The 50,690-nt window shown below is 37.4% G+C and overlaps 5 protein-coding genes across 7 annotated transcripts; 2 read left to right on the plus strand and 3 right to left on the minus strand.

Annotated features, from left to right (window-relative positions):
* The first annotated feature begins 3,012 nt into the window (after nucleotides 1-3,012).
* Nucleotides 3,013-6,034, plus strand: LOC108670675 (dynein light chain roadblock-type 2). Its single transcript, XM_018158158.2, has 4 exons — nucleotides 3,013-3,652; nucleotides 4,131-4,209; nucleotides 4,720-4,887; nucleotides 5,393-6,034. The coding sequence occupies exons 1-4, from the start codon at nucleotides 3,650-3,652 to the stop codon at nucleotides 5,434-5,436; spliced, it is 294 nt and encodes a 97-aa protein (XP_018013647.1). The 5' UTR covers nucleotides 3,013-3,649; the 3' UTR covers nucleotides 5,437-6,034.
* A 5,645-nt stretch (nucleotides 6,035-11,679) lies between these two features.
* LOC108670679 (RNA-binding protein NOB1) lies at nucleotides 11,680-18,265 on the plus strand. 2 transcript variants are annotated; one of them, XM_018158164.2, is made up of 9 exons: nucleotides 11,680-11,980; nucleotides 13,406-13,538; nucleotides 14,132-14,529; nucleotides 15,125-15,643; nucleotides 16,197-16,385; nucleotides 16,765-16,884; nucleotides 17,097-17,213; nucleotides 17,642-17,771; nucleotides 18,096-18,265. In XM_018158164.2, exons 1-9 carry the CDS (start codon nucleotides 11,915-11,917, stop codon nucleotides 18,242-18,244), a joined length of 1,821 nt encoding a protein of 606 aa, XP_018013653.1. In that variant the 5' UTR covers nucleotides 11,680-11,914; the 3' UTR covers nucleotides 18,245-18,265. The 2 variants fall into 2 exon arrangements, with proteins under 2 accessions (XP_018013653.1, XP_018013654.1); XM_018158165.2 differs by lacking the exon at nucleotides 15,125-15,643 and having other exon boundaries at nucleotides 11,684-11,980.
* A 258-nt stretch (nucleotides 18,266-18,523) lies between these two features.
* On the minus strand, nucleotides 18,524-25,313 carry LOC108670677 (cysteine-rich with EGF-like domain protein 2). Of its 2 annotated transcripts, none has more exons than XM_018158160.2 (7): nucleotides 25,036-25,313; nucleotides 24,741-24,887; nucleotides 24,340-24,531; nucleotides 22,858-23,019; nucleotides 22,295-22,445; nucleotides 21,479-21,580; nucleotides 18,524-19,670 (listed from the first exon to the last, which is right to left on the minus strand). In XM_018158160.2, the coding sequence occupies exons 1-7, from the start codon at nucleotides 25,213-25,215 to the stop codon at nucleotides 19,537-19,539; spliced, it is 1,068 nt and encodes a 355-aa protein (XP_018013649.1). In that variant the 5' UTR covers nucleotides 25,216-25,313; the 3' UTR covers nucleotides 18,524-19,536. The 2 variants fall into 2 exon arrangements, with proteins under 2 accessions (XP_018013649.1, XP_018013648.1); XM_018158159.2 differs by lacking the exon at nucleotides 18,524-19,670 and adding an exon at nucleotides 19,895-21,353.
* Nucleotides 25,314-29,090: 3,777 nt separating this feature from the next.
* On the minus strand, nucleotides 29,091-38,414 carry LOC108670678 (GPI ethanolamine phosphate transferase 3). Its single transcript, XM_018158162.2, has 10 exons — nucleotides 38,234-38,414; nucleotides 37,857-38,048; nucleotides 37,288-37,429; nucleotides 36,144-36,245; nucleotides 35,026-35,238; nucleotides 32,335-34,241; nucleotides 31,955-32,098; nucleotides 31,263-31,398; nucleotides 30,614-30,725; nucleotides 29,091-29,518 (listed from the first exon to the last, which is right to left on the minus strand). Exons 1-10 carry the CDS (start codon nucleotides 38,376-38,378, stop codon nucleotides 29,312-29,314), a joined length of 3,300 nt encoding a protein of 1,099 aa, XP_018013651.1. The 5' UTR covers nucleotides 38,379-38,414; the 3' UTR covers nucleotides 29,091-29,311.
* A 4,533-nt stretch (nucleotides 38,415-42,947) lies between these two features.
* LOC108670674 (maleylacetoacetate isomerase) lies at nucleotides 42,948-47,626 on the minus strand. The gene is made up of 8 exons (XM_018158157.2): nucleotides 47,567-47,626; nucleotides 47,083-47,134; nucleotides 46,726-46,787; nucleotides 46,289-46,369; nucleotides 44,849-44,926; nucleotides 44,468-44,594; nucleotides 43,945-44,047; nucleotides 42,948-43,395 (listed from the first exon to the last, which is right to left on the minus strand). The coding sequence occupies exons 1-8, from the start codon at nucleotides 47,579-47,581 to the stop codon at nucleotides 43,272-43,274; spliced, it is 642 nt and encodes a 213-aa protein (XP_018013646.1). The 5' UTR covers nucleotides 47,582-47,626; the 3' UTR covers nucleotides 42,948-43,271.
* Between the last annotated feature and the right edge of the window lie 3,064 nt (nucleotides 47,627-50,690).

A 50,690-nucleotide genomic window follows, 5' to 3' on the forward strand; every position in this document is an offset into this window, starting at 1 on the left:
ATGTGTTATGTTATGTTGTTATACTGTGCTATGTTATGATGTGTTATGTTATGTTGTTATAATATGGTGTGTTGTTATACTGTGCTATGTTATGATGTGTTATGTTATGTTGTTATACTGTGCAATCTGCAATGTTACGTGTTATGTTGTTATAATATGGTGTGTTGTTATACTGTGCTATGTTATGATGTGTTATGTTGTTATAATGTGCCATGTTGGTAATAATATAATAAAGTTCTTAATAGAACGCACTAGATCGTAATAGAACGCACTAGATCGCATTAGAAGGCACTAGATCATAATAGAACGCACTAGATCGTAATAGAATGCACTAGATCGCATTAAAGGCACTAGATCGTAATAGAACGCACTAGATCGTAATAGAACGCACTAGATCGCATTAGAAGGCCCTAAATCGCCTTAAAACGCATTAGTATGCACTAAAATGCTCAAAACCAGATGAGGACGTATGTTGGGACAAGCCAGATCACCCAGATGCGGACGTATGCCAAGACAAGCCAGATGCGGACGTACGGTACGTCGGGACAAGCCAGATCACCCAGATGCAGACGTACGTCGGGACAAGCCAGATGCGGACGAACGCCGGGCGTGTGCGCCAATAACATTATTTTAGCTCTTTGTACGCTGCGTTGTACGCCAGTAGAAGGGCTTGGAGCCTCGTTTACGCTGGATTAATCCGCGGAAAACGGCACCATCCTGGGTATGGCATGAGTAAAATTGTAATTTTGTAAACCTAACTAATATTTTGAAATATGTGGTGAGAGGAATTAATGGCTTACTCTTGAATAATTTTCGTGAGAGGAATTGTTACACATTTTATGTCATTCCTTTTTTGATTGCACTGAAAAAAAAATTTGTGAAACTGAACAAGCAAGTTAAAATTCCCTTCAGTCCCTCAATTTTGAATGGATCAGGCTCAGCATATAATTTAAAACCTATCTAACTAATGGCAGATTTAACTAATTAGACTCTTAGGTAGGAACTGATGGATATTTTTATGTTGATTTGATTTTGATTTGAACTACCGTAAAATGGGGTAACTTTGACCACTTTTTTTATTTCAAAACAATGCCATTTTTTTACTAGACAAGTTAAACTTAAATTGAAACATGCTAAATACAGGTCTATTCTCTAGCTTTACTCACCATAAATTGCTGGCTCCTGCCTCTCATAGTTTTGATGTAATTTAAAAAAAAAGTGATGGTCTTTGTTACCCCAGCTCTTGGGGTTTCTTTGACCGGGTGGTAAAATCAATTTTATTTTTTGGTAAAATAACTCCAGGTTGTGGTGCATTGTAGTAAAACTCTTCTAGTTACATATGCAAAAGACAGATTTTAGGAAAGTGTCTTAGTTTGCAAATGGGGGGCACCGTCCCCCAATGGGCAAAATGTGACAACCTAATGGCAGCCGTGACGGGGTAACATTGACTGGCTTGGAAATTAAGTTAAAATTACCATATATAAGACTCTGTAGAGTCTGAAACATAAAGAAAAAAACCTTAAGGGGACCGGCTACCCTCCAGACCGGCTACCCTCTAACTTCTACATTTATCTTCCAATCTTGCTGAAATTTTGTATTCATACGTAAAATGTAAAGTAAAAAACAATTTGCTTGTATAAATTTTTCGAAAAAATTGATAGAAAATGTGAAATTCATAGAAAACGGCTAAAAAGGGGGTACTTTAGAAAATCTATCTCCTCCTACAAATATCATCCTACAACATCGAGACACATATCATTCGGTTTGTAAGGACCATACCTAAAAATTTGATGATCTTTTCTCATTTTCCCCTTAGTTTTGTTTTTATGCGCGTTTTATCCCATTTTTCTCATTTTTCCCCCCTCCCTTCCCTTCTCCCCCATATAAAAAACAAACCAGACAGAAATTCAAAAAAATGATCATCAAATTTTTAGGTAATTTCATTACGAATCGAATGGTGTATGTCTCCTTGCTGTAGCTTGAAAACTGTAGGAGGAGATAGGTTTTCCGTGACAATAAGTTGAACTTTTCAAACTTTTCAGGACGGCGCGACAAAGTCCTGTGCGCCTCGAAATAGGCACTCAATGTAGCATGGATACCAAACCACAGGCTTCTGTAGCTTAATCCACTCAAGGATGCTAGCAGCAACTTGTAGCGCACCTCTACGTACAATGTTAGGAGGGTAACTGAGCTCAGATGCCAGATACACCAAGATATGTAGTCTTGCCGCTGTAATTTTCTTAGGTCTATTTACTGAAAGAACTCCACCCCCCGCCCCTCATTAAAGCCCGGCCATCTGCGTCAATATTGCCGTACATGGATCGCAGTAGTATCGTTGGAAAGCTCAGAATGTCAGCTTTAAGATGAGACCAAGCATGTAACTGCAGCACAACTCAAGTAGAAACTATATTCAAAGATATCAGCAGTTAATTACTTTATATCTAATTACTTAAAGAACTCTCCCACCCGCTTCCCTTTAAAGAGACGTCATGAACGTAAATATTGGCGTACAGCGATGGCAATGGTACCATTGGAAAGAGCAGAATTCCAGCTTTCAGATGAGCACAAAAACCGAAAAACGCCAATTAATTTTTTAACCTATTAGATATGCAAACTTTTTAAATCTTTCTATTGTGTTACATAGCCTCAGTATTAGGCCTTTGATGGCCATTGACAGAATTTTTCTATGTCAAATCGTTTTTGAGTTTTGAGGGTTTTTGTTAAAAAAAAAACAAAAAGTGGTCAAAGTTACCCCGCCGGTCAAAGTAACCCCATTTTACGGTACCAGTATGGTTAGTATACTAATTATCAGGCTAGTTGCCTTGTGTAAGGAGGTATGGCTTGCTTTAGGGGTTAATAGCATGTACTGTGTAGCAACCAGTAGCTGCTGTTGTGAACTTACTTTCAGCCAACAAGATTATACAAAACAGGCATCTGCCTAAAAAACTATTCTGCTTCTTTTTAAATTTCAGGTCTAAATTTAAATGACCAGGAGGTCAAACAAAGAAGTTTAGGAAGCAGAAGAGGCTGTGTTTGCTACCTGGTTGAAACTAGTTGCCTCATCTATGGCAGCCTGTAGGTGGTGATTGCAAAAGAGACTTTTTTCAATGCTGAGGTGTAAACTTTGGCCTTGGTTATCCAATATCATAATTTATGACGTCTTATCTACTATTTTCATGCAAGTCTCTGTTTTGGCCAGCATTATGTTTTTTCAGCCTTGGAGCTAACCAGCATCAGTACAAAGAAGGTGTCTATGCATGCCCTAATGTGTTGCCATCATTGACATTGTAAATATTGCCATAAAGTTTTCCACAACTACTGGCCTGGTTTATACCTTGGTGACCATGGGTCTTGCATACTAGTTGCTCCTCAATATCCTCCCCCTATCTGTATATTTGTGATACCAGACATAACACCTGCAAACTCACACACAAGCAATGACCAACTTTAACAAATGTATTTAAGACGAATGGTATTTTGAATGAAGCACTATGAATAGTATCAGAATATGACCTTGTTAGAGAAGTTAGGCTGTATTGATTGTGTGCAATTTTATAGCTAATTTTATCATTTTTCAGCATTGAGTCAAATTTGATCAATAATTGAATTAAGTTACCTTCACTCATTGTTCCTGGGAAATAGTGGTACAATGGTAAGTAACAGATGTCAGTATATATACCTTATTATTGACCAAACAAAGCCTGTTTAGCTTTGCATATTTGTATACCTTACTAAATATATATATATATATATATGGACCTGTGCTACTTCTGCCGATTCATAAAATAGTCACACTTTGAGAAAGTATAAAAGCCATATTGTGTGCTATGAATAAAACCATTGAAATGGGTATTTGACTGAAACAATCATTTAATTTATTAATATATATGAAAGAACTACTTTATGTGATGAGGCTCTCCTTTTATGAATCTTGTATACCCTAGGAAGTAAAAACTGAAAAAAACTGTTTGTAATAATCCTAGTAATAATAATGTGAATGTCAAGAAATGTCTCCCATCAGATCATAGTTTGAGTTTTCTTAAGATCTTGCCTATTTTCCATTCCATGATTGTTTGAAATAATTTACTTTCAATTTTATTGAATATTAATTATAAATTTTTTATTTTCAGTCAGCTGAGATTGAAGAAACTCTGAGGAGAATCCAGTCTCACAAAGGTGTTGTGGGAGTAATAGTCATCAACTCTGAAGGTGAGAGTAACGGAACAACATTTTTATCTAATAATGTTGTTAAATAGAAATATATTTATGTAGGTAGTACCGTATTATCACACCTTCAAAAAATTCTACATTTTATACAAGTGTAATGATTTTGATGCAGTGAAGTTGAAGTTTTTTGTCAAAAAAATTAACCATCCACTAATTAGTTCCAATATCAGCATATCCTCACAAAAAAAAGTTGTATTCAGAGTATAGATGCAATTTTTTTTCTGTTCAATCACTTCATATCACCTGCCTCACATATCTTTGACATACTTGAATGAAAGTTAATTCTATTTCTGTAACTACCAGGTAAATATTTATATAGTGGTAAATGAGAGATTTTTAGCAACCAGTTGTTCATTTTTAATTTCATGATCAAGTTTGAAATTGTATTCAATATCTATGTATGATGATGCTAGTATCTATGATAGGTACTTTACAGGTCTACTCATATGACTAAAGGAGGAAGAGTCTTAAAAAAGGTCTCCATGCTTTCAGGTATCCCAATCAAGAGCACGCTGGACAACCCAACTACAGTACAATACACTGGCCTCATCAGCGGCCTCGCTGATAAGGCACGCAGCGTTGTCAGAGACCTCGACCCCACCAACGACCTCACCTTCTTCAGGCTCAGGTCCAGAAAACATGAAATCATGGTTGCTCCTGGTAAGATATTCAAGAAAGCTAATTTAAAATGGCCAAAATTGACCTCATTAGGTGCAATTGAATCATAATGCTATTAGCTAGATATTTCATTTACTTTAAATTTGAGAATTGATTTTGCTAGGCACAATTTGAACAATGGTAGAAACTAATTTTGCTGAAATAGGTTAATTCAGTTTGCTCATGCAATGTAGTGAAGTTATTAGTTAGGAATTAAATCCTGGTATTTACTTGTACAGTATTTATATCATGCTTATTTAGTATGTTTTAGTTGTGACGTTTTGGCTCAAATTGGATGATTGTCGCTTTGTCTGAAATGAAATTATAAGCTAGCAGTTGGTAAGTTTTTTTTTGTGTTTCTGTAATAACCGTCACAGATGTGTTAATAAAGTCAATTATTTTTAATACGGCCATTATACAAGTCTGTTTTATGCGTTTACATAACGTCATTCTTTGAGTCGCTTGATCTTTCACTTGTAAATTTATTACCTGCCAATTTTCATTTCAGATAAGGAGTACATGTTGATCGTTGTGCAAAATACGAATCAATGAGGGTATGGCTCCTCTGACCGGCGGCTCTTCATTCTTATGCCTTATTTAAAAATATGATTCACACATTACTTGTTCGCACACATTGTGATGATTTACACATTACTTGTGTTTTTAATTTTGATACCTGACAGCATTCCTCCACTTAATTCAATCTTTGAACCCACAAATAAAATTACGAGTAAATATGTGATTCCATTGAGTCTGTTGACAGTCTCTTGGTACCGGTATTGCTATTAAATTCTATGGGATTCGTAACGCAATTGTTTTTTTCGTCACTTCCCATGAAAGAATTGCCTTCAGATCAGTGATGCGATTTTTCGGTATAAACCATTCATATTTTGTTAGCAATCTTCCCAACTTATTCGTTGATACTAATATTTATTGTATATTTATAGCGTGTAGACTTTATGGTAGTGTTATCTTGAACTTGTGTGTTAAAATGTGTCTTGTATTTTTACATAGTCAAGGTTGAAACATAGTTAGAATTGTCTGTTTATTTTTAAATTAATTTTTCCCACTATATTATTATTATTTCCATGGAGTTCTAACGCTGTATCTGTAATGCACTGACGTCAACTACAAATATAGTATTGAACATGTATTTATTTGTTTGTCCTCGAAAAATAGTTTTGTTTATAATTGACGCTGCCGCCTCCACAAGGCTGTCCCACAATGAGGAGATGCTGAGGGAAGGAGGGGCAAGCAAAAAGATGCTGGACGGACTGGAGGGGGTGCCCCCACTCTGGGTAGGAGGCACTGGGGGAGCGTCCGACCCTGAAGGTGTAGCCCGCCGGAAAACCACAGTAGCCCAAACACAGCTGAGATAGCGCCGATCGGAAAGGGCGAGGAAGCGGGGCTTCTTCCGGCGCAATCGGTGGTGATGTGATCGCAAGAGCGGCGTTGTTTTCGGCGGCCACCGCGACGCGGAAGCGATCTCCCTGCTTAGGGAGCGCTTAACTTCTTCATAGGCGCCGGCAGGTATGATTCCGTTCTCTAGAAAGGGCGCAAAGAAGAGGCTGAATCTTGACGTAAGGGAGGCTTTTTGCAGATGTGAATTTCAAATAATATACAGACATAAGCTTAATTGACGTATTTTCTGGTGAAAATTGTATTTTTCTAATGTTTTTACGTCGACTGAATCACATCTTTTCAATTGAAAAAAATTGACATTTGAGGCAAACCTGTTGTTATTAATCCAGAAAATGATCACCAGTTTCTGACACAGAATATACCGTTATGTGTATATTTTATGTGTGCCAAGAGACAATTATTTTGAAAGCTCTCACCAAAACACAACATCTGTCATCAATTAGCTCCGACTGAACAGGTTCGTAACATTTATAAAAGAAATGAAGTTTGCTGTCGCCTTAACAACGTTTAAACAGTTTGCCGTCAATGTCGCAGTGAAAAAAAGTTCAGTATCGATTCATCGAGTATATAGATTATTTGTTGATAAGATGAACTTTGAGGAATACAAAAACTGTTTGTTTTGCAACTATGCATCAACGAACTTTGATGGCCTAGGATCCGCACTTGCCATTGTATACATCAACGCACGTTCATGTATCATTTCTAATAATTATATTATCTAAACCCTAAGGGGACGATAGAGCTACTATTGAGTACCGCACCGGGTCTTCTGTGATGGAAAGATGCAGCCTCAATCATGTTTGGTTGTTACAGTTGGCTCGGCTTCTACTTAAAAATCCTGGTAAAGCTAAGACGCAGCACGCGTTTAAAGTTTCAGTTTGACAAATTTATTCGGGATCTTAAAGTAGCAGCTCGAAAGTAGCACTTTAAGTGGCTGCTCGTGTACCTAGAGCTCACGTCATCGGTTACGGTTCAATCATTGTTGATCCTCTTCTTCGGAGTTTGACAATTGGACAGTTATAAATAGCTGAGGTGGATAGATTAGCAGCATACCATTGTGGTGAAACTTTTATAGCGATAGCTACCCGTGGTACTCTCTCATCTTCTTTAAACTATGACGTCACCTGAGCAAACGATGTTATAGAATAGAAGTGTCGGCGTTGAAGAAATAGGCCCATGGCCTGTTGCCGATTCTTGAACTTTTCGTGACTTGATCCACAAGGGATCCGGGCTTTGGAAGCCGATCATTTCATAGCTGACGATTGATTGAGATAGCCGCTGGACTTATTGCCTGGTCCGTAATTTGCTAGGCATTTTAAGACTGAACATATGCTCCTGCATAGCTTCGTCTAGTCTTATTGCCTGGTCCGTAATTTGCTAGGCATTTTAAGACTGAACATATGCTCCTGCATAGCTTTGTCTAGTCTGTTTTTGAAGATGTTCATATTCGGAACGTCAACGATGCTATCAGGGAGGCTGTTCCACATGTCGGTGACTCGAAGCGAGAAGAAATGTTGTCGCATGGATGTGTTCCAACGCTGTTTTTTTAGTTTATAGCCGTGGCCTCTGGTATTGGTTCTTGTTTCAAATTATAGTAATTCTTCTGGGACCTTGAATAAGTCATGAGTATACTTGTATACTTCAATGAGGTCCCCTCGCAGACGTCGATAACTGAGGCTTGGAAGCTTATGAGTTCGTTTCCACTTGAAACCGTTGTAACCTATGCAATTGGTTTTGCACTCCTTAGGCAATTTCTAGGTCCTATTTTGGTCAAAATCGTATTAATGAAGTTTTTGTAGCTGGACTCCGATAAGTTTTCACTGCAGACAAAATGAATTTTTCGGCGTTTTCTTTGATTTAAATGCTTAGTTCATATGACAAGTTGCAACGAATCTGCCATTTCCTAATCTAAAGTAGAATTGACTTTGCATATAAATTTAAAAACAACCCACACTTTACCTATGACTATTTGAAATTTATGCAGAATTTGTCACAAATTTTCATAAAACATCGAACGAGTATAAATACATTGACCAAACCTTCAGTACTGCATTTCTTCTAACAATAATTAATGCTCTGTGAGTCCGACTGACGAAAGTCTAATTCTATACTCGGATTTTTTTGTAGAAGGCCGTAGAACATAGAATAAATTTTCTGCTAAATGCATTACCTAAATATTGATCAAAAATAGGGCTAAATAGTTTCCACGTTGATTAAAATGATTGGATGTGCTATACTGATTTTCAAAATGTGTTCTAAATTCATGTAAAGAAAAGAGCACTTATTGCCCTCGTGTGATGGTACCCTCATTTTGATGGTGACTCCGAATCTTATAATTCCGCACCAAAGGATGGGCAACTCAGACGTCGTCCACCGCATGTAGATTGGGTCTCTATAAACAAAATTAGCGGAGCCTCACATACGACATTCACCAGATGCAAACGATCAGTCACATGCAGGCTATATCAATCATACAGGTAATTTTTTCGTCACAAGAAAACGATCACTTATTCGCCACATGCGACCGATCACTTGTTCGCCACGTGCAACCGATCATTTATTCGCCACGGGCAAACGATCACTTATTCGCCACGTGTGAGCGATCACCTATTCGCCACATGCACACGATTAATCATTCACCATATACATATGATCAATTATTCGCCACGTACGAGTGATCACTTATTCGCCACGTGCACATAATTAGTTATTCGCCATATATATACGATCGACTATTCGCCTCCTGCAAACGATCAGTTATTCGCCGCAATCGATCAATTATTCGCCAATCAATCAACTATTCGCCACATACAAACGTACACGTATAACTCTCATTGGATTTGCTATACTGATTTTTCAAATGGGTTCTAAATTCATGTAAGGAAAATAGCACTTTTTGCCCTCATGTGATGGTTCCCTCATTTTGATGGTGACTCCGAATCTTGATTCCGCACCAAAGGATGGACAACTCAGACGTCGTCCACCGCATGTAGATTGGGTCTCTATAAACAAAATTAGCGGAGCCTCACATACGACATACGACATTCACCAGATGCAAACGATCAGTCACATGCAGGCTATATCAATCATACAGGTCTTTTTTTTCGTCACAGGGGAATGATCACTTATTCGCCACATGCAACCGATCACTCATTCGCCACATGCAACCGATCACTCATTCGCCACATGCACACGACAATACACATACGATTAATTATTCGCCACAGGCGAACGATCACTTATTCGCCACGTGTGAGCGATCAGCTATTCGCCACATGCCTACGAATAATTATTCGCCATACACATACGATCCATTATTCGCCACGTGCGAGTGATCACTTATTCGCCACGTGCACGTGATTCGCCATATATTTACGATCGATTATTCGCCTCCTGCAAACGATCAATTATTCGCCGCAATCGATTCGTCAACTATTCGCCAATCAATCAACAATTCACAACATTCAAACGTACACGTATAACGATCATCTATTCGTCACTCAGGAACGACCGCAAAAATGCACCGGGAAAAACTGCTAACCCAGTCTGCTTTTTTTACAAGTTTAACTTTGATTACACGGGTCTGAAAAAAATCTGAAAATTGCTTTTATTTCTGGAAGGGCGACTGTTTTTTTTTTTTTTTTTTTTTGCACTGATTTTATTTTGGGTCACGATAACTTAAATTAATGCCTTGAAAGGGCATATATATATATTTTTAATTTAGTCCGTTGATGAGTCGAAAATTTAGGTAGGCTTTGAGTAGTCTTAGAAGAGTAGGATTGACTGTTTTTTTTTTTTTTTTTTTTTGCACTGATTTTATTTTGGGTCACGATAACTTAAATTAATGCCTTGAAAGGGCATTAATTTGAATTTAACTCTCATTTTACATTTAATTAAATGTCTATAGCACCTCACTTCCCACCACAATATCGATGTTTTTTTTAAGAACGTCAATATTTTAAGCTTTCCGTTTCCATGTTATGCGATTTATAAAGCGTGGAAGTGCACATCCAGCACTAGTATTAGTTGGTATCAAAATTTGTTAGAAACAAGAAAATGGCTAAATATTTTTAATCTTAAAGTGTTAGACAATATGATACTATCGGCGTGTCAAGTGTTCATAGAATAAAATCACGTAGGAAAAGAGCGAATAACATCACCATTGCCTGCCTATTATTTATTATCGCGAAGTTTTTACTGGAAAATTATAGCAGAAGTATTTCCGTTCTTTTGATTTTGCCGCTGTTAAAATGCATTTTTTTTCGAACGACATTAGACGTCAGCAATCATTAGACGTCAACTCAACGCCATTAAAGACATTACGACGTAATCAACCAGCAATCGACGATGTTACAGCGTTTTAGTGGCGCATCTGCCTAACGGATACGTCTTGAACGAATTTAACTGATAAAATATGAGCCATTAAAATATACGTTTAAAAATTAATTTTTAAAGATAACACTTCTAAAAAAATCCAGTGTCTCCAATGTAAAACATGTACAATGAATTTCTAATTTTATTTTCGAATATTAAAAATTAATTTTTAAATTATTTTAATAAATATAATAAATTAAATTTTCAAAATTATCTATTCTGTCAATTTATTCATGCATTGTCTCCGACTTTACACAAGTCTGCAAATTTTCAGATAGATTGGACAGCTAGAAATGTGTTAAATATTGATTATAATATTTGCAGCAGACAATATTATTATTTCAGTTTTTTTTAATATTGAAAAAAAGTATTTATTTATTTATTTATTTATTTTGTCATTCGATTCATGCATTGTCTCCAACGTTACGCAAGTGTGCAAAATTTCAGTGTGAATAAGTATGAAGTAGAAGGATAAGTAGAAGTGTGTTAAATTTCGATTATAAGATTTGTAGCAGACAGACAAACAGGAATTGAAGTTAAAGAGAAGTGTTGTAAAAATAGCCATTTTTTCTCCGAGCAAAATCCTTTAGTATATAGATATTCAGACAACTTCGACAAAAGTGCGAACTCTTCAGCGTGATGCGTGATGAACCAGATCTTTACGCTCAGATCATCTGAAGTATAATTCCCTGTTGCCTGTTTAGCTATATTCTTTGATTCTTACATCAGAAATTCATATAACCTCATATCTGGAGCCTAACCTATATAGGTATAAGTAATGGAAATTTGCCCAGAGGATGAAAACATGAAGCATGAAATAAAACCATTTTCTTTATAGGCCTAGGTAAAGTAGAAAAGGAAACGTGCCAATCATTTTTTACTGTTACCTGAGGTTTCTCTTACTTTATTTGGCTCTCAACCGAAGTGTTTATAATTTACATCATGATAAACACTCACCCCATTTTCTATAAGCAGTAACAAGTTAGCGATTAAGTAACTCGATTACTCGAGTCGCAGTCGCACCTAGCTGTATAGTCGCCACTAGATTGTATATGAGAAGTAACTTCAGTAAATCACCAAATGAGAACGTGTTGGTGTTCTCGCATTGGGATTCGGTTAGTAGTGAACGAGTGTTGTTGGTTCTTACGAAAATAAACGTTTCTTCGAGGTAATAACCGTAATTTTTAGTGTTTCTAGTTGAGGGTGTTGAAAATACTAGAAGTAAACCACGAGGATGAAGAACAAACTAAAATATCTGGTGGTGGATTCAGGAGCATTTATTCAAAAGCAACCACTGTGGGTGAGTTAGCCTATCATGAATTCAGTTTTATAGCTATGTACCGGTACTAACAAAAATAGATCGTAAAAATATACATGAAACAGAGGAATATTTTAATGACAGCCATTAGGTTTATTCCGAGAAATAAATCATAGCTAGTTTAGGTTTGGTACCTACCTAATTTCTTTTCATTCTATGTTGTCCGGTGGCCGGTGCACAATTCTACCTCGGCTATGACATTCAATGCACAATTTTGTGATGACTGATGATGCATTAATTTTTCGTTGAATAAAATTTTTTGGTTAACTGGAGCCTTTGCTAGCTGAGGACCTGAGGTCCTCAGCTAGCAATGAGACAGGCTAGGTATGCAAATTTTGTCCATCATGTTTTTAAGTCAACACCTTTGTGCAACTTTAATGCGAGTAAATTTTTTAATACGGCAAATATTTTTTTGCTACAGACCTTAGCAGAGGCACTTTTCCAAAATCTTGTTTTTCACACTTTTTTCAGTTTTTTTAGAGGTAGTAAATGCTGCTACAACAGAATTTACTAGTTTTGCTGGCTGCTGCTACAACATTTCTATGAAATGTGGGACAGCAGACAGCTGTCCTGATTTACCCCGTCTGTCCCTTATTACCCCGTTTGAGAGTATGTATTTCTCTTGTAAATTTACATTTGACTAGTGTTAGTTATCTTGTTGAATACGATTTAATTAAATAAATTTTCCCATTGTGCAATTTGTGCTGGATACTGGATAGTTATTGCACATACTCACTGTATAACATGCTTACCAATGTTTTTATTGTGATGAAGAAATGTGTATCAGCAGAAATATATAGTTCTTCATATCAACTGCATATATATTCCTTGTTGTTAACTTAATGATTAGCATAATTTTTGTATCTGTTTGAACCCCATGGAAGACATTCTTTGCATAGCCTTGTGTGTGACATGGTGTCTTGGTGATGTTTCCAACAAGTGTAGATCTATCCAAGTCTATTTATAGCGCATTTTCTCTTTACAGAAAAAATGCACTATTGTGCTTGCCATGTCCGTCTGTCTGTCTGTCTCTGTCTCACGTCTGTCGGTCTGTCCATCCATGACTTCACATTTTTGTCAATTTTAAGAAGCGGGCATGCCTGTATCAAAGATACGACATCTCTAGCTCTAATGCACTGTACTAATCGCAATGAAAACTGATTTATGCTTGAGAAAATGTGCTCTCTGTCACTCACTGCCGTGAGTACTGAGTTATATTTTTTCCTGCTCTGGTAAATTACAACATTGTGGAACCCCAGCTGATGGAACTGCCACATAATTTGATGCTACAACATATGTATGCAAATTGTAGTACAACCCATTACAGGAACGGTCTACTGGTACTCAAATTAATAATCTGCCTACACAGAGTCACAGACTGAAAAATTCCTTTAATTCTCTTCACAGGAGCATGCTGAAGAGCTGTACACTGTACCAGAAGTACTTGCAGAGATTAAAGACAAGCAAACATCTCAATTTATTGAGTCGTTTCCTGTAAAAGTAAATTTTTGTCAGCCACAACCTGCAAGCCTCAAATTTAGTAAGTTCATGTGCAAAGTTTGTTTCTGGTAAAAGCATGAATTATTGTTCTTTGATGTTATTGCTTAAATTTTAGCTTGAGAATTGTATTGAGTAAAAAATTATATCAAATCAATTCTTCTTTACAGTTGATTCAGAATGTGTGCAAACCATGTAATTTTGGGCATTGCTGCAATGCTAGTAGCTCATTATTTGTTTCAACTTTCAATAGCCTCTTGTCCTAATAATTCAGGGTTGGCAATGATTAAATCAAAATGATTAAATCATGTGATTAAATCACTTGATTTTTTTATAAAAAAATCATGATTTTTTTGATTTTTTCGATTTATTTGATTTTTTTGATTTTATATATATTTAAATATATTAAGTGGCAGTCTTTAACAAAAAAGTTGAAAAAATCAAAAAAATCAAATAAATAAAAAAAATCATGAAAAAATCAAAAAAATCATTGATTTTTTATTTTTTTGATTTTTTTAAAAAAATCAAAAAAATCGCCAACCCTGCCTGATATAGCATTGTTAGTTCATATGTATATCAAAATTTCAAGATGCTATTGAAATTAATTTTTATTTGAATTTATTCTATCTTTTTCAGTTTCCACTTTCTCCAAAAAGAGTGGAGATTTCCATGTCCTCTCATTAACTGATCTCAAATTACTGGCACTTACTCATGAGCTTCATGTGAAAGAGAATGGCAGCTCCAATCTGCGGCTGGAACCACTGAAGAGAATAACCAACACAACAATAACTCTTCCATTAGTAAATCTAGATAAAAATCAAACTGAGGCTGAAATTAACAATAGCAAAGACACAAATAATTTTGAGCCAATTGAAGAATTTAATGAGGTAGAATGTGAAGGTGGGTTTGATGGTGATGTGAACAATGCAGAGAATGAAGATGATGGTTGGACAACAATAACAAAGAAGAGGAAACCAAAAAAAATTATTCAGCAGCAGCCTGTCTCTGTCAGTGAGGCAACAACTGATGAACAGGTGGGCAGTGAGCAAACCGCACATATTCATGCATCGATGCATGAAAATACTATTAGCTTTTAGAACTGTAGATTAACTTAATTGTGCTTCCGCAATAGCCCATGTTTACCATTAATAATCTAGGTTTCATGTACAGTAACTCTGGGATTGATTCAAATTATCTTTGAGTTGACATTTATGTATATTTTTGAAAAGCATGCCTGTACCAATCAAATATATCTGTGTGGGTAAGGTTTACTGACATTATCTTGTTAATTAATGGCTGATGGTATAACTGTGTAATTTACTTGGTTCTTCTTTCCATCTGGAGTCAGTTGGTGTATTGGTATATCTTGATCTCTGAACAATTATTTTTCCTATAACTAAGTTTCATGCAAGTCATTTTAAAAGGTATGTTTGAAATGCTTTCCTTGAATGAAGTTAGCCTGCTCTGTCTTTTTGTCTTTGATTCTCTAAATTTTCTTTTCTTGGGCATATTTTTGCTTGATTTTATTGCTTACAATATCATGTTTATTTTGGTATTGTGGACTGGAAAATTGTTGGTGGTGCTTTGCCAAACTGCTCCTAACCAATGTAACTTTTTTGCTCCTGACAGGTGCCTTATTCTCAGCTTGTCTCTTTAAGATCAGACCTTCTCCACCTTCTTGATGAACATCTTGAGAAGTTCAGCTACATAGCTGGCCACATGCCAAGCCCCCTTCAGGAAACTCTCATGACTGCTCTTGTTCATTGCATTCTAACACTTGGAATTAAAGACCAAGCATCATCTTACCTCAGAACAGTGCTCAAGACATCAGAATCTTGGTTATTGAAAGTACTACTTTATCTTGTTGAGGATATTGCAGATTCTAAGAGCACCTCCAACGAGTTTTGCAACTCAGAATTTCTTCTGCAGCTGATTAATTGTCCATGTGAAGAAAATGATTTACAAGAATATGAAAACATAAGGCGGTGGCTTAGTCATGTCAAGTCCTTCGAGTGGTTCTGCAAGCCATCTCGTCTTCCTTATGTTTCTACCACAACTGGTGCTACGAAAATTCTTCATTCCTCAATGCTTGCTGTGGCTCAGAGTACTCTTTCCCATACACAGACCGGTGACCAGGGACTTGCATTGGTAATTCTTCAGAATTTGAATCTTGCTCATTGTATCCATAGGCAATGCTGCATGCTGTTTTGCACTAAACTATACACTACTTTGAAATAGAATGCTATGCATATAGATTAAATAGAGAATATATTCTAAACCAATATATTCTCTATTTAATCTATATCTATATAATCTATATATTTCTAAATATATTCTCTAACCAATTTTTATGGGAGCAAAATTTTTCCATTAGCATGCATTTTCTTCAACTTCATTAATTTCGCAGTGATTATGCTATCAATCACAAGAATCTCTTCACCTAACATTTTTAGTGTGGCAATGGTGGCTTACTAATTGGTCTTCCCTGCTTTCTTTAAATATTTTTAGTGCATACGAGCAGCGTATCTGTTGTTTATCCTTGTTTGAAGTAAATTTAATTTGTTTTTTATCCACAGAGTTGACTGCTATCTAAAGTAATTTGGCATAGCTGGAATGTTTAATCTAAAGAAAATGTCGTGAGTTATAAATCACATGCAGTTCAGGGCTGACAGTGTATTCTGAAAGATTTCTTATGTTACAGTTGGAGGAGGAAGAAGAGGACGATGAGGATGACGATGACGATGACGACGAGGGGTGGATTACGCCTGACAACATTGATCAGATGACGTCGACAGGCTGGTGCCCCAGAGAAGCTGACGAGGGCAACGACAGCGAGCTCGAGGACTGCCCAGTGACCGTGGCGTGCATCACTGTCGACTATGCCATGCAGGTAGTAACTCAAATTATCCCATTTGTTATTCCTAACCTAACCTAATTAGTTTTCAATTTCTTGCTTGTAATCATTGCACTTCAACAACGACCGAATGAAACCGCTGAGGTTTACTCATTTAAATCTGGATTTAAATGAGAAATTAAATCATTAAAACTCATTTTAAAGTCAAATTTGAAATTAAATTTAAAGTTGACTAAAAAATTGTGTAACATAATAATGAAAGGTACCAAGCACTCACTTTCTTGTCAACTTTTTTCTAATGCTGTCAAATAGAACTTCCAAGAACTGTGTGAAAGTAGTTGTGATTTATAAATTCTTTTCAAAGTATTCCTAATCAGTACAATAAGTATTAGTAACAATTGTTATTTCTGATCAGCACGTACTAAAGCACATTGGGCTGGGTGTGCTGGGTATTGACGGCCGCATCATAAGAGAGCTGCGCAACTTTGTGCTTCGCTGCTTCACGTGTTTCACCGTCACGCCCGACATGAGCTTGGTAATAGTGCTTGACGAACTTGCCATTTTGCACGTACCATTAGAGATAAGTTATGTCAATGCCGATGCTGAATTCCTTCTCAATGTTACTGGTATTATTTATTCATTGTAATATACAACCTAATATATTCTTACTTAGTAATATATATATACGAATTCTTCTTCTAAGATTTATTTTAGGAATGAACTTGTATCTATTTGTATTTTTTACAGCTGTTCTGTCCGAAATGTGGCCACAAAACCCTGAAGCGTGTCTCCATCACCACTAATGCGGACGGCACGCAGAACATCTGGATATCCCGTAGACGTCTCAACACCAGGGGCTTCAAGGTGCTGCTTCCTTTTTCTGACTGCCCTAAACTTCATAGTATTTTTATAAGTACAATTTCATGTCTCACAGGCAATGAAAAATGTTTTGAGCGAAACAAATCTTTTAGAGTGATGGACCACTTTCAGACTTGAACATTGCTGTCTTTAATATTACCAATTTGTTAGTGAAATTTGAATGTTTTTGATTTCCTAGTACACAGGATGTGAGATGACAAATAAACTGGCCACTGATCGTTCAGTGGAAACCTGCATTATTGCAGCCCCTACAGACATTTATTTGTAGTTTCTCCTTAAAAGACCGAGTTATTGACATCTAGTGAATGTTCCTGTGCAAGCATTTGCTGTGTACGGATTTCATATTTGATTACTCATCACTTGATATGCATTAACAATATTTTGGTCACACCTGTTCTACTTTGTTCCTGCAGTACAATTTACCGAAGCCCCGCGGCGGCCAGCACGCCCTCATGCCGCTGCTGACGGCAGACCAGCGCTTCCCCCACCAGTGGGCCAAGAAAGCCAAGAGCGTCGACGCTCTCGATCCTGATTTCATTGCTGGTGAGTCGACGCGCTGTGCTGCCTTCGTAGCCCTCCACGTTACCTTGTCAAGTTCATCTCTAGGATTTGATAAACTTTATTGATGATGGTGACGTCGTTGGGCTTTTTACTCTTCTCTTGAAGCCGTTTTCTGCAGCATTGTTGTCGGTTAACTGTGATGTGTATTCCTTTCAGCATTAATGACCCTACAAATACCATAGACACGGTGTCTATTATCGTTTAAGTCAATAATCGAAAAATAACTCTAAACAAAAGAATGCTCTACTAGTCTACTGAACAAAATTCTTCTATAATGGCAGCTTTTTAATTAATTGACGTGTGCAGGCCCATCGCCGTTCGCCGCTCGTGACGTCAACTCACGTGCCGCTGTTCACGGCTGCTTCGCTGGCACCAACAGCGCGGGCAACGCCCATCCCCGCCTCAAGCACGCCAAAATTTGGAAGCCCAAGCGTAAGAAAACTGTTAGGAAGTAGCAAAATGCATAAAGCTGTTTCCGGAACACATTTCTTCATTCCAATCCTTTCACTCAGTACGATAGTTCACGAGGAAATCGACTTGAGACTACTACTTCGTTTCTTATTGGGAAAATTTGATTCTTGTGGAAAATTAGAACTGTACCACTTCCCAGGAGTGCCCTACAGAAAACTATAAATTTAACGTAATTCATACCAGCAAGATTCAATTGTGAATTCAAAGTTAAACAACATTAGTCGTACGTTCGTTTTTATGAAAAACTTTTAACTTGAGTTTCTTCTTCTTACTTTTTAACATGAAGCGTAAATCTATTCAAATAAATATAAGTGAAATCGTTAGAAATTGAGCATTCGTTAAAGTGAAATAGTACGCAAAATCACAACTCGGTTTCACAGCAGTGAACGTGCATAAGTGTGCTTCGAGCAATTTGATATGTGACCAACCTCACAGTAAACAATTCGCTTTTAAGGCGAGTGGCGATTAATCTATGGATCCTTTCAAAGCTTTCTTGGCAGAGCATGGATCTTGTTTGCTTGGTGAAGTGTGTTGTATTGCACAATTCCTTTACTATTCATTACTATTGATGCAACTGGGGACACTAGCCGTAAGCTTAGTAAAGTGTACAGTTTATTGGTCTGCTACGAAGAAAAGCCAGTACGGAAACTACAACTACACCAAGTATATATACCAATTCGGTTCCACGCATTATGTTCATTATTTGTGTCATTCGTTTGATTGGAAAACTAAAGAATACAACTTCCAGTCAGCGAAGTGAACAAACAATATAAGTAAACATAGGGAACACATCAAGATATTCATGAAGGTTGCAATCGTCTATGAAAAATTAAATGGAGTGAAAAGAGATCAAGACGCGGCATCACTGATGCAGTGAAATCGATGAGGTTGTTTGGAGAATAACGTTGTGGTAATCGAAAATTCAAAACTGCGAACAATAATTAACGATCTGCGAAAACGTTAGGATTAAACCGACACGAACGAGTCAAAACTCTGTACTTCTGTTGTTTCAACGACAGACATCAAAATTTTGCGTACTCAGAAAGCTTTAAGTTAGTCTGGAAAATGCTCGGATGAGGTTTGCAATTTTTAATACAAAATCTCAATTTTTCAGGTATGAAGTCATTCCTTAAAATAAGAGTAGGGGAACGTTAGAGTATCACACTTGAGCTTGTAACTCAATAAAAACTTAATATAACATAGCACTTCCATGTGCACGCAGAAGGCTCTTTCAAATGGACGAAATTTCGCCGACTCTCTCTAGGTCTTGATTGCGTCATAATTCCACTTTGGCATTCTCTTGCACGCGGCCCGCATCTTCGTCTTCGCCTGTGGCGTCTGTACCGTCGGGGTCTTGCTGATTAGCTTCGTCAGGCTCGTCGTCCGTGATGTCGTCGAGCTCATCTTCGTCTGTCGTAAACAACACTTGAATTAACTTCTTGGCTTATCAACTGAGAAGTCTTCGTGATTTGAAGAGAAATTAATTCCAGACGCAGTATGTAGATATTTCGATGAATATTTGAAGAAATAATGGAATGCTATGCTTCATGTTTCAATACTTGTAAGATGCATTATTTGATTTCCGTCATTTTGACACCTTACATTCATACGCCTAAGGTGAAAACAAGAGGATAATGTGTTTGCACAGTTTTACTGCAAGATGAAATGATGACCACAAAATAGCGACACTATGCTTAATAATAGACGTCAATAGAAAACATTCACTGCGGTGACTTTAAAACATCTTGTAAAGAGGAATATAAATCAGCTTACTCATATACTTATGAGTAAGCTGATAAGAGGTAAGTAAGATTCATAGAACTGATAACAAACGAAAAATGTGCGAATGAAGCAAAAAGTTTAACGGCAAAAAAACATGATTCTATCTACCATAATTATAAATGTTGCGACGTGAAACACCGTAATAATAAGTTACACTATTGAGAATCTTATAAATAACGACTAGATCACCAACATGCCATTAGAGCTGCCAAGTGAACACGACCTTTCACTTTCACTGCAGAAAAATGCAGCCCAAAACTTAACAAATCCGTTTAGAACGTAAGATACCTCGACACGAGTTGGTCTGAAAAATTCTCTGGATTGAGCTATCATGTTAAAATTAAGTAGGAAAAGAAGAAAACCTAATTGAATTAAAATACTAACAGACCGCATGTTAAGAAATCCATCACCTTGCCCAATTTTTTCTGGAAATTTTGTCATTCTCAAACTAAGGGTAGAATGGAATTTGTGAACTGAACATCTGTGAAGGCATTATCGTAACACCCATTTTCAAAGTTAAGTTGAGAAGAAACAATTTTAGAAAAATCCTGCAAATATAAACACAGTACTTATAGAGAAGCGAGGTAAGCTAAACACGGCGCACGTTACTCCCAGTAACAAAAACTGTTGGTCGTCGTTTTAACATAAATTCAAGCTCAGTGTCTTTTAGAATAAAAAATTAAATTGATAAATGAAAAAATTCAATCCATTGTTGATCTCTTCACAACCGTAGTCTTTGAATGCGTTGCAACACATCGACAAATGCCCCTAAAATGAATTCGTCAAAAGTAAAGGTTTTCATGTCAACGTTTATAATATTCGGTACGAAAACTGTGTGAGCTCGGCGAAAATGGCCCCTGATGGCTAGCGACAATATCGACCATTTTGCGTTGATAAAAATAAACACAATGTAGCACATTGAAATAACCGTATTAGAAAATGAAATACTTAAAATATTGAATGAGAATCGGGACATGTATTGCGAATAAAAATAATTTCACAATTCGAACTTTGAGGCGCATGGAATAAAATATCCATGGAATGACTTGTATCGACATGCGCATGAACATCAGTCATCCACAGCGTAGTTGGAGCTCATGGTGACTGGCATTTGGACGGCAGGGTCGTCGGGTTGGTGGATGTAGGAGAGGTAATACTCCGACCCTGTGATGTAGACGGCAACACTGAGACCCACGATGGCGGCCAGAATGGTGTGGCGCTGTAGGATGATGCACGTCGCCACGGTGAGTCCCGCGTACGTGATGTAGCGTGCCATCTGTAGGTTGCGCTCCCGGGCCGCGTTGCTGTTGTCTACAACGGCATGTGTTGGCTATTCAACTATGCGTGTGGCATCTAAAACGGCTCAAAATTATACCAGTAAAGAAATTCTGCAGACTTGAGATAAATAATCAGTATAAGAAGCTGGCATTACTCACCGACACACATGGCTCTCTCCTCATCCAGCGTGTAGCCCTCGGCACATTTGTCGCACATGTCAGGGCCGTCGCCGTCGCATCCCTGGCACGCCTTGTCGCACGCTATTGGCAAAGCGTAATATGAATACAAATAGACAAAATACTAGCAGAGAGCAAGGCCGCCAAGCAGTATATATGGCTTGAAATTCAAGAGTTTTGATTTTCCTCAACAACCACTAATAATGAGAAAAGATATTGACGATTTTCGAATAAGTAGCAATCCATTACATGTGCATCAACAATTTTTCCCGTGAACAGGTATCTATCATAACACAAACTTGACCCTTGTAAATCAAAGATTGTTTACAGAGAACAGTTAACCAATATGCATCAATAAATACTCTGGTAGTCATGATTTAAATTTGCTACATAATAACTAAGCCAAATACGTATGAAGCGGCAGCCAATTTAATGCACATGTACAATATTTCAATTCATTTCAAGATATCATAAATCATCATGCTCAGACAACTATTACAACTTGGAAGTCGGATCAAAATGCTCGATATGATACAAAGGTACAAAACACTAAGAACCAACATGGAAGCACGTAACAATTAAATTAAAGTCGACTCAAAATCAGCTTACGTCGAGACACTGAAATAGCACATACCAAAACCTGATAACGGTTTTGTCCAAAATTACATACTAATGATACTACTGCCTTTTACTTTATTATTCCAAAGTAAATATTCAATATATATAACTGCACACAGCTCTAAAGAACATGGCAGGGCAGGATTACACGACAATTAATTTTATACTTCCTTAGCTTACCTAAACAAGAAAAGGAACCCTCGTTGTTAACGCAGAATGTGTTACCAGCACACGGGCTGGGCTTGACCAAACATTCGTCAACATCAATGCAACCGCGCTCTGTCTCCATACGCCAACCTTCCTTACAGGCAACGCAGGACTTGGGGCCCGCCTGCGTGGGAAGCAATACTTTTTGTAAATGTGAACCTCCTTGGAGAGCTTCAATGAGTCAATACCATTAGAATTAAATGTTTATTACCTATAAACTTTGTTTTTACTAGATTAAGATCTTATATTGACAACAATATACTAGAAGAAAATCACGAACAAATTTAGGAAGATTCATCATATGTTATGTAACTTGTGTAGGGGTAGAATCACGTAATATTCTCACAGAATTTTATAAACTCTAATTTTATTATAGTCGAAAATTTATTGGTCAGAGATGCAAAACACACTTAAAACGTTCTAAACAATCTTGCTCCAGCTCAAACCATCAAAATCAGGAAGCCATGAAATCTCCTAAACAAACTTTTTTACCAATTTAAATATCATTAAATGAAATCAAATAATGAAGAACTCACTGCCGTGCAGGGGCCATTACAAGCTTTATGACACGCGGAGCATAGCACGTTCTTTTCATCCCTGAAAGACTCGTAGAAGCCAGAAGCACAGGCATCGCATAATGTAGAATTGTAGCCGTCATTACACAGACACTCGCCGTTGCCTTTACGAGTGCCATCGCCCTTATCAAAAATAAACCATAGAACGATGTTTCAGATCATGTGTATAGATATTCATACTGATACAACACAAGATGCCTACACAGGTATAGAGGAGGCTTCTAAGAAAGTGCAGTTTCACAAAAAAAGGTTTCAGCTGAAACGGAGCGGAAACGTGATTATATATAGAAATTAACAATTTTATTGATGTTCTTCACAGGAAAAGGTAAATTTTGAGAGTAAAATAATGTTCTTCCTAACTAGAGTACATTAATTTAAAAACGTCATAGACATATAGGATCAAGTCAACATAATAGGACACTTCTGTTTCTTATTAAATGTAAGTTCTTCGTTCTTCCTAGTAAGGTTCCAACTCATTTTAGATGGTAATAGTTGAAAGAGGGAGATGGACCAACATACAAACTGAAAAATGAGAACTTTTGTGATTATTGGGCCAAAAGTAATACAACAAAATGGCTACAAAAGTGCTGCAAATTTTACTGGATAAAACCTTGCTCAGCATAGCTTAACTGTCAAAGTTACACCTAAGAAACTGCTTGCCATTTGCACTGAAAATGAAACCAAAATGAAGAAGGCATGGAATTATTTGAAGTACCAATTTTTACGCATTCATTCCTGCAAATAGAATTTTGTACTGTTGTGGGCATTCACTTTTGACATTGAGGTAGATCCTATTATTAATTGGTTTTTGATAGACGGATGTGATGAACATTTTGCCAGCTTCTACTTTGACATCCTTGAAATGTATTCATTTACCAGAGCCTAATTTGGGAATGAATTTTGGAACAGAGTTAATTTCAAATAGGTTCTTAGCTACGAGAGGTAATCATTTGCCTCTATAACTAAAAAACAATCGTTGACGTATCTGCAACAGATGTAGGGTTTAGATTGGTGGTTGTTGTGCAGAATTTCAGTTTTGAGTGTAGTCCTTTAGAAAGTTAAATTATAAATAAATTTTATGGAAAATTGGTAAAATATATGATATATGTATATATACCTATACCATCATATACTAACTCAGACGAAAGCTACAGATTAGAGAACATTTAAAAAAAAACTAAATAAAATACCCATTACAAAGAAGCACAAGAAAATGTATGAAAAGGAATTGAATTTTTTTACACCAATATGCTTTTACTTTCACAGAGACTTGATCATCCTAAGTAAGACCAAAGAAAACTACTCTCTTTTATATGCACTAAAGAATAGAAGAATATACATCATTATGACAGAATATAGAATATAGGTACCTACTGTAATCATACCAATAATAGAAAAATATAATCACAGCAACAAAGATGACATTAATGAAAAGTGACATACCTTGCACTTGCCATGTCCTGAGCATGGTTTCTCCACACCCCCAGTGCAGGGTAGGCAGTTAGGGCCAAAGTGATGGATAGGACAACAAACTGCCAGTTTGCCAATGCACAGCCAATCATGCAAGCTCTCCGCTTGCCCTTCAAACCACCATTCCTCTAGTAGCCGCTCATGGTCTTCTGCAAGCCCCTCACACTTGGAAGAAAATGCATCGTGAATGAAAATGTGTCATCACATGAAAAAATATAAAAAAAAAACAAAGAAGTTCTCAGTTAAATTAATGTGGTTGTTGAGTTAAGTTGAAAAACAATACATGAATTTCTACAGAAAATTTTTAAGAAAATAAATTTTACATGCTTAATTCTCTATCAAGCCCTAGAGGCCAGATCTCAACAATTACTCACCTGCTTTTGAGCTCGGTCAACTTCAGAGCAGAGATGTTCTTGGATTTCAACTAGTCTAACTTCAGAGGTTTTATATGATCCCATCTTTTCTTCTTCCCACGCAGCATCTCCACCTTCAAATTTGCTTCGACTTGTTCTCTCAAGGCCCTGAAACATAATACTAATTGTTAAGAACTACTTTTCTTTCAAATAAATTTAATTTCAATTAATTGGCAAGCAAAAATTCACATCATTAAAGTGAAAATGTTCAATTTTTATTAAAAAATCATTTTGAATAATACATACAATTTTTTACCTTTTTGAAAGAATCAGTAAGCATTCTGCAGGCGGCACAAGGTGGCAGCTTAACAGATCTCAATGACTCTTTTTCTGATGCTTTCAGGCCCTTTGGTGTAATAGTTGATGAAGCTGTGCCAGCTAATGCTCCACCATAAACAGATAAAGACATAATGACTAGAATAAACTTCAAAACCATCGTGAAATGAAATAAAATCACACAGGAAGTGTTCAACAAACAGTTACAAGCAAAACTATTATTTAATTCATCTGGAATACAAAAGTTAATACTATATAGCTGAAGATTTCATTTTTAGCAAAATCCCCACATTATAAGTTCACTACCTACAAAGCATAATTCAAGTAATGTGCATACTTGATCCATAGTGGCAATTAGTGACTTTTTTTGCCCTTCCTAATAGAGTAAGATAATATCAGACCAGTATTACAAAAATAATAGTATAATAACACAACTTATTATCATCAAAGGTATCTTGAAATAAATAAGAAAATTAGAAACAAACGAGATTAAAAAAAAATTTCTCAATTGCCACTATGCTCTAATTTGGAATATCAGGAAGAAGTTTTCTAAAATGGGGTGCTAGGGGATGCTTTTTTTTTTTTGCTGATAACTTCTTACCAATTATTATAAAACATTTCATTTACAAGTTTGGGGTCATTTTAAAAGTCTTGGCAAAGGCCAAGACTTTTATCTCTCTGACATCTCAAGACTTTATATGGCATCTCTGAAATAATTGCTTAGGCTAAGCCACTTGTTGTAAGGTGCTAGATGCAGAATAAAAGCATACTGAATTACCCCTGGGAACAAAGTAATTCAGGACACTTGAAATTTAATTTTTTTGTTGGCTTTAGGCCTTGGATCCTTTGCTAATGGCTAACTGAGGTTCTACTGTAAATGCGTTTTTAGGAGTGTCCTTTTTAGCGCGCTTTCTCATTTATGGAAAAAATGCACTATTGTGCTCGCCAGTCGCCATGTCTGTCTGACTGTCGGTCTGTCCATCCGTCCGCCTGTCCATGACCTCAAGTTTTTGTCGACGAGAAAATGCGCTGTCTGTCATCACTGCTGTGAGTAATGACTAATGAGTTATATTTTTAAAACAGTTGTGCAGAAATGGCCACCATTTTGTTTTGGATTGAGGTACAAAAATTCTGTCAATAAAGTTTTAAAGCAAACACCTGTCTGTAACTTTTTTTAAGCAAAATTTTCTAATAAGGGCATAAGGCAAATATTTTTTATACAACTGAACAGACCATAGCAGAAGTACTTCTTCAAAATATCACTTCTCAACATTTTTTCAGGGATATTAGAGCTATTATTTTTATGCAATATAGATAGGGGAAAATGTTGAAGTTTACCCCAGTAACCCCACTAGGGTAAACGCGGTATATTCCGACATCGTAGGTAATTCCGTCACTTCTCTAGTTTATCCTTTATATTAAGCTTTGTTTTAGTTCCATGCGAGACGTTTCATCGTTGCTGACGCGTAGTGAAGTGTTTTGAGAGTCATGTGAAGGCAACAGAACTTACGTAACGCATACGGTTTTTTTTATAGTTTTTCATTTTTCGATGCGTCCTTAAAGTGTCGGAATATACCGCGTTTACCCTATTTTTAGTTTTGCAATATTTCAATTAGTTTTGCTGCTAATACATTTTTATTCTATATGACAGAAGACCATCATGATTCATGATTTACCCTGCCTGTCTCTGCATTTGACGCATTGACGGTATGCTTCGAACCATGACGCCCGCTGATGACGGTATGCTTTGACGGTACGCATTCATCTTGCTTTGAAGTTTGAATGGCTTTATTTAATCAGTCAGTCAAATAGGCTATCATCATCATGTATTTATCAAACTAGAATTTATTCTGTTCAACTCTGCCTTTTGGTGAATTTTTAACATTCATATGAGTTGGTGTTTTGGTGTATTGTTATTAAAGCAAAATGCAATGCTACCGGTGAGTACCGGACCCGCGGATCGGTAAATGCATATCGTCGATATCTGTGATTAATATGTCGGTGGTTTCTGGTTGTCACACTAACTGTCACTAAGGCCTAAGCAATAATGTATCCACGATACTTACTCGGCTATCTGAAAGCTACCCGTTACTACAAAAAAAAGGCCGGCTAGGATATCATATTGAAAAGACTACAAACTCGATGGTAGAGACTGACTTAGCTTAGGGCCGAATCGGCCAGGCCGATCGAGGATTCCACACGATGGTTGCGCATACCTCCATCAGACTTGGCAGCCCATAGACTACTAGCCTTAAGTGTCAAAACTGTGTCATAAGTGACGTAAACCAATCACATGTAAACACATAAATCCTACCCCAAACAAAATAAAAGTTGCTCTAAAGTCTTTTACGAAAATTCTAGATTTGATATCAGAATGATCATTGTAGAACAAATAATAGATAATTACCAATAACCTAATTATTTCATGTGAATTCCAACTTAAAATGTGAAAAATTTGAAAGAATCTATTATATATATATATATGGCCGAAAAACGAATATAAGCCTGGCGAGGATAGGTTGAATAGAAAGCTACACATTAATAGAGCATCCGTGTTCCAATGTATTATTAAAAATAGCTCGGATTCAAATAAGTAAAGAAGTCAAATTTTATCGAGTCAAGCAATTTCCAGCGATTTTAACTGGAAGTTTTATCGATCTTGTTGTACCGGTAGGTTTTCCAGCGCTTCAGAAATTAGAAATCGATTTCGCGCCGCAATTTGAACTTTCAGCTCCGTGTTCAGTAGGTTTCAAAACTGTGGTTTGATGTTGGTAGCTAAGAATTTCTACATTCTAGCGGAGAAAGAGCGCTGTCGAAGGGGCTTCATCATGGGTTAATGTTCAGCGTGAGATTATATGGCATTCTGGCCTTATCTACTTATGGCTAGTGACATTGGGGGCATCAGTCTAAAGTTTCCGGGAAAAAATATGTTGAGTGTCGCTTCAAATTTAATGTTCTGCATTTGAATCGGCTACCTCCCGCGGGGTAACAGAAGCTGAGAAGGGGTTTCGTCACTCACAACCTAAATAATACGCAAATCTTCACCGTTTGCTTGGCGCTCAATAATAAATCTGTAAAAATCGCACGTCGGGAATTACAAGACAAGAAACGCACGCTCTACAATATTCCTCTAGCTGTTCTGCTTTCAATGGCGAATTAGAGGCTCACATTCATCTTGGATGTACTAACCGCGAGTTCATAAAATAGAAATTTCTAATAGAATCTTCAATGAAACAAAATCGCACACATATCAATTCAAAAAAGATATAAGCGAACTGAAAGGTTAATTTAATCTATCAATGTCTCAATACGCAAAACCAAGTAATTGAGTAGCCTTGCATGCAGATGGTTTGCAGGACCAAAATAAAAATATGCCATTTGTACAACTTTATTAACAGCTTCAATTAGGCTACCTAAAAAGAGATCTTCTGTGAATAAACGACACAGAACGTTATCTACGCCAAAATTTTCTCTGTTTTGACCCAACCATACATACCAGAATGAAGGACGCTTTTCAAATCCACAACCAATATACTCTGGTGGGAAGTGAAGCAGATTTGAGAACTCTACATGTTATTTACAAAACAGATATTACGGAAGACAAACAATTTAAGGAAACAATATTATAATCTAAATTCTAACAAAACTGTATTTCTGGTTTCGGGCAAATGAATATACACACTCGTAAAACAGACTAGATCTTTCTGAGCAAAGCTTCACATCTACTTCAACGACAAGTCGATGTTCATGCTAAAAAAAAAACCTTTGAACTGGAGTTCACTCAGCATTCACGCAACGCAAATTGATTGGAAGTGATTATTTGATCAACAAATTTAGAAAGTGCTTGTATGCAACATTTCAAAGAAAATAATGTTTCGCAGCAGGACCTTCTCCTAACAGTCCTACCGAGATGACTATGACATCGCCCGAAGACCTCCTGATACCTAAATACGACGAACAGGTCTCTAGAACCCATGACCTCACTGACAATAAATTATTGTTGAACCATAATTTTTAATTTGCCCCAATATAACAGGCTCAATAATTAATTGTTTGATTATTTATCCACGTTTTAGAATAATAATTGCTGAATTGCTGAACAAAATGAACTATCAATAACAGGAGGATTGCACAAATTAAGTAGCCATGAAGGCGCATGTTTGAATCATCAAGCAGGCGGTCCAATGAGCATGAAGATTGAGAATCATCTGGTCTGTAACAATAAGAACAGGAAAAAGTGAATGATTGGATTGCTCTTACGAGGGTTTTTCTTTAAGGAAAGAGATTCTAATGGCCCATGTTTGAAGCACATCCAGAGTGCGGAGTGCTAGCAGCACGCTGAAGCTCACCGAGCACAGTGTCACCACCAGGCCGACGCTCTCGAAAATTAAATGAGGTGCAAATATCTTCCACATCATGAGATGACGTCTCAGGAACAGACAACTGATGCATGTGAGCAGCACCTGTAATGGCACAAAATAAGAGAAAAATTAATACGATGTTCATATAAATTGTTGGTGCACAAACAGCACGTTAGAGAAATTACAGTCTTTCACGCTTTAAGCTTCCCATGCATTCGAGTAATTTGCTTTTTTACTGATGATAATCTATCAAAGTATTGTGGAATATCCATTCTTTATATACCTAGAGAGAAGCACTATCTATATATGATTTTTTTGTGACCGTCAAAACTACAGGCAGCCTTCAAATAACTTAAAACCTAACCAATACAATCCCGTTTACACTTATTTAATTAACCTCGTATTAATTTTTCTCTCTCGTGTTGAAAAAGAGGCATCATGTGAAATTTAATACGAGTTTTATGAAATTTAATACGAGACTGAATCGAGGACTATTCAGAAACTAGGGAACGTTTTGTAATAAAACAAACTAGGTACAGGAAAAATATTTTATTATATACCATACTTCTGAAAGAGTGACTAAAATGCTACTTTTTTACATGGTCACCAAAAAAAAAATTAAGGCTTTTATAGTAGCGGTAGACAAGCTTCGAAATTTCTTCGTCATAGAAAACCGCCGCCTGCGATCTCAACCACTCAGTGACTAGACTCATTCAAATGGGAGATTTTCCCACGTCCACCCTACAGTGCCGACCTAGCACCGAGTGATTTTCACTTGTTCCAGAAGATGAAGAACGGTCTAGCGACACAGCATTTTGATGAGTACGACGAGCTCCGGGCGCGCGTCACTGAGTGGCTGAGATCGCAGGCGGAGGATTTCCATGACGAAGGAATTTCGAAGCTCGTCCAAAATACTACTTTAAAAGCCTTAATTTGTTTAGTGACTGTAGAAAAGTATCATTTTAGTCATTCTTTCAGATTTACGTAATTTAATATTTTTCCGGTGCATAGTTTTTGTTTTATTAAAAAACGTTCCCTAGTTTACGAATAGCCCTCAACGTGGTCTAAGGCGGCGCTCCACTGTGGCATGAGGCGGCACAACGTGGCCTGGGACTGCAACGTCCGGAACACATGCTAAGGATACTTACGTTTTATCCTGAAACAAATCCCTCAAAAATCTATCGTAGCATAGTGTACCTTGGCACAATGCAGTGAGACGTAGGAGACAGCAAAGCTGCTCAGCGATGCTAAAAACACTTCGGGCCGATCCAGCAGCACGAACTCTCCTCGCTGCAGCTCGTCTCCAGATCTGACATAAGAAATTGCGATTATGGGTTTCTTCGTGTCTTTTGAAAGGAAGAATTTTCGAGGAGATACTGGCTTCCTCGCAGGACACTGGATCGCAGGACATAAAAGCAATGTACGAAGTAGACCATCATAATCAGAACAGAATGTATTGAGCAGTGAAGATTCAAATGCTTAATTTGAAACAGGACAAATATTCAATATTAAGTACGTGAAATTTAACCATGTAGATTACTTGAATGAAGGGAAAAATATAACTCAGTACTCACTGCAGTGAGTGACAGAGAGCGCATTTTCTCGTCGACGAAAAAGTGTAGTTACGGACGGACAGACAGACAGACGGACGGACGGACATGGCGAGCACAATAGTGCATTTTTTCCATAAATGAAAAAATGCGCTAATAAGGTTGCATTTCCATTTAATAGCTTTTTTGAGGTAGGTATTCAGTTATACTTCCAGATGACGGAAAGAAGTTAGCTTTCTTCTTTCTTAAACTTGAAGCAATTGGTTGGTTTTACAAGCTCAAGGCAGGGCACTCACTTCTTCTTCCTGAGGGTAGGCAGGATGGCCCCGAGAGTTAGGGGAGCAAGGGGCAGCAGCGGCAGCAGCAGGCCCAGCAGCAGGTGACCTGAGAAGGTGTGCAGCAGCACCAACAATGCAGGTGCCAGTGTCCCTCCTGAGGGTAGTTACATAATAATATGTATTTTCATAAAGTAGAACATCATAATCAGCATCGAATATATTGTGCAATATACAATCTATACATATACAATATTCAATGCCATATTATAACATAATATGCAATAGAGGTATATCCAATATTATTTTCTCTACGGGTCAAAAGAAAAAAGATGTGACCAGAATTTTGAATGAAAATAAATAATAAAGCTTCAATAAATTGTAATGATCAATTTCTATGGTATTTTCCTGACTAGAGAAAGTACCTTCCGGGTCATAAATAGTTATGAACTCCAATTAATTACACAGTCAAAATGCATTTAGAGAATATGAAAAATAATGAAGAACAATAAAAGAATATTAATAAACAATTTTTCTTATAAATCTGTGAAATCGCGTTTAACAGCCTTCCCACTATAAAGACTATTTTGGGTATAAAGACTATTTTTTTGGGTATAAAGACTATTTTTTGGGGTATAAAGACTATTTTTCGGCCTTCCCCTTTATAAAGACTATTTGTGACAAGCTTCAGAGAAGCGTTGACCTCTACGAACCTGCGCCCGTCTCGACGCGTCCCACGAAGGCAGCGGACCAGGGCAGGGTGGGGAAGGTGGTTTGGTGGCCCGTGGAGTAGAAGCCGTGCAGGCTGAGCAGGCACCACACCACAGGGCCGACCCAGCGCAGCCGCATCACACTGTCTGCGATATCGTAAAACATCACAACAAGGCTGACCCTCTATCATTCAATAATAATGCATTTAAACCGTTTGTAACTGGAAATAAATTGTCTACAAACTTCACTTTCAGGTGAATAATTATAAACTAAATTGAGAATTCCGACTCAAACACAGAAAGAACTGGCAATTATAGGATGCGAGGCTAGACAGTAATTGCTATCATCAGCACGTATTGCATTTGAATTTCAAACCACGTACCCAGAAGAGGGTTTTGCCAGCAAATTGCGGCATGCAGGAAGCAGAAGCCGGCGACGGTGAGTATGAGCAGCAGCAGCGGCAGCGCCATACCGTCGCCCACCAGCAGCAGCACCACAATTGCAGCCATGCTGCCCGTGGTTACTAGAGGCGCCGAAATGGCCGTTGCTAGTCCATACACAACAGGAGTCTCACAATCCGAATCAGGCCGTTTGTTACGGCCGAAGTCTTCTTTGAGATTATTGAATAGTTCTGGAATGAGCATGTGGGCGTTCGTTACGTTATACTGGCGTTTATTTTTATGCAGTTGGAATATCAAAAGAGGTTTGACGAAAGTTATCAGGATAGTTATAGCAGCAAGCGCATAAATTACGCGAGGAGGGTAGTTCATGTAAGTTAATATTAGGGCAGATGGTTTAGGCACAGCATCAAGAGCCCAATAAGTCGCTATCATAACGCCGCATATTATGGTGGCGTTTCTGTAGACAAAAACAGCAGCCCGCATTCCGTTCAAGTTTCCACAATAGCTGAGCCACTGACGAGGTAGACTAACTGTTAGGATGAGGAGAAAAACTCCGATGAAGAAGCGCTTGTTCTGCAGGGCGCTATCGATGCTGGACAGTGGGAGGTAATTAGTGGATGGTTCACAGCTGCTTTGTTCTTCACGACATCGCCGATACGAGGAACTCCATCGAACTGCCACACCCACAACAATGAAGACTGACACGGCAATGTAAGCCAACACGGAGGAGATAGAAGCTTGGTTCTTTATTTTGCCCTTCTCAAACGTTCTTGTCTTGTGGATAAGGAGAAGTCTCAACGTTGAATAAGCAAGAAGCGAGACGAGTGAAAAGCCTATGACAGCATCTTCATGAACGACAAAACTATTGGAGAAGCTACTACAACACACAAAGCCAAATATTAACAAAGGCCATAAATCTTTGTATGCAGCATAAACACTCAAACTATTAACTTTGCTGGCATGAAAGACGACGACAACACCAGCCAAAAAGGCTGGAATAAAATTCAACACAGGAAGAGGCAACCAACTTCTTAGTAATAATGTAAACATTATTATTGTACAAATAGCACAATTGCCCTTGAAAAAATATGTGAATATTTCTTCTTTCTTCGTTAAGGATAGTGAGATTATAGCCAGATTAGTCAATGCCACAATCATGAGGAAAATTCCGCCAGCCATGGCAGTCACATCGAAAGTCGCCCACACTTCTTCACACATCGCTTTAGCAAGGCTTAAATATTCCTCATATAGAGACTTTCTACGCATTAAAAGATGATTCTTTATCTGTTCCAAATCCTTGCCCACAGCTTCTTCTTTCAGTGAAGATTTATACGCTTCCAAATGAGTGCTATTACTCAAGTTAATCCTTCCGATATCGTCTATATCTACTTTGAGAGAGACCAGCTTTTGCCACATACTCAAGGGAAATCTGTTTGATGAGAACTTGTCGTTGTAATGAGAAAGATATCGATGTACTTGCTTAACGTTTAGGCTGAGAGCCATCACCTGATCTTGCAGCGAACCAAACAACTGTGGCACAACACTCCCAATACTCGAGTAGGGGATAGGAACTCCCAATAATAGAGACACGGTGGGCACTAGGGACACTTGTTGTATCAAGTGGGGTGTCTGATGTCTCCAATCACCCACAGGAAATATTTCCCCTTGGAACAGCAACTCATTGATATTGGACTCGTTTGTATTGGTGCTGCTGTGAGGCGAGGAGCGGTAATAAGAACTGAAATTCTTCACTAATCCTGGACTGTAGACGAAAAATGCAGCCGTAACTTCAGCGTCAGAGTCGCCGCCATGATCTCCCGTGGCTGTCATGCCGTGGTCGCCAAAGACGAGCAGCAATGTGTCGTCATGAATTGATTGTGCAACGTGCCTGGTGACATATAACATTGGTATTACAATTAACGCCATTGAGAAACAAACAAATCTGAATTCGTAATGCAATTTAAAAAACTAAAGTACATGATTTTTATAAATATTAATTTGTAGATGTTGTGAGAAAAGAATAAATGATCTTTATCTCTACATCATGAAGCCTGAATACAACAATTAGATTAATCACAGTTGAAGAAGCTTCATTACCTAATTCGGCAGTGTGCTTCTTAAAGCCCTAAATTCGTCATAACTTTGAAGCCCAATTCATTGTTATTCCTGACTTGTTTTCATGATTTTGCTACAATTAAAGCACCTAAACAAAAAGACAATATCCATCCGTTCCTTTCAACTTGAAAATACTACCTTATTTGGAACACAGACGTCATAAATTAAACATACACGTCATAAAGAGCATTGAAGAGCGGGAGCTGAATTGTATGGTAGGAATAGCAAGTGAAGTGCACGTCCTGAACGGTGATCGAGGCCTAATAACAACAGTCAATATCTGATCTCAAGCACCCCTAGTCGGTAACAAGTCTGTAATGACCTGGTGATTGATTTACAACTTAACAACAACAGTCAATGTCTGTTCTCAAGTACCCCTTTTCGTCGGTATCAAGTATGTAATGACCTGGTGATTGATTTNAACAACAGTCATTGTCTGTTCTCAAGTACCCCTATTCATTGGTACCAAGTCTGTAATGACCTGGTGATTGATTTACAACTTAACAACAACAGTCAATGTCTGACATAAAGTTCCAATGTTCGTCACCCACTCTGACCTGACAACATCGTTCATCTGACGCAGCTTGCGCGTCATGCTGGGGTGATTGGGGCCATAGCGATGACCCACGTGGTCAACGCCCAAGAAATGAGCAATGAGAACATCACACCGGGGGTTGTTTAACTCTGCATCTAAGTGCTCCAGTATTCCATTGTCTACCGTGTCCAAGTCCCAAACATTGAATGATGGAAATAAGAAGTCCCGATTGAAGCTGGATAAAAGAGATATAAATAATCAGAAAATCAAATTGCAGTCTTGCAGTAGATGTATTTTATAGCAATTATTAGGAAAAATTAAACACCAATTAGATGTACCTATAAAGAAGAACAATTGTATTACAGTGCACTTAAAAGTCATATCTGTACCTGAGAATTAATGATAGTATTATTCAGTTTTTATGAAATTTCTCAAATGAAATTTCGCTGTAAATGTTATGAGTTATTTATTAATGCAGTGATGCACAATCACATTGCAACTAAAATAGGAAAGAAAAGATTTCAGAAGCACAATTGATTCAAAATCAAAAGGCAGAAAAAGTTTACACCATCTAACTTTTAAATTCTGTTTACCTACTAGCGCAGTAAGAATTTATAGGGAAAGAAATGGAATGATTATATAGAGGCATTAAGAGCAACAGCACAACAATGGTTTATATAAAATACATATACAGTGGGGGGAAATAAATATTCGTACACTTGAAAAATCGTATTTTAATGTATGTAAGTACACAAACTTAACAGGAAAAGTGATTTAAATTATGTATAGAGACGCATAGTATTAATGCGTCTCTATACATAATTTAAATCACTTTTCCTGTTAAGTTTGTGTACTTACATACATTAAAATACGATTTTTCAAGTGTACGAATATTTATTTCCCCCCACTGTATATAACTGTGCTCGTAACTTGACTACAAATGTTTGTTGCATTCAAAACATTGTTAATAAACTGAAACTACTTCCTGAACCATGCCTTTCGATCTACCAATGTCATCTACAGCATAATCAACTCTCTAATAATTTAAATAGGAATTCTTTGGCTTCTAACTCTCTGATAATTTGGATCAACAAATATATGATTAAGCATATCTAAACTGAGAATTGCATCCAATGCTACCTGTTTGGGAATAGATTCCTCCAGGTGTCGTCACCAAGTACGGTGATGCTGCGTCCATGCTGCTCCAGCTGCAGAACCAAATTGTCTTCACTGATACTCCCACTGCCAGACATGTCAAGCTAAAGTTTTAACTTGTGTTTCAAGTTATCAATAAGAATAAAATGAACAATCAACAAATACTTTGTTGTTTTTATCATGTATGGCATAATTTTGAGCCACACAATACAATGTAGCAGTATACTGTTCTGAGCCCAGCAATAAACAGAATCTGTGACATCAAACCAATGCTACAACCAGTGATGCATGTAATTTGAGGGTTAATCACTGGTTATGGAAAATTTTCAACAAATAGATGTCAAAGAAACAGCAAATGTAATAATTTCAAATGTATATATAGAAGTTTAAAAACAGCTAAGGTGCCATAAATCATTACTGATTGGGAAAACTTCCTAAAAATTGGTAGCTATGTATAAGCTGATATTAACATGATTATTCTGTAATTAGGTTTAAAAAATTTAGTGCAGAGGGAGTTACTTGTGAACAATAGTAAATTTAAAATGACTCACTATTTACTGAAAAGTATTTGCAATTGCAGGATTTTATATTCATCTTTTCAATCATTTAAATATTATTCAAAAGACATCACATTAAATGTCGAGGTAGGCACATGTTGTGTGGCCATGTAACAGATACAACGTTTATACCTTCAGGCTGCTGGATATATCACACCAAGATTGGCTACAACTGTAGTGGTAGTTATTAACTGATAGTTGACCATTAAACTGAACAGTCAGGCAAGTACTACCATGGCCAAGTAGCTTGTGCTAAACTGGCCTGCAAAATAGTGCTGTTGATCTCCAACTCTACTTAAACCCTTGACCATAGAACAAAAAAGGCTGATGGATAGCAAAGCCAGGGAACTGATATACGTGTAAATCTTAGATTTTGACCAGCAAGAAATAGGAAGACATGAAATTTTGAAATCATCATGTGTCATCCTGGCATTTGAGCTGTGAATATTTGTTCTTGATGTTACAATATGATTTTGCAATTTATTAAAGTCTTTGAAATAACATTGAATAAACAAGGATTGTAGCAGCTCAAGCACTGTCCCAAACTAATCCAAGTTTTCAATAAAATTCACCTGTCAAAGTTTTGTGCCAAGTCAATGAATGTAGGCAATCCCCCAGTGATGAGGCCTTTGAGCCGCTGCATGGTGGTGGTGGGGGCATCCGCAATAAATTTAGCCAGGAAGCCACTGCCCCTCCATGGAAGATGAGTCGTTCCTTAAAATAAAAAAATTCAGCTGCTTTAGTATTCTAGATATGCCTAACAAAGCTAGACAGGAGTGCATAAAATGTATATGATCAAATTAACATGATTTTCACATTAAATTTGTAATTAGTATCAAACCTGTGACATGATAAATGAATGTGTTATGAGATTAAAACTAGCTTGCATCATTTAAAATTCTAAATTTACTTGAACATTTCTATGAATAATTTAAGATACAAGATAAACATTGAGATTGTGCAAATTGAGAATAGTCATGAATAGTTTGGTTTCCATTAATATGCCACCAGTTACTGCATTTTGGATAACAGTGAAAAATGAAAAAGGTGCCAGTATTTAATTTATGTTTTAGTGTGTGGAGAAAAACATTGCTAAAATTCAGAAAGTCTTATTTGCTTAGATTCTCTTAACATTTCTCACCTTTACTGTCAATGTCAGCAATGCCAGATATTATTTCTTTGAAAACAGGCATTTTGTTCAGGAATGCAGGGACAACTGCACTTTTCACAGTATCGTCTTCTGCAGCAAAATCATATCGCAGGCCATCAATGAGGAGCAGAACTGTCTTGTTAAATTTCTTTGGCATCCAGCAGCCATTTTCAGAAAGCTCACCTTAGAAAAATAAATATTGTTTTAAGATTTTCCTCAACTGTCATAGTGATAAATATATTGTTAGGAAATTGAAATTGTAAATTATGAAAACATAGATTTAACACAAATATCATGCATAAAATTTCATTTCCATAGTAAATGTAAAAATTAAGAAATGAAGGGAAATTTTCAAATAACAATCTTACCAAAATCAGAGCAGGTGGAAGCATCTAAAAGTGCATGTCTTGTGAGTAAAAATCCTTGTATGAATACAAGAAGTCCAGCAATGAAGCTTGCCACAGGCAAGACCAGCAGAAGTAACACCTTCCACCTCCCTCCAACTAACACCATTCTGACATTCAGATATTCATCAGGAATATTTTCACTGAAAAATCAAGAAAAAACTTGTTCATTTGATGAGATTAAGGAAGATATCTTTTATATGTCATACAATCTCATGTTTTTTCCAAGCAATTTGTGAGAATGTAGGTACAATGCTTTTCAAATGATAAGACCAATTAAGCAATTAAAACATTCATTCAATTGCAAAGTAGATATACCGAGTGTAGTGAGAGAGTCTACAATGCATGTCTGACTTTGTCCAGTTATTCATCCATTTACTTCTATATATATTGTTATAAGATTATCATAATTCATTAGACATTTTAGACTCAATTGCCTTCAGCAACAATATCTCAAATGGAGTGTCCTTGTTACCTAGTGGTAAGTGGTATTATTTTTTCATACACGGACAGATCACTTTTAAACTTAGTAAGTTGGTACACCGTACACATCTGTAAAAACAGAAAACGAAAACTTTTTTGTTCATGTAAACTGTTTGAAAAAACTTAAATAAAATGCGAAATTCTTAGAAAACAGCCAAGAAGGGGGTACTGTAGAAATTAATCTCCTCCTAGAATTTTCAAGATACAACAAGACACATAGAATAGAAGTGTTGACACTGAAGAAATAGGCCCATGGCCTGTTGCCATGACACATATCATTCAATGCATAAAGACCATATCTATAAATTGTGTTTGCTTTTTTTGAAATTCTTATTTTTGTGGGTGAGGGGGGAGGGCATTGTTTATAAATTTTCCGATTTAACCCGCCAACCCTTCCTTTTTTGTAAATATAATCTAACTATAACATAATTACAAAAAAAGCAAATACAATTCTCTAGATATTTTCTTTGCAAATCACGTGATATGTCTCTCAATGCTGTAGCTTGAAAACTGTAGGGGGATAGGTTTGCAGTGAGAGGAGCCGGAAGGTGCAAGTTTTCAGCTGAGCCGGACTGCCCACTGGTCGCTGCATGCTAAGATACTAAAGTTAGGGGTTATTTCAGTTAGTAGTCAGTCAGAAATGCAGTGAACAATTGCATGATCACCTTCCCGCATAATAGCTTGGGGGTGACTGAAGCTCCACGCCGACACCCAACAGAGCGCACATATATGTGAAGGGAGCAAATTTTGCCCTATAGGCATTTGTTAAAGGCTTTGCTGAACAAAACTCTTTTGTGATCTGCCGTGAATGCATAAATCAACATAGAAATGATTTTGGTACCATTTGATAGGTCAGAATTGCAGCTTTAAGATGAGCATAACAGGAAAAGCTAAAATTTTCAATTTTTGCCCAAGACACTCCCTTTAACTTAAACTTAAAGAAACCTCTGACTCCAGATGTTCTAATTCAAATAATTACAACTATTGCAGATACAGGGAAATCAGTTGTCACTTCCATATACAAACACTATTTTTCAATTATCATTTGCATTAAACAATTATTCACTATATTAAATCACTGCAGCATTGCTGTGACCTGTGATAAGTGTGATTAACAACAGGCAAGATTGCTAAATACATAGTCATACTGTTTCTTAAAATTATTGCAACTCCAAAATTATGGAATTTCAGTTCATTAGTAATCTTGCAGGTTGCAGCTGCTAAGTCATGCATTTTGTTGTTGTTAGCAGCTTGAAGTTGAAGGTGAGGAAGTAGCCGCCTGAAAGCCAAACCCGATGACAATTTGTTACACGGTTATACCTGGACTCAGGGTATTATTTCACTGGTTCTTTGAGTTTGAGATCTTATTCAGTGGGCTTATAGCTTTTGTATCTGAGCTCAAACCAAGATGTTACTTATGCATTACAGAGAAGCCAGGCAATTTGTCTGTGTTAAATAGATGACTGTTGCTCTTATTATTGCATGCTGAACATTTCTGCAAAAGTTGCCTTCTCCAAGAAGTACCTAGCTATCCAAACAGGTGAATGCTGGCAGCTGGACACCCAAGGCTTGCTGCTTGAGTACTATTAGTCATGCATTTAGGTTTTATCAGAAGTTTTTGGTTAACAAATATATACTATGGGTCTTTGCAATTTTGCGAACTGGTGAAGCAATCACTGAGCTCAGCTCAGCATCATGGTAATTGGTAGTGATGCATGGTTGAATTACTTGAATAGTTGAACTACAGAACTAGGTACCGTAAAATGGGGTAACTTAGACCACTTTTATTTTTATAAATGATGCCATTTTTTTACTAGCTAAATTAAACTTGAATTGAAACATGCAAAATACAAGTCAAATAGTTTTTGAGTTGTGGGGGTTTTTGTTAAAAAAACAAAAAGTGGTCTAAGTTACCCCGCCGGTCTAAGTTACCCCATTTTACGGTAGTAGGTAGTAACCATCTCAAACCATCATACCATGGGCCCATGGCATTAATAAATAAATAAAAATAATAGCCATTTCAGTGTCTATTAGGTCGTGGGCCTGTCGGCTTGTCGCCAATTCTAAACATCGCAGAATATTCACAGCTTGTTGCGGTCTCGAATGCGCAACCCGTTGCTCCAATTCTTCAGTGCTTAACCGCCTGGCCTCCCGCCTCTTTACCGATTCTGACCAGAATCCGGCGCACAGAGCTGGGATCAAACCCGCAGTCCGCACCTCTCTGCTCCAATCTTGGTATACTCTGAACGTTAAGTTGATAACCACTGGGCCCTGGCTGTGGCTAGCATTGATCTAAATCAGTGGTTCCCAAATTTTTTTTCAAGCTGGCGCCTCCTTTGGCTCCCCACTTCCCCAGTGAATCTTAAGGGTAGGGCAGGGCCCCCCCCAGGCCCCTGGCCCCTGACAGACAAATAAAAACAAACGCCTCTTTCTCGATATATAGTAGGTAGGTACCCAGCAATTTAAAAGTGAAATGTTAAAAACAAATGTGTATTTCATAAATAAAACCCCTTTTAGTAGACCAATATATTTTATACAGTTTTAACTGTTTCAGCACTAGAAAATAAGTTGAAATTCAAGATGGCTCGGACAAATTTTGGGCAGGATTCGACATCGCTGGTCTAGCAGGCCGCAGCCGGTCTCACGGCCAATTTCTAAATTCAGTGACCAAGGAAATTGGGGAGCGCAGCCGTGCACCACCAATTTTGTGCACCAATAAGCCCTGAATCGAACGCCTTGGATTTCTCCGGACCTACACCAATCAGCCGTGCACCACTCGGCTTTGTCCTCTTCCGGCCTTGACCACCACCAGGCCGCGGATCGAATATGACTTCCGGGCATCGTTAAACTGCGTAATTTTACGTTCACCGCTTCTGAGGTTAGGTTTCAGATAGCATAGTTCTGTTCCAAAATTTATTGTCCTTCGACAAGTGGCCGTTCGACCGAGGGCTGGTTCGACCCGCGGCCTAGATACGGACGGCTTGAAGTGTTGAAGGTTACGTTCCGGAAGGCAGGAATCATGATGGTCCATTACATCCAGGGCAGTGGTGGTCTTCGGCAGGCGACCCACAGTGATGTTTAGTTTTATCTTTTTAAGTTAGTATAGTATAGTATCTTCACCCGTTTCTAAATCAGGATTAGTATTCATATTTTTTTTTCACTTCATCGCGAAACTTCTCTCTAACCTAGAAATTTGTTCTCTTCAGAGCGATTAATTGTCTATTATAATTTCAGGAGTTCAGCCGTTTATAAAATAGAATTAGTATTCATAACTTTTTAATTCAACTCGAAAGTTTTCCCAAATATAGAAATTTATTCATTTTAAGGCGGCAAAAAGTTTGTTAAAATTTCAGGATTATCAGTTTAGCCGTTTCTAAAAGAGAATTAGCATTCATAACTATTCAAATTTAACATGTAAGTTCTCTCAAACATTAAAATATATTCACTTTAGAGCGACCAAAAGTCTGTTTTAATTTCACGATTATCAGTTTAACATTTTCTAAAATATAATAAGTATTCATAACTTTTTAAATTCTACTCGAATTTTCTCCAAAACTAGAAATTTATTAACTTTAAAGCTACTAAAGGTCTGTTACATTTTCTGGATTATCAGTTCAGCCGTTTTTAAAATAGAATTAGTACTCATAAATATTTAAATTCAACTCGAAAGTTCGCCAAATCTAGCAATTTATTCACTTTATAGCGGCAAAAAGTCTGTTGTAATTTCACCTGTATCAATTCAGCCGCTTTAAAATAGAATTAGTATTTTAAACTTTTTAAATTCAACTCGGAAGTTCTCCCAAATTAGAAATTTATTCATTTTAAAGCGCCAAAAAGTCTGTTATAATTTCAGGAGTATCACTTCAGTCGTTTTTAAAATAGAATTAGTATTCATATATTTTTATGTTTAGCTCGAAAATTCTCCAAAACCTAGAAATTTATTCACTTTAAGCAGCAAAAAGTCTGTTATAATTTCACGAGTGTCAGTTCAGCCGTTTCCAAAATAGAATAAGTACGTATTCATAACATTTCATATCCATCTCGAAAGTTCTCTCTGGAAAGATAGACAAAAAGTGTCGTAAAAAACTTTCATACAAGAAAAAATATTTCAAGTTAATATTACCTATGCCGTTAATATCAGCATTGGCTATACTCTTGACTCAACACATATAAAAGGTAAAAGTTAAACTGTTATTTATTTGTAATTTTCTATTTATTTTCCACTGAGTTACAATTTCGGGCGTAATTTTTACTTCACTCAATCATATTTGCATTTATGTGGCGATATCATTGAGGTCATATTGAACAGTGATGTTTCGACCTGTGTAAGTTCCCTGCTATTTACCGTTGTGAACGTATTTTTAGTTAACTGGTTTTCCGTTGGCATTCTAAAGGCAGCATTATTAGAAGTCAGATTAAATTTCAATTTATTTCATTTTAATCAAGTTTCCTGTGATTTACAATTGTGATCGTAATTTCCACTTCAGTAAATCTGTTTTTTTTTTCATAAAAGGTGGCATCATTTGAGGTCAGCGGGGCAGTCGCTCATCTGGGTAGGGTGCGCCGCCTTGAACGCCTCTAGCTCCCCTAGCGCCGCGCCGATGCGGCTAATGATGGGGAACGCTGCCATGTCCACGCCGAACCTGGGCGCGAGATTGGCATTTAATCTTACGTCTTACTGTGTCAAATTAGGAAATTTGTGAGGAAGAAGTAACGAAAGAATTCTAAACGATTTTATTTCAATCCTGTTAGAATGATCCTGAGCTTAGAACCTTCAAAAAACATAGATACTCCCTGGCTGACAGTCGATCATTTCTCCGTCCGTCAGCAGAGCGCCGTATTCTTATTATGTTATCGAGAATATTTGTTGTTGATTTTCAGTCCACGCAATTTACTGTGTTATGTTATGAATAATCATCAGGTAACAAATAGGATGTACACAAAAATCACCTCCAAATAAGCCAGGGTAAACATTCCGATTTATATTAGTTTCTAGAGAAACTTCTCTTATTTGAATTAAGTTAATTGACAATATCTGAGAGCCCGTTTTCTTAAACGATTACAACTCGTCATGAAAATTTTATTCAAATAATTATTCATCTACTTCATCTAAATACAAAAATTAGTAATCTAATAAGAAATTTCCCAAAATCCCGATAATTCAACTATTACTTTATAAAATTAAGTCTCACCGGCCAGCGTTGAATATCTGCGGCACCAGGCAGCAGTCGGCCCAGCTCACTGCGTCGCCTACGCAGTACTTGCCAGACGACTTCTCCAGGAGCTTCTCTAGCGCTGCCACACATAAATAATTAGAAATAATTAAATTAATAATTTCTAGTGCTGCCACACACAAATAATTAGAAAATAATTAAATTAATAATTTTAGTGCTGTCACACAAAAATAATTAGAAAATAATTAAATTAATAATTTCTAGCGCTGTCACACAAAAATAATTATTGAAAAGTAATTGATGAAACAAGGTTACGACTTGGTTTAGTTAAAAGATGGCAACCAACCAATAAACAAATCGGGCGAGCATTACAAGCAATTATTCAATCATTTAGATTATCGCAAGAAACAGTTGCTCATATGTACGAACATCATAACTGACAAAGTCCACACAACAAATAATACATACACTAGACGCAATTAATACAAAACAGCACCATAAAGCAGCTAGCGTTGCAATTTAGCGAAGTATAACACTGTACCAGTGAAGCCTTTGATAATCGCGTCTGCGGCCCAGGGTTTGCGCTGTTCCTCAGGCAGAGCCTGTATCACCTTCAGGTTCTGCAGGGGCTGGATGCCAGCCACGATCACTTGCGACGCTTCTCGTACCTGCACATCACACGACAACGATCGCTCAATACATATATTATCCGTATGTACTTTTTAAAAATGTCAAAGTCATCTTATCAACACTGCAGACCTAATTTTCTTAGTATATTATTAGAATAATGGCACATGTTTCATTTCCAAAGTTTATGCTTGCTAAATCTACCCAGCTTTTATTGCCTTAAACGCTAGTATAGCGACGATACAATGCTTCAAATACGACAAGCTGAGATTGATTGCTACTCATGAGTGCAAACCTTAGCTCTGAGAAGCTTGTCCTTGGGTAGCAGCGCAGGTTCCGGATATTTTTCCTCCAGGTACTCGAAAATAGCCGCCTGAAACAACGCGTAAGTCTTGAGGCAAGCAAATTATTGCGAGGACTCGCTCATGTTACATGGATAATTTATATTACCTATTACGTGTCTCTATTTTCATAAGATAAGATGCAAATCAATCATAGATAATCGAGTCATCATAGATAATCAATCATAGATAATCGAAGTCTCTTATTACTAGGTGAGGGAAGAGAATCTGACTTATTCATCAGGATTTCAGATGCTCAATGAATCAAAACACACGCCCAGCTCGCAGCATTGAATCACCCTCGCCTGAGATGAACGAATTAACCCTTTCGTCACGGATACATTTACCGTCTACAATGCTATTCGTACCAAGTGGTTTGGGACCGAGAGAAGTTCCGTCAGTCACGAAAGGGTATTAAAGACACTTGTTACCCTCAACGCTGCTGTTCCCGTATTAGTACTTAGATTCTGCATTCATATTAACTACGGCTACGGGATGGACGGAGGTAAGAAATCAGTAAATTTACCATTAAAAAATGAGATTCTATGTGCGTGAATTAACCCAAAATAGATGCTAATTATTTAAATGCTGGTATGGTGGTGTGAAGGTATAAATATTTAAATTGTGAATTGTGAATGCATGTCTATAAAATATTGAAACACAAACCTATAGTAAAATTGCACAGTGATTGATCTTCCCCACAATCATGTAATTTACGCAACATAATCACCGAGTGCAAACAAATGGCTTTAGTTCAATATCTTGCGTCGCAATGAAGCAGTCTCATTGCATGAAGTCCATTGAGTGAACGCCTCAGAACGTGAACGCATTCGAGGGCCATCCTCTTGTTGTAGGGGGAGAGAGCAGGATCAAACTATGACATATGACGACACAGAACATATCACCCCGGCCCACCGACCGACCTGACCCTCGGTAACCCACCGAATGTGTGATGACCTAACCCTCACGACCCACCAACTGTGTGATGACCTGACCCTCGGCAACCCACCGACTGTGTGATGACCTAACCCTCAAGACCCACCAACTGTGTGATGACCTGACCCTCGGCAACCCACCGACTGTGTGATGACCTAACCCTCAAGACCCACCGACTGTGTGATGACCTGACCCTCACGACCCACCAACTGTGTGATGACCTGACCCTCGGCAACCCACCGACTACCTCACGACCCACCGACTGTGTGATGACCTGACCTCACGACCCACCGACTGTGTGATGACCTAACCCTCACGACCCACCGACTGTGTGATGACCTAACCCTCACGACCCACCGACTGTGTGATGACCTGACCCTCGGCGACCCACCGACTGTGTGATGACCTGACCCTCGCGACCCACCGACTGTGTGATGACCTGACCCTCGGCAACCCACCGACTGTGTGATGACCTGACCCTCGGTGAGCAACGCCGGCACCTGTCCCAGTGGGTTCAGCTTGAGGAAATCTTCGCCTGTCTGTAAAAAATTTTGCAACAAACTGAATAATCGACGTATATTATGTTCCAGATAACTGAATTAATTCTATCACATACAACAGAGGGATCTTCTACTATTCAAGGCTGTTGTACTGTTGATTTTTTGCATAAAAATTGTAAATAAAAATTTAAATTTCCTTGTAAGTTAACACACTATATATACTCTTAGTGCCATATTCTCAAACTGCCAAAAAATTAATTTTATCTCCGTTATTTCTCCTTCGATACAATTCGGACTTGAACAAAAAATCAACTTAGATAATTCGCAAGATTATTTATGGTTTCAAGATTCACTAAATGAAAGGTTGAAAGACCAATCTCAGATGCCAGCTTCACCTGTTCTCCCTTGAGTAGGTTCACGGCGCTGTACTCGTACTCCACGCCTTTCATCGCCAGAACTGATGAGAAAACTTGTGAGTAAACGCGCGTCCTTCAAATAATATCGTGTAAAATCGTAGACTTTCTATCACTGATCGATAGCGAGCTGCCTTTAATTCAGGTCAGTTCAGTGGAAATAAGTTGTAATTTCTACTTGCTTATCAATAAAAAAATTTCCTTGTAAAACAATTATAACAAAAGAAGCAAGCTCCACAACACGTTATTTAATAAAGAGCTTTACAGCACATCAGTTAAATTTCATAACGTTAAATGTGAAAAAATTTTAATGTCACACAGTCTAGAGCACAAACTCACCTAATCGGATTCTCCACGCAGAAGAGCTCCTGAAGTAAGAATACAGCACCAACTGCAAAATAATTATAAACAATAAAATAGTTAAGTTTTAAGCTTAAGGTAAGTTTTAAATATAATATAATATTATATTTGAAGATAATATTATTATATATTAAATATATAAATAAACTTTTGCATATATTTTTAAACATTACAAAAAAGTTGGTGCATGGGTCTAACAGGATACATCACTTATATATTCAAATAAATTTTCCTTACTGTTGGCTTGCTATTCGTACAACAGGCAACGATTTGCACGCGAACATTTAGCAATCATCCTTGTTATTTTAATCTATTAATGCCTATGCAGCCAAATTTTGCCTAGATTTCAGTAATAATCCTTTATGAATAACAAAATGACGCTGGCAGCGAAGAATTCTACCATTAATTGTAAAAAAGAATGCAAGGGTTCAAATAAATTAGCCACAATTAGGCATAAACTTACCTTGTCAAGCGACATAGCGGAGGTAATGATTGAAGCCTGACTAGAATTTCAAGCCTGAAATAAAAGAAGATCTTTATAAATTAATCTGAATTTGCGTGTTATGAACATTGCTACTTATATACATATTTGATATTTCAATTAACAATGTACTTATTTAAATTAACGCGGAGGCTTTGAGGAAACACAGTAAAGAAACTTGAATTTAATACGACGTTTTCAAGCCACGTTTCTCACTACAAAAACCGTGAACAGAGTTAAAATACTGTCAAGCAAAGATAACGTGTTTTTACAATACAAGACATTTCCACACGCATTGTCGATCATAATACAGGCAAGAGAGTCACTATAACTGGCAGCCAACGATTCGACTGATATTTCATTATCATTCAAGGTTAGCAAAAGATTATTAACATCGACCCAGAGCAAATCCCGATCCCCTGTTGACGCGGCCGTTTGAACGACCAACTAAGATTATTAACACTGAAGCCTATGTCCTTGGGGGAGCTGGGAAGTGTGTGGCTGAAAATGGCTTTGCCCGTAGGCCCAAACATGGGACCGGTTTATCATGCTTTACCGACGCCTGAAGAAGAGAACTATTCGGCCTTCAACTACTTTTTTCCTCGGGACCAGACGCTGCATAGGCTCTTCGCAGCCCTATATATAAATGTGTCATGTTGTCTTGCTGTTATTAATCTTTCTATTTAACAGATCTTTGAATCTGTGGAAAATAGTTTGAATAGTAGTAGCAGATTCAAAGATTAGTTTGGTAAGAACATCTCACAATAAAAATATTATGATTTAAAGTGATTTCAGGCTACTCATAATCGACTATTGTTTAGAGAATGATTATAATAAATTTTCAAATTAGCGTACATGCATGTTGATGCTCCGGAAAATCATCACCAAAATCCTAGTTTTTTAATATCGAACATACTAAACATTCGATAGACTTTTCTTTATCAACAAACCAAACAGCGCTGTGCAATATATCATAGATAGTTTGTTAATCAATTTCTAGCGAATACATTAGCACAGTGGTTCCCAAACTTTTCAGGCTGGCGCCCCCTTTGGCTCCTTAGTGAATTTCTAGCGCCCCTCACAGATACATATAAAAACATACGCCTCTTTTTTAAATTTAGTATGCTGCAATTTTAAAAGATAAAGGTTTAACTGCATGAGTGAGTGCACCGAGGTCCTCAGGCTTTGCGACTAAAGAACCATTGACTTCACGTAAGCTTTATTGAATGCTTGTCTTCACAAGTATTATCGAATCGGTCATTATTGACACAATAATTCAACTAAAAATATAATCAGGCATGGCATAATATATCGGGTCAATTTATTCATAACAATAATGGAGATTCGCTGAAGGATTTATGATTCTGTATTCAATACCAGTGCAATGAACAAAAGCCAGATTATTTATGGAAAGTAAATAAATTCCGCGCCCATTCCGACGAATGCTTTTAAGTAAACCAGTAGGATAAAACGATAAAATCTTTATTTCCCATCGTCACAGGCATTGCACACACCGTGATACTTATTGAGGATGTAATAGGAGGCGTTAACGAAACCGTCGCCATAGCAACGCATGTCAACAACAGCACATGACAGTTGTTAACCTGCCCTCGAGCGAGGATCAGTACGTCTTGATTATCGAATAATAAACAGAAATAATATCTTTATAATTTCGTAAAGGTTAACTCTACGGCAAGACAACAATGATGAAATGAAGATATTGCAAAAATGGTGATCATAAATAAAATGGTCTTAGTTGAGTCGCTGAGCATTGAATTGCAACGTTACAAGAATTTCTCAAACCCAACTTTTCATGTGAGCGTCAAGTTTACCTGCGAATTACTGTAAGTGGATTTCCGATCTGTAAACATAACTACAGTTCTTAAAGATCCTCATTAAAGTCTTCTAGTAAAATGAATGACGCAACAGCTGACCACGAGATTATCAGATCGCTTCAGGTGAGACGGGAAATCTTGCATTATTATCTCAATTGCAGGGAAATCCTTCTTTAAAAAAATCTATTGTGGATTTTGAAATGTATACCATCAATAGGTATGAGAGGAAAATTGGAAGTGGTATATAAAATGGATGCAAAAACATGATGAAAAAATTAATGGGAAATAAGACAGAAGCCTACTAAGTGTGTAGATAATTAGACGACAAGATAAAGATACGAGCAGCTTCCAATAGAAAAGATATTCCTGGTATAAAGACAATAATTCTAGCAGAAATCGAGCATCTCACATTTCATGCAGAAAATGCCCGGAGGTGGTTATCGCACCTGCGTACATGAAATGTGGTGAGATGCTAGGTTTATGTACGCATTTCATGTACGCAGGTACATTAAAATGTCCGCATGTACATTAAAATGTACGCAGGTACATTAAAATGTCCGCATGTACATTAAAATGTACGCAGGTACATTAAAATGTACGCATGTACATTAAAATGTACGCAGGTACATTAAAATGTACGCAGGTACATTAAAATGCACGCAGGTACATTAAAATGAAATGTACGCATGTACATTATAATGTACGCATGTAATTAAAATGTACGCATGTACATTATAATGTACGCATGTACATTAAAATGTACGCAGGGTGTCATCGGGTCCCTGCACGAGGAGCTCAAGACGCAGCAGGAGCTGACGCGGCAGCTGCGAGACGACCATCTGCAGGAGCTACAGGATGTCGAGCAGCGACTGCAGGATGCTCTGCAGAGCAGCAGGAGGGAGGAGACGACTTACCTGCAGACGCTGCTTAACCTCACAGAGCAGGTACAGACTGCATGGCTAGCAGTGGCAGCTCAACAAATTTTCATACCTTAATATTCCTCAATTTAGACATTTATGTTATCTCTGTCGGTTTATTTAACTTGTAGAATAGGACCGTCAATTAACTTTGAAATCAAGATTTGTCACACAAATAATACATTTTCGTTCCATAACGCTAGAAAGGCGTCACAAAAACCACTGTAAACATAATATGTATCACTAACGCATTCAAAAGCTGACACATACGTGTGCGGGCTCAACGGGGCAGGGAAAATCGAAGTTGGTTTTCTCCCGTTTATTTCATAAACTTGAGTGACGTAAGCTGAGTGA

Source organism: Hyalella azteca, unplaced genomic scaffold, assembly GCF_000764305.2.
Source record: "Hyalella azteca isolate HAZT.00-mixed unplaced genomic scaffold, Hazt_2.0.2 contig2587, whole genome shotgun sequence".
Classification (NCBI taxonomy): domain Eukaryota; kingdom Metazoa; phylum Arthropoda; class Malacostraca; order Amphipoda; family Hyalellidae; genus Hyalella; species Hyalella azteca.

Excerpts from the sequence above, each read along its gene's own strand:
- LOC108670675 (XM_018158158.2), top strand. Across the intron at positions 4,210-4,719 it reads AATAGTCATCAACTCTGAAG|GTATCCCAATCAAGAGCACG; the intron begins GTGAGAGTAACG and ends CCATGCTTTCAG. Across the intron at positions 4,888-5,392 it reads TGAAATCATGGTTGCTCCTG|ATAAGGAGTACATGTTGATC; the intron begins GTAAGATATTCA and ends TTTTCATTTCAG.
- LOC108670679 (XM_018158164.2), top strand. The coding sequence starts at position 11,915 with ATGAAGAACAAACTAAAATATCTGGTGGTGGATTCAGGAGCATTTATT. Across the intron at positions 13,539-14,131 it reads ACCTGCAAGCCTCAAATTTA|TTTCCACTTTCTCCAAAAAG; the intron begins GTAAGTTCATGT and ends TATCTTTTTCAG. Across the intron at positions 14,530-15,124 it reads AGGCAACAACTGATGAACAG|GTGCCTTATTCTCAGCTTGT; the intron begins GTGGGCAGTGAG and ends TGCTCCTGACAG.
- LOC108670677 (XM_018158159.2), bottom strand. The coding sequence starts at position 25,215 with ATGGTTTTGAAGTTTATTCTAGTCATTATGTCTTTATCTGTTTATGGT. Across the intron at positions 24,888-25,035 it reads TTACTGATTCTTTCAAAAAG|GGCCTTGAGAGAACAAGTCG; the intron begins GTAAAAAATTGT and ends ATTATGTTTCAG. Across the intron at positions 21,581-22,294 it reads GGGTTCCTTTTCTTGTTTAG|CGTGCGACAAGGCGTGCCAG; the intron begins GTAAGCTAAGGA and ends CTTTGCCAATAG.
- LOC108670678 (XM_018158162.2), bottom strand. The coding sequence starts at position 38,378 with ATGGTGTTAGTTGGAGGGAGGTGGAAGGTGTTACTTCTGCTGGTCTTG. Across the intron at positions 34,242-35,025 it reads CAGATGAACGATGTTGTCAG|GCACGTTGCACAATCAATTC; the intron begins GTCAGAGTGGGT and ends ATATGTCACCAG. Across the intron at positions 32,099-32,334 it reads CTGGCAAAACCCTCTTCTGG|ACAGTGTGATGCGGCTGCGC; the intron begins GTACGTGGTTTG and ends ACGATATCGCAG.
- LOC108670674 (XM_018158157.2), bottom strand. Across the intron at positions 46,788-47,082 it reads TGCGTGGAGAATCCGATTAG|TTCTGGCGATGAAAGGCGTG; the intron begins GTGAGTTTGTGC and ends TTTTCTCATCAG. Across the intron at positions 43,396-43,944 it reads CAGATATTCAACGCTGGCCG|GTTCGGCGTGGACATGGCAG; the intron begins GTGAGACTTAAT and ends TCTCGCGCCCAG.